This window comes from Elephas maximus, chromosome 3 (genome assembly GCF_024166365.1).
Source record: "Elephas maximus indicus isolate mEleMax1 chromosome 3, mEleMax1 primary haplotype, whole genome shotgun sequence".
Lineage (NCBI taxonomy): Eukaryota > Metazoa > Chordata > Mammalia > Proboscidea > Elephantidae > Elephas > Elephas maximus.
Window position 1 is genome coordinate 18,140,878 of NC_064821.1, and position 72,089 is coordinate 18,212,966.

The 72,089-nt window shown below is 41.0% G+C and overlaps 1 protein-coding gene across 1 annotated transcript; it reads left to right on the top strand.

The window, feature by feature from the left end:
- The first annotated feature begins 42,812 nt into the window (after nt 1–42,812).
- On the top strand, nt 42,813–44,981 carry LOC126070964 (serine/threonine-protein kinase MARK2-like). Its single transcript, XM_049875282.1, has one exon. The coding sequence runs from the start codon at nt 42,813–42,815 to the stop codon at nt 44,979–44,981; it is 2,169 nt and encodes a 722-aa protein (XP_049731239.1).
- Nucleotides 44,982–72,089: the final 27,108 nt, after the last annotated feature.

A 72,089-nucleotide genomic window follows, 5' to 3' on the forward strand; every position in this document is an offset into this window, starting at 1 on the left:
ATATCATTGCTGATGTCAGATGGATCCTGGCTGAAAGCAGTGAATACCAGAAGGATGTTTACCTGTGTTTTTACAGACTACGCTAAAGCATTCAACTGTGTGGGTCATAAAAAATTATGGTTAACATTGCAGGGAATGGGAATTCCAGAACACTTAATTGTGCTCATGAAGAATCCGTACTTGGATCAAGAGGCAGTTGTTTGAACAGAACAAGAGGACACTACATGCTTTAAAGTCAGGAAGGGTGTGCATCAGGCTTGTATCCTTTCACCATACCTATTCAATCTGTATGCTGAGCAAATAATCATAGAAGACAGGCATTATCAAGAAGAACTGGGCACTGGGATGGAAGGAAGACTCGTTAACAACTTCCGTTATGCAAATGACACAACCTTGCTTGCTGAAAGTGAAGGGGACTTGGAGCACTTACTAATGAACATCAAAGACAGCCTTCAGGATGGACTACACCTCAAAATAAAGAAAGCAAAAACCCTCACAACTGGACCAATAAGTCACATCATAAACACAGAAAAGATCGAGGTTGTCAAGGGCTTCATTTTACTTGGATCCACAATCAACACCCATGGAAGCAGCAGTCAAGAAATCAAAAGACTCATTGCATTGGGCAAATGGGCTGTGAGAGATCTCCTTAAAGAGTTATAAAACAAAGATGTCATCTTGAGGACTAAGGTGTGCCTCACCCAAGCCAAGGTGTTTTCAATTGCCTCATATGAACAAAGAATAAGGAAGACAAAGAGAATTAACACCTTTAAATTCTGGTATTGGCAAAGAATATTGAATGTATACCATGGACTTTGTTAGGCCAGGATTCCCAGTATTCTGTGGTTGTCTTCCATTTTGTGATTGTAATTTTAAGTTAAAGAGGATTAGGGTGGGATTTTAACACCACCCTTACCCAGGTCACATGCCTGGTCTAAAATTAAGGAAGTTTCCCTTGGGTGTGACCTGCACCACCTTTTATCTCTCAAAAGATAAAAGGAAAGGGAGGTAAGTAAAGAGTTGGGGACCTCATGCCACCAAGACAGCAGCACCAGGAGCAGAGCATGTCCTTTGGACATGGGGCCCCTGCACCTGAGAAGCTCCTCCACCAGGGGATGATTAAGGACAGGGCCCTTCCTCCAGAGCTGACAGAGAGAGAAGGCCTTCCCCTGGAGCCAACACCCTGAATTTGGACTCGTTACCTGCTAGACTGTGAGAAAACAAATTTCTCTTTGTCAAAGCCATCGACTTGTGGTATTTCTGTTATGGCAGCACTAGATGACTAAGACAGAATTTTGTACTGAGTGGGGTGCGGCTGAAACAGACACCTATGATGTGGGAACAGTTTTGAAACTGTGAATGGATAGAATTGCGACAGCAGCAGAGGACCGGCACAGCAGAGAACCTGCAGCAGCAAAGAAGCGGCAACAGCAGAGAAGCAGCAGCAGAAGCAGAAGACCAGCACGAGGTGGCACTGTAGCCCACCCACCAGAGAGCTGAGTGCCAGCTCGAGACTAAGCCCTGCATAGATTCTTACCTTCTTCTTACCAAGAATGACCAGAAGAGGCTCAGAGATTCTACACAAACAAAGGTTCATTAGGGACAGAGCAAAAGGCTCATGAGGGAGAGAGGGAGAGGGTTTCCACCTACACTAGCCTCCAGTCTCTCACTGAACAAAGGATTTCATAGGGCTTATAAAAGTTCTTAGGTGGGAAAAAGGCATTGTTTTTATTCATTAGATGGGTGGAGATTTCTAGGCGAAGGGGAGGGATTATGAAAATCAAATGCCCACACAGTTAGAATTCAACATGGACTTCCTTGCAGAGGTTGCTGGAACCAAGATGGAGTCTGTCACAAAGGCTGCTGGGATGTCGATAAGGACTTATTCTGGGACGTTGTGTATGCATGATGCCTCTGGACCTTGGTTCAAGCCCAGCGAGGAGACTCTGTTCATGTTAGTCTCACGTGGAATGTCATTCATAGTCCACGCTGATCTTGACTGTGTATGCCGTGCACCTGGTGAGGCCTTAGAAAAACAACTCAGAAGGATTAGCAGTAATTTATAGCTGGTCAACCACACAGGGCCTTGAAATGTAGCCCCTTATCTTGCCTAAGCACCTAGTTTGTTAATCACAAGTACTTTTCCTGTGCCAGCAGCAAAAGTTATGTGGTGCTCTGCACTTAGTTTTACATCCAGAGGCTATTTAATTATAGTTAATTAAGCACAGAGGGCCTTGAAATGTAGCCCTTCTTTAATTCAGCCAGCCTGATCTCTTCCCTGTCTCAGTAATAGCAGAACACTAGTTATCAAAACTTCCATCAGCATCAGAAAGGATGACATTTAAAAGTATATGGCATTGAAAATAAACAAAAGAATATATCCAACAACAAGATTGAATCTGAAAAGCACACTGGGGAGAAAAGCTATCAAGGCACAAATTCATACATTAATACTAAAAGTTTAACAAGTTCAAAAAAGGACATTTAAGAAACTGTGTAAAAAAAACCAAAAAAACCCATTGCTGTCGAGTTCACTCCAGCTCATGGTGACCCTGTAGGACAGAGTAGAACTGCCCCATACGGTTTTCAAGGAGTGCCTGGTGGATTCGAACCGCTGACCTTTTGGTTAGTAGCTGTAGCTCTTAACCACTACGCAACAATGGTTTCTGATAAACTGTGTAGGGATACGTAAACTTGTGATAAAAAGATGTAGTTAAATCTCATGAAAACACCAGTTTTGTAGAGCAAAAATTATCAAATAATGGCAACTTCACAGGATTCAACAAAATAGAAGGATATCAAAGAAAATGATAAATACAGAATTCAGGATCAATACAGAATTCAACAAAATGAGAAACAACCCAATCAAAAAACCGGCAAAAAACTTGAATAGATACTTCACCAAAAAGGATATACAAATGGCTAACAAACTCATGAAAAGATGCTCACAACATTAACCATTGTTGTCATTGTTGTTAGGTGCCATCTAGTCTGTTCTTTTTTGTTTAACCATAGCTATCCTAGTGGGGTTAAGGTGGTATCTCATTGTGGTTTTGATTTTCATCTCCCTAAATTGGTTTTTATTAAATTGGTTAATATGGCATCAAATCTCCCTATCAATAATGATCCAAGCAACCAACTGAGGTTTGCAGAACTTTGGAACTGAATCAAGGTGGGATTTACCTCAATGGTATAACTTTCATCTAGACAGATTCTGTCTCTGAGATCCTATAAACCAGATATTATTGCTGATGTCAGATGGGTCCTCCCTGAAAGCACAGAATACCAGAAAGACTTCTACCTGTGTTTCATAGACTGCACAAAGGCATTCAACTGTGTGGACCATAAGAAATTATGGCTAATATTTGGAAGAATGGGAATTCCAGAACTCTTAACTGCTTATGAAGAGCCTGTATTAGATCAAGAGGCAGTCATTCAAACAGGACAAGGGGATACTTCATGGTTTAAAGTCAGGAAAGGTGTGTGACAGGGTTGTATCCTTTCACCATACCTATTCAATCTCTATGCTGAGCAAATAATACCAGAAGCTGGACTATAGGAAGAAGAATAGAGCATTAGGATTGGAGGAAGTCTCATTAACAACCTGCATAATCCAGATGACACAACCTTGCTTGCTGAAAGTGAACAGGACTTGAAACCCCTACTGATGAAGATCAAAGACCACAGCCTTCAATATGGATTACACCTCAATGGAAAGAAAACAAAATCCTCACAGCTGGACCAATAAACAACCTCATGGTAAATGGAGAAAAGGTTGAGGTTGTCAAGGATTTCATTTTACTTGGATCCACAATCAACACCCACGGAAGCAGCAGTCAGGAAATCAAGACTCATTGCATTGGGAAAATGGGCTGCAAAAGACCTCTTTAAAGTGTTAAAAGCAAAGATACCACTTTAGGGACTTAGGCGTGCCTGACCCAAGCCATGGTGTTTTCAGTTTCCTCATATGCATGCAAAAGGTGGACGATGAATAAGGACGACTGAGGAAGAACTGATACCTTTGAATTGTGGCCTTGGCAAAGAATACTAAATATATATACCATGGACTGCCAAAAGAAGGAACAAATCTGTCTCAGAAGAACTACAGCCAGAATGCTCCTTAGAAGCAAGGATGGCGAGAGTACATCTCACCTACTTTGGCCATATTATCATGAGGTACCAGTCCCTAGAGAAGGACAGCATGCTTGGTAAAGTAGAGGGGAAGCAAAAAAAAAAAAGAGGAAGCCCAAGAAAGAAGTGGATTGACAGAGTGGCTGCAACAATGGGCCCAAGCATAGCAAGGACTTGGCAGTGTTTCATTCTGTTTTCCTTATGGTCGTGTTGGGTGGCAACATACTCGATGGCACCTAAGAACAACAACATAAGTGGGAGGTGCATCAATGCATGGAAAAATGTAAGATGTTCTCTCCTAAGAACCCAAGTAAGCAGTGCACACTCATCTTTAGAAACCATTTTGGAAAGGTGTGTGTGTATCACAAAACATGATCTAGTTTTTATGGGAGCTGGAAGGCTGGAAGTCAAATAGTAAGCACGTCTTTTTTTTTTTTTTTCTAAACCCTTGTTATTGTTGTTTTTGTTAGGTGCCCTCAAGTTGGTTCCAATTCATAGTGACCTTATACACAACAGAACAAAAAACTGCCCAGTCCTGCAGCACCCTTACAAATGTTGTTATGCTTGAGCTCATTGTTGTAGCCACTGTGTCAATCCACCTTATTGAGGGTCTTCCTCTTTTCCGCTGACCCTGTACTTTACCACGCATGATGTCCTTCTCCAGGGACTGATACCTCCTGACAACATGTTCAAAGTATGTAAGATGCAGTCTTGAAATCCTTGCTTCTAGGGAGCATTCTGGTTGTACTTCTTCCAAGACAGATTTGTTCATTCTTTTGGCAGTCCATGGTATATTCACTATTCTTCGCCAACACCACAATTCAAAGGTGTTAATTCTTATTCAGTCTTCCTTATTCATTGTACAGCTTTTACAAGCATATGATGTGATTGAAAATACCATGGCTTGGGTCAGGCACACCTTAGTTTTCAAGGTGACATCTTTGTTCTTCAAAACTTTCAAGAGGTCCTTTACATCAGATTTACCCAATGCAATGCGTCTTTTGATTTCTTGACTGCTGCTTCCATGGTTGTTGATTGTGAAGCCAAGTAAAATGAAATCCTTGACAGCTTCAAGCTTTTCTCCGCTTATCATGGTGTTGCTCATTGGTCCAGTTGTGAGGATTTTTGTTTTCTTTATGTTGAGGTGTAATCCATACTGAAGGCTGTGGTCTCTGATTTTCATTAGTAAGTGCTTCAAGTCCTTTTCACTTTTGGCAAGCAAGGTTGTGTCATCGGCATAACACAGGTTGTTAATGAGTCTTCCTCCAATCCTGATGTCCTGTTCTTCTTCATATAGTCTAGCTTCTCAGACTATGTGCTCAGCATACAGACTGAATAGGTATGGTGAAAGAATACAACCCTGACACGCACCTTTCCTGCCTTTAAACCAATCAGTAACCCCTTGTTCTGTCTGAACAACTACCTCTTGATCTATGTAAAGTTTCTTCATGAGCACAATCAAGTGTTCTGGGATTCCCATTCTTCTCAATGTTGTCCACAATTTGTTATGATCCACACAGTCTAATGCCTTTGCATAGTCAATAAAACAGGTAAACATCCTTCTGGTATTCTCTGCTTTCAGCCAAGATCCATCTGACATCAGCAGTGATATCCCTAGTTCCACGTCCTCTTCTGAAACCAGCCTGAATTTCTGGCAGTTCCCTGCCGATATACTGCTGCAGCCGTTTTTGAATGAGCTTCAGCAAAATTTTGCTCGCGTGTGATATTAATGATACTGTTGTATAATTTCCACATTCAGTTGGATCACCTTTCTTGGGAATAGGCGTAAATATGGATCTCTTCCAGTCAGTTGGCCAGGAAGCTGTCTTCCATATTTCTTGGCATAGACGAGTGAGCGCTGCCAGCACTCCATCCATTTGTTGAAATATCTCAATCGATGTTGCACCAATTCCTGGAGCCTCGTTTTTCACCAATGCCTTCAGAGCAGCTTGGACTCCTTCCTTCAGTACCATCGGTTCCTGATCATAGGCTACCTCTCGAAATGGTTGAACATCGACTAATTCTTTTTGGTATAATGACTCTCTGTATTTCTTCCATCATCTTTTGATGCTTCCTGAATCATTTAGTATTTTCCCCATGGAATCCTTCACTATTGCAACTCGAGTCTTCAATTTTTTCTTGAGTTCTTTTGGCTTGAGAAATGCCGAGCGTGTTTTTCCCTTTTGGTTTTCCATCTCCAGCTCTTTGCACATGTCATTATAATACTTTACTTTGTCTTCTTGAGACAACCTTTGAAATCTTCTGTTCAGTTCTTTTACTTCATCAATTCTTCCTTTTGATTTAGCTCCTTGACATCTGAGAGCAAGTTTCAGAGCCGCCTCTGAGTTCCATCTTGGTCTTTTCTTTCTTTCCTATGACCTCTTGCTTTTTTCATGGATGATGTCCTTGATATCATTCCACAACTTGTCTGGTCTTCAGTCACCAGTGTTCAAGGCATCAAATCTATCCTTCAGATGGTCTCTAAATTCAGGTGAGATATACTCAAGGGCATATTTTGGCTCTCTGGGACTTGCTCAGATTTTCTTCAGTTTCAGCTTGAACTTGCAGATGAGCAGTTGATGGTCTGTTCCACAGTCGGCCCCTGGCCTTGTTCTGATTGATGATATTGAGCTCTTCCGACATTTCTTTCCATAGATGTAGCCAATTTGATTTCTGTGTGTTCCATCTGGTGAGGTCCATGTGTATAGTTGCTGTTTATATTGGTGAAAGAAGGTATGTGCAATGAAGAAGTCATTGGTCTTGAAAATTCTATCATTCGATCTCTGGCACTGTTTCTATCACCAAGGCCATATTATCCAACTACTGATCCTTCTTCTTTGTTTCCAACTTTTACATTCCAATCACCAGTAATTATCAATGCATCTTGATTACATGTTCGATCAATTTCAGACTGCAGCAGCTGATAAAAATCTTCTATAAAGTGCTAAAAAGCAAAGATGCCAGTTTAAGGACTAAGGTGCACCTTACCGAGTCATGCTGTTTTTAGTCACCTCATAGGCATGTGAGAGCTGGAAAACACATAAGACTGAAGAACTGATGCCTTTGAATTATGGGATTGGCAAATAATATTGAATGTACCATGATTTTCAGTGGAATGAACAATTCTGTCTTGGAAGAAGTGCAGCCAGAATGCTCATTAGAAGAGATAATACCAAGACTTCGCATTGGTACTTTTGACATGTTATCAGGAGGGATCAGTCCCTGGTGAAGGCAGTCATGCTTGGAAAACTAGAGGGTTTTCAAAAAAGAGGAAGTTGCTCAATAAAATGGATTAACACAGTGGATGCAACAATGGGATCCAGCATAGCAATGACTGTGAGGATTATACAGCACTGGGCAGTGTTTTCTTCTGTTGTACATCAGATTGCCATGAGTCACAGCCGACTCAATGACACCTAACAACAACAACAACAGAGATTAGGATTTTTGACATGTCAAACTTGATATATCTATTAAACTTTCATGTGGAGAATCTATGAATTTGGAGTGATCTTGTTTGGAGACATGCATTATGGAAACTCCAGGCTAGACTAAAAAAAAAAGAAAATTTTTTTTTTTTTTTAGGCTAGACATATAATTTTAAATCCTTGAGAAAATATAACATCACCTAAGATTTAAGCTAATTTAAATTTATTCATTCAACAAAAATTTCTTTCACTTTTCTTCTGTTTCAGAGATTTTTTTAGGCAGAGGAGATATTAAGATTTAAGAAGACAAGGCAGCAGCCTCCATGGTATTTTCTATTTAGGTCTTTTGGAAAAGTACAATTTCTTGTTTGATTTACCATCAAGAATTGATATCTTTGAACTGAGGTATTGGTGAAGTACATTGAATATACCATGGATTGCTAAAAGAATGAACAAAGCTGTCTTGGAAGAAGTACAACCAGAATGCTCCTTAGAAGCAAGGATGGTGAGACAACGTGTCACATACTTTGGACATGTTATCAGGTGGGATCAGTCCCAGGAGAAGGACATCATGCTCAGTAAAGTAGAAGGTCAGCAAAAAAGAGGAAGACCTCAGTGACATAGATTGACACAGTGGCTACAACAACGGGCTCAAGCATAACAATGATTGTGAGGATAGTGCAGGATCTGGCATTGATTTCTTCAGTTGTACATAGGGTCGCTGTGAGTCAGAACCAACCTGATGGCACCTAACAACAACAAAAACATACAGAAAAAAAAGTACAAACTCTAATCTCATATAGTAATTGTGAGAATGCAGTATTGTATGGAATTTCATGTTATTGTTGATGTTGTTAGGTGGCATCGAGACTATTCTGACTCACAGTGACTTTATGTACAACAGAACAAAACACTGCCCGGTTACTACTATAGAATTTCATCTTGCTCGTTTTGGAAACCCTGGTTGCACAGTGGTTCAGACCTATGGCTGGTAGGCAAAATGTCGGCAGCTTGAATCCACCAAGTGTTCCTTGGAAATTCTATGGGGCAGTTCTACTCTGAATTGGAATCAACTAGACAGCAATGGGTAGTATAGAATTTCATGTTACTACTATAGAATTTTGGTGGTGTCCCGAGATGCCTGACAAAGTAAGTTTAGAATACAAGAGATGAGAATTCTTTAATTCAAAGATTTGGAAACATTTTCTAGTCAAGGGCCAGGTGGTAAATATGTCATGCTCTGCAGGACAGGTGTTCTCTGTGACAATGACACAGCTCTGCTTTTCCAGCAGGAAAGCAGCCATAGATAACACATACACCAATGTGCATGGCTGAGTTCCAATAAAATTTTATTTACCAAAACAGGTAAAGGGCCAGGTTAGGTGCTCCAACTATAATGTGCATTTTGAAGGTAGTACTGATGAAAGAGTGTCTTTAAAAAATGGTCAAAATCAACAAATGGTAATATGGGAGTTAGAGCTGATGGCCAGGATGATGAGCAGGTTCCCAGTGAAGGTAACCGGGCATGAGGACAGAAAACAGCTGAAAGAGAATGAGCTGAATCTCTAACTTGGCTAAAAATCTGAAAAGAATAAATTCTAAACACATGTTTGATTTACTGATTCCATGTGGATGAAACACCTACCAGGATAGAAGCAAGGAACCATTCAATTTTCAGCAAACCAACAACACAGAAATGTTGTCTTTCATTGGAAGTGGAGGAATTAATGAAGTACTACCTTTGTCTACTTCAGTTCACTTGGGGAGTGAGTTTTACACAGTAACATTGTATCATTTCCTGCCTCTTCTATCTGCAAACCTAAACACAGACTCAAAATGTACCCTCTCAAGGACAAGCAGGATCAGTATCACCTGGGAACTTCTTAAGAATGCTGTAGCCCAGACCCACCCAGACTTGCAGAATCAGAAACTGCATTTTTAACAAGCTTTTGGGATCTTCATTTGCTGATGCGGCAGGACTCAAAATGAGAAGAAACAGCTGAAAATACCCATTAATAATCTGAAAGTGGAATGCGTGAAGTATGAATCTAGGAAAATTGCAAGTTGTGAAAAAGGAAATGGAACTCATAAATATCAATATCCTAGAATATAATGAGCTGAAATGGATTGGTATTGGCCATTTTGAATCAGATAATCATATGGTCCACGATGCTGAAAATGACAAATTGAAGAGGAATGGTGTAGCGTTCATCATCAAAAAGAATATCTCAGGAACTACCTTGAAGTACAATGCTGCCAGTGATAGGATATTTTCCATACGCCTACAAGAAAGGCTAGCTAATACACAACTATTATGCAGATTTACACACCAACCACAAAGGCCAAAGATGAAGAAATTGAAGATTTTTTCCAACTTCTGAGTTTGAAACTGATTGAACATGCAATCAAAATGCATTGATAGTTACTGGCAATTGGAATGCAGAAGTTGGAAACAAAGAAGGATTGGTAGTTGGAAAATACGGCTTGGTGATAAAAATGATTCCAGAGTTCAAACAATAGGATTTTGAAAGACCAAGGAATTATTCATTGCAAATACCTTTCCTCAACCACATAAATGGTGGCTAAACACGTGGACCTCACTGGATGGAACACACAGGAATCAAATTGACTACATCTGTGGGAAGAACTCAAAACCCAGTGCAACAGAAAAACTCAGTATCCTCAGTCAGAACAAGGTCAGGGACCTACTCTGCAACAATCAATTGCTCAGATACAAGCTCAAGTTGAAGTTGAAGAAAATTTCAACAAGTCCATAAGAGCTAAAGTACAACCTTGATATCTCGCCTAAATTTAGAGATCAACTCAAGAATAGATTTGATGCATTGAACACTAATGACCAGAGACTAGATGAATTCTGGAATGACTTCAAAGACATCATACATGAAGAAAGCAAGAGATCATTAAATAGACAGGAAAGAAAAGACCAAAGTGGATGTCAGAAGAGACTCTAAAAGTTGCTCTTGAATGTAGTGTAGCTAAAGCGAAAGACAGAAATGATTAAGTAAAAGAGTTGAAGAGAATATTTCAGACAGCAGCTTGAGAAGACACAGTAAAATATTATAATGAAATGTGCAAAGACCTGCATTTAGAAAATCAAAACAGAAGAACATGCTTGCCATTTCTCAAGCTCAAAGAACTGAAGAAAAAAGTCAAGCCTCAAGTTGCAATATTGAAGGATTTGAAGGAGAAAATATTGAGCAATGCACGAAGCATCAAAAGAAGACGGAGGGAATACACAGTCACTGTACCAAAAAGAATTGGTCGACCTTCAACCATTCAGGAGGTAGCATGTGATCAAGAACCCATGGCACTGAAAGAAGAGGTTCGAACCACACTGAAGGCATTGACCAAAAAGAAGGCTTCAGAGATTTATGCAATACCAATTGAGATATTTCAACAAATGGATGTAGCACTGGAAGTGCTCGCTCATCTATGCGAAGAAATTTGGAAGGCAGCAACCTGACCAACCTATGGGAAGAGGTCCACATTTGCACCCATTCCAAAGAAAGGAGGCCGGATAAAATGCAGAAATTATCCAACAATATCATAAATATGACACACAGGTAAAATTTTCCTGTAGATTATTCAAAAGCGGTTACAACAGTACATTAACAATAGGCTCAAATATAGCAATGATTGTGAGGATGGCGAAGGATCAGTGTTTCCTTCGGTTGTACACAGGGTCGGTATGAGCTGAAATCGACTAAAGGCATCTAACAACAACAACAATCTTTCGGTAGGTATCACACTGCACTTCGCTGCTACACAAAATTTTGGCTGTTTGCTGTGCAGCAGAAAAATATAGCAGTCTAGTCCTCTAAAGGTTACGGCTTTGGAAACCCTATGGGGAAGTTCTACTCTGACCTATACTGTCAAGTATGAGTCAGAATCCACTCGATGACAATGGGTTTGGTTGTTTGTTTTATATCAATTTTTAGACAAACTTTAAGTAATTCTACTGAAGTTAATTATGAGAAAATATTTCAAGAAATTTAACTGAAAAATATACCTATTGCTGTCAAATTGAATTGGACTCATACTGACCCTGCTGTAGAGTGTAGAACCCTCCTATAGGGTTTTCAAGGTTGTAAATCTTTATAGAAGCAGATTTCTGCATCTTTCTCCCATGGAGTGGCTGGTTGGTTCAAATTGCCAACCTTTTGATTAACAGTCAAGCACTATAACCACTGCACCACCAGGACTTCCTATCTTGTTTTAGGGTATTTTGTTTAACATCTGAATTTTTGTACAGGCACATAAACACAAACTTTAAAAAGTAACTAAAAACTAGTTAGAAAAAGTACAATGAAATATATCAAAATAAACTTCCAAAATCAGGAAATAGTAAATAATAAAGATAAAAGGATAACTAATGAAATTAAAACAAGAAAGCTATAGATTTGATAACTCCAAGAGGCATTCTTTGGCAAAAGCAAACTTCGGACAAGTGTAATCTAAAAACTAATATGAGAAATCAGAATGCAGGGAATTAGTTTTGAGATAGTGGCTGTGATTATGCACGTGGAGAACATGTAATCATGTCTGTCTCGATGGGAAAAATTCTGAAAACCTCAAGATAGTTCTTTTCTTTTAGGGAAATATAACTAACCACAGTTGACTTAAAGAAAAGTAGAGCACATCCATAGTCTAGGAAATAACTGACTAATCAACAAAGACTTACCTCCAAACAAGGTCCTTGCTGGGAGTCTCTGTGGCACATGACATAGAAATTCCCACTAAAATTGTAAAGAATATAAGGATGCATGATATGGCCACTATCCAGTACAGTAGTCTGGAGTTTCATACTATGCAATAACACAAGAAAAATAAATTAGAGTCTTAATGTTGGAAAGGCAAAATGATCTCTTGCAGATGATGATTTATAACTGAAAGATGGTGGATATCAACTGAAAAGTTATTTAAAGTAATGACTTATTTTTTAGTTGTGTGTTTGGATAGCAATTAAATGAACTAAAATCATTAGATTTCATATGTGCTGCACTGATCAGGTAGGAAAGGACATTCGAATCAGAATACTAAAAAAATAGAAACGGGGTCTGGCATATTAGGGATACTCAGTATCTGACTACTCTATTCTACTCATTGAGAGCTATGTTCCTGGTATGAAAGACATTGCATCTTTTCATGCATTATGTCATTTCATCTTCCCCACAAACCTATGAAATAGGAAGTTTTATTATACTTCATGTACAGATAGTATTTGCTTACACTGAATATTTGTTGAATGAAGAAATGGACTCATAAATGAAGTCATGAACACACGAGATCGCACTTATGAAAAATGAGGGAATAAAATAAAGAGGAGAAGCTAGCTCTTGCTAACAAAATTAAAAAAAAAAAACACTGTGGTTCCAGCTGATCAGGACACAAAGCCCTTCACTGAAATTGTGGATGAGAAAAACACAGAATAGGAGTTAAGAAAACATGAAATGCATGAATGGAACAACCCCACCCTAAAAGAATGGGCTTTCCTCTCTCTTGCATTCTTCTTGTCTTCTGAGAGTTAAACCAAAGCCCTCTGCCATGAGCTGATTCTCACTCATGGTGACCCTATGTGTTTCTTATAGAGTAGAATTCCTCCATAGAGTTTTCTATTATGAAAGCAGATCACCAGGCCTTTCTTCCATGGTGTGCTAGGAGGGTTCAAACCATCAAACTTTAGGTTAGTTGTTATCGTTGTTACGTGCCATCAAGTTGGATTCAACTCATAGTGACCCTATGCGTAAAAGAACGAAACAGTGCCCGACCCTGTGCTATCCTCAAAATAGTTACTATGCTTGAGCTCATTGTTGCAGCCACCGTGTCACTCCATCTCGTTGAGGGTCTTCCTCTTTTTTGATGACCTTCTGCTCTACCAAGCATGATGTCCTTCTCCAGACACTGATCCCGCCTGATGACAAGTCCAAAGTATATGAGATGTAGTCTCGGCATCCTTGCTTCTAAAGAGCATTCTGGTTGTAATTCTTCCAAGACAGATTTGTTCATTCTTTCAGCAGTCCATGGTATATTCAATATTCTTCACCAAAACCACAATTTGAAGGCCTCAATTCTTCTGTCTTCCTTATTCCTTGTCCAGCTTTCCCATGCACATGAGGCAGTTGAAAACAACATGGCTTGGGTCAGGCGCACGTTAGCCCTCAAGGTGACATCTTCATTTTTCAACACTTTAAAGACGTGTTTTGCAGCAGATTTTCCAATGCAATGTGTCTCTTGATTTCTTCACTGCTGCTTCCATGGGTGTTGATTATGCACCCAAGTAAAGTGAAATCCTTGACAAACTCAGTCTTTTCTCCATTTGGTATGATGTTGCTCATTGCTTCAGTTTTGAGGATTTTTGTTTTTTTTATGTTGACGTGTAATCCTACTGAAGGCTGTGGTCTTTGATCTTCATTAATAAGTGCTTCAAGTCCTCTTCACTTTTAGCAAGCAAGGTTGTGTCATCCGTATAATGCAGGTTGTTCATGAGTCCTCCTCCAATCCTGATGCCCCCATTCCTCTTCATCGAGTCCAGTTTTTCAGATTATATGCTCAGCACACACATTGTATAGATATAGTGAAGGGATACAACCCTGACGCATACCTTTCCTGACTTTAAACCATTCAGTATCCCCTTATTCTGTTCAAACAACTGCCTCCCTTTCCATGTATAGATTCCTCATGAGCAAAATTAAGTGTTCAGGAATTCCTACTCTCTGCAAAGTCATCCATAATTTATTATGATCCACACAGTCGAATGCCTTAGCATAGTCAATAAAACACAAGTAAACATCTATCTGGTATTCTACGGTTTCAGCCAGGATCCATTGGATGTAGTCGAGTGCAAACCTTTTGTACCACCCAAGGACCTTTTTGGGAGCTACTGCTCAACAAATACCTCCCTCCATACTTTTGGTCCAGCATTTCACAAATTTTCTTTCATTCTTGCCCCCTAATGAGCCTTTAGAGGCATTTTCCCTCTTAATCACCAACCTACAAACTCTTGCAATTTTAATTCCACAAATATAGTGTATGCCTGTTTAGGTACTGTGGCCCTTTAGAAGGCCACAAACCACTGTAATGGCTCATATGTTTTCACACTCCCAAGAACCTATTTCTATCACCTAGGTGGTGGTATCACCCCCCTTGAGAATACATGGTCTAGGCACAGCAGTTATTTGTCTCTTTAAGCTTTTCTGGATTGCATCCTACAAGGTTACTTTCCTCCCTGGCTGCTTTTGGTGAGAACAGAAGGGTATGAGGTGGACCAGGCATGGTTATCTGGACCAGAGTGATGTCTATGGGAGGCACAAGTGAGTTCATTTCCAACCTGGGAGTGGCGAGCTGCAGACAAAGGGAACGGGCTAGTATCCGCTGTTTCTAGGGCTTCAGCACTCGAAATACTATTCCTGCTCATCAAATAGTATTTTTCTAGTGTTCCTAACATCTCAGACGGATTTAGCTTACAGGGAGGAAAAGAACCTAAACAGATAGGAATTTTGCTTGTCATTTAGTTCCCATGGTATAAATCTGGGCCAACATTTGAATCCACAACCACAGGGAGTCTTTACCTTAGAAAGAACATTTCTTTAAGTTTGGACCTCTACTCTGCAGAATGCCCCTGAGAAACGCCGCCTGAACATCTTAGCTGGAGTTTCTCCACACTCAAAGGGAAGGAGGCATGCATTGGTTCAAGACTCATTGAAATCCTGTTGCCTTCACTCAGAGACATGGAGGTTCCACCCGAGCATATCCAGGCTCCCCTGGGACATCCCATGAGCATCCCTACGACATCTCTTCTAGCCACTGAGGGTAGATCCAAGAAACAGGGGAATCACTGCAGGTGGAGAGACAAACAGAAAGCTAACTGATGGGTTTCACTGCAGATCTCTTGGGGCATCTCCCACTTCCACATGTGGCCACCCATCAATGCTCTGTTGTCATTATAAAAGTTGGGGGATAGAGATTATTTTTTTCTTATCCAATTCATATAAGACTAGTACATAAAATATTCAAAACTCCCCAGGAAATACAAAGTACTGGCCATTGCAATCATTTGGTTTGGAGATCAAAGGATTCATAACAACTGGTTAATTAAAGCCATGAAACTCAGAGTAATAACAGAGTGACTGCAGGGCATTTCTCAGTCTGCACTCCTAGGGAGTCAGGATATTCTTGCCCGTCATCTGGATATTGCTGTTTAGCCCCATCAAGGTTCCTGCTTCAGAACACGTGACTACCTGGGCCAGGATATAATGTCCCTGTCTCCTCCCTTTTTCCCTAGAGTGACAGTTACTGTCTGTGATGCCTTTAGCCTCCACTAGGAATCATTTCAAGAATATTCAAATTCATGATTGGATTACTTGTAGGGAATTGGCTGAAGACATTGCTCATTATATTATATTATATTATACAGTGTAATGTTTCTATGAGAATCAGGGACACTTTTTTTTTTAAGGAGGCAGGGTCATGCTTCCATTACAGAATTAGTATGTTTTAATGTTATGGATACTGTGAATCTTATAACTGATGGTTGTAGCATAGATTCCCTACCCAACATACATATTCTCTTTTTTACTAACAGAAACCCAATTTTATAGGGAGTTGGTTAGATATGCCTTGGGTGGTACAAACAGTTGAGACCTAGGCTACTAAACAAAAAGTTGGCGGTTTGAATCCACTCGGATTCTCTTCAGAAGAAAGGCTGTCCATCTACATCTGAAAGGTCACAACCATTGAAAACCCTACAGAGCAAAGATAATTGAACAGGTGACAACTGGTTACATATGCCTTGCTGAAGTACCACACTTCCACTTGTAATTATGGGTAGTCAGTGGTATAGAAGGGAAGGTTTGGGATGGGAATATTGGAATGCTCTTTAGAAACATTTCCCCTTTTCCGTCTTCTTCTTACCCCCAGTTTGTACATGACAACTGGAATCTAGAAGCCATCATATATACAAAAACCACACATTGTGAATGGCAGAGCAGAAATATAGACTAGTGCTTGCACTCATGTTAACCTGGAGCTATTATGTTGGACCCTTCTTTTATGGAAGAGAAAATAAACTCCTTTTGTGTTTAAAGTACTTTTAATTGAGTTTTTCCATTTATATAGCCAAATCTTATGCTAACACTACAAACACAGTCTTTTGTCTTCACTGGAATATACACAGCCAAATCAGGCACCTAATGTTGGCACCTGTGTGAGATATTATGATATGAATTTTGTTTACTTTGTCATTTCTCCCTTCATTTTATGTTTCCTTTCTTTTCTTTTGACCCAATGTTTCTCTTCTTCTATACGTTTAAAACATTTTCCTTTGTCTTATGTAATTGTGTAGACTTTCTAAAAATTCTTGTTGGAACGTATCATGTGAATGATAAATAAATGGTGTTTTTCAAATGACACTAGACAATAGATTCTAGACATTGACACATTGTATCTGTCATACCACGAGCTTCCTCTGAGGTCCTTGTACTCACTGTTGTGCTGATGAAGAAGCAGGTTCCTAGTATGTAAAGAATATTTATACAGTCCATCAGCTACTATGTGGAAAGGGCTGAATTAGAACTCACCCTTGTCTGATTCCAAGTCAGGGCCTTCCTCACTGAGCAGCGCTGCCTCCTGTAGTCAGTGCTTGACAAATAAGAGGAGGTGCTAAGGTTGAACCAGAGCAGAATCCTGAGAGCTGAACAGCCTGAGGGGAGAGTAAATATTTCTGCTCAAAGAGCAGATTGGTCTCTGAGATGGAAGCAAGAAGGAAAGGGAACCAGAGAGAATGGGCTCTGAGAAGCCCCTTCAGAGTAGGGACCTGGACGGTATAGAATTTGAATCAATACCATTTCACTATGTCATCACCCTGACTGTTCCCCAGAAGACATGGTTCATAAAAGCTTTCCTTCCCCTGAAATCCATTCCCACAGAACCCATGCCCACAGAACTCCCTGGAGTTCTCTGGCTTCTCCATGGCATCACCCCACAGACCGGGCTACACTGGCCCTTTCTCCTTTGAACAACGGGTACAGGCTAGGCAGGGAGGTGGTTTCCAGTGCTGGGTCTCAGGAGTGGATGGACCTTTCAGCGGAGGACTACAAATGAGGGGGATCTTAGCCTGTGGCCGGTGTGTTGCAGTTGAGCAGCAGAGGGAGAATTTAAAGCTTTGGGGGCTCAGAGGCAGATTTCTCAGAAGTTCTCAAAAAATACATTGTTTAATTGTTACTCCATTCTCCAGGACTCCACTCCTTGGAGGCCATGGGACCATAAAGAAAGAAAACTTTACTGCCAGTTCGGTCCCATGGATTCAGCTTTGGCACCAGATGCAGATTCCCTCACTGCCAATGGACCCAGCTGTCCTGAAAGAGAATTTCCCTACCCAAGAATATGACATCTCATGTACGGCACATCATAAGGACCACTGATGAAAAGCTAAAAACAGATTTTTCCTTAGAACCTCCAGAAAGGAAGGCAGACGTCTTGATTTTTAGCTCAGTGGGACTCATTTTGGACATCTGTCTTCCAGAACTTAAAGATAATAAATTTATGTTGGTTTAGGTCACTAGTTTATGGTAATTTTTTATAGCAGCAATAGGAAACTAATAGGCATGGCAACCCCTATACTGAGGTTTTTAGCTGGGTATATTGCAATCCCAAACTAAACCAGTGTTCTAGTATTAAAAAAAAAAAAAAGTTGAGAATAGATATTGGAAAGGCAACTTAGCTATGTTTGCCACAAGAATAACTGGGCAAGATAATCCTATAGGGTCGCTATGAGTTGGAATCGACTCGAGGGCACTGGGTTTTTTTTTTTTTTTACAAACAAGAATGAAGAGAAAAGGTTTGGTCTCCTCTTTATTACATGCACCATGAAGCTTTGCTTAGCCAGTGTGAAACTGGCTCAATCTAAATAGATATATCCATGCAGCAGAATGATCACAAGCAAATCCAGTACAGTCAGATGCTATTATATTCATTCTGTCCTACAGAGGGTCAGTATGAGTCTGAATGGACTCGTGGGCACCTAACAACAACAATAATAATTATATTGTAAAAGCAGCATCAAAATCAGTGAGAAAAGAAAAGATTTGGATATAAATGAGACTTACTAAGTTAATTGCTGGAAGCAAAAAAAAAAAATTTCTGTCTTAAAGTGATAAAGTTGGAAGAAATATTTCAAATAGCATAAGATTTCTAGAAGAAACTATAGATTAATGCCCAAAGTGGAAGAACATTCCATATGAAGAGCAGAACCTCTTAAAATATTTTTTCTTACCTTTAGCCTTCTCGAAATCCTCATGTACCAAAGCTGCTACCAGAAGCTTCCATCTTATCTTGACTTCCAACTCCAAATAGTCTCTTCCAAACCCAGATTCATTCTCTCTCTCTTCTCTGACTCTTTTAGACTCTCTCTTAATTATTCTTCCCATTTTCCATATAATATAGGCTTCCCTGCTGATTGCTCAGCATCTCCACCATCTGTACAAAAAAGCACAGAAGTATAGGATTTGGCTGGGAAGAAATGCAGCCACTGTGAGAATGATTGCACGAGGGAAAGGGAGTGTGGATATAGATTCCTTTTTTACTTTTTCTGTTACATAACTTATTGAAACCCCAGCTTCATGGCAAAGTTTGATATCACTTCTATGGATTATTCGTTTTGGAATTCTCATTTCGTTCAGCACGTTCCCTCCATTTCTACACACAATGCTACTACAATAAAAAATAAGTCTGCACTCTAGAGTTACTGTAGCAATAAAATACATGTGACAATGGAATTATACAAAACTTCAAACATCATTTTTTTACCAGTACTTAGAACCCTTAATACTAAAAAGCAATACCATCAAAAAAATTTTAACATGCAAAAAAAATGATAAATAGACTTGCAGGGGGCTTACAAATGTAAATATTCTACTCAGAGGTTGACTTCTACTTTGTCTCACAGTCAACGTCAGATTAATTGACCTGAGAATTAATGAGACATAAGAAACAAAGAGAGGAAGATCCTCAATGAGATGGACTGATACAGTGCCTGCAAACGTGGGCTCAAGCATGCAAGGATTCTGAGGGTGATGCAGGACAGGGCAGTGTTTCATTATTGTGCGAATCTGCGTTGTAGCCTTTCATCATACTCAATCAATCTATATAACCCGAGAAGCTGAACTATATGAAGAAAAATATGGTATCAGCATCGGAGGAAGACTCCTGAACAACCTGCATTACACAGATGACACAGCCTTGCTTGCCGAAAGTGAAGAGGACTTGAAGCACTTACTGATAAAGATCAAAGACCACAGCCTTCGGTATGGATTGCACTTCAACATGAAAAACATGGAACTCCTCACAACTGGACCAATATGCAATATCATCACAAATGGAGAAAATATTGAAGTTGTCAAGGATTTCATTTTATTTGGATCCTCAATAAACAACCATGGAAGCAGCAGTTAGGAAATCAAAGAACATATTGCATTGGGTAAATCTGCTGCAAAAGTATTCTTGAAACTGTTAAAAAGCAAAGATGTCACTTTGAAAACTGAAGTGCGTCTGACCTAAGCCATGGTATTTTCAATAGACGCACCTGCCTGTGAAAGCTGGACAAGGAATAAAGAAGATCAAAGAAGAATTGATGCCTTTGAATTACGGTGTTGGTGAAGAGCGCTGACTATACACCATGGCCTTCCAGAAGAATGAACAAGTCTGTCTTGGAAGAAATACAATCAGAAAGCTCCTAGGATGCCGGGATGGCAAAATTTCATCTCACATACTTTGGAGGGATCAGATTCTGGAAAAGGATATCATGCTTGGTAGAGTTGTTGTTGTTGTTGTTAGGTGCCACTGAGTCATAAGGACTCTATGTACAACAGCATGAGATACTGCCCTGTCCCTCGCCATTCTCATAATCATTGTTATGCTCAAGCCCGTTGTTGCAGCCAATGTGTCCATCCATGTTGTTGAGAGTCTTCCTCTTTTTCACTGACCCTCTACCTTAGTCTTCAAGGTGACATCTTTGCTTTTTAACACTTTAAAGAGGTCTCCTGCAGCAAGCTTGCCCAGGGCAATGCATCATTTGTTTTCCAGACTACTGTTTCCATTGGTGTTAATTGTGGATCAAAGTAAAATGAAACTTTTGATTACTTGAACCTGGTAAAATAGAGGGTCAGTGAAAAAGAGGAAGACACTCGATGAAGCGGATTGACACTGTGGCAGCAACAACGGTCTCAAACACAACATTTGTGAGGACAAGGCAGGACCAGGCAGTGTTTCATACAGTTGTACATAGCGTTGCTATAAGTAGGACCTGACTGGATGGCGCCTAACAACATTTTCCTGAGGTTGCGAGATCTGTACGGGGAACTTTTTCTCAAATCTCTATTAAAGCACTTGCCACACTGAATTGGCTACCTGTCTCTACCACTAGCCACAAGCCTTCCTAGGGCATGACTGAATCTTGGGAATCTTTGTATCTCCATGCCTGGTACGTAATACATACTTCATCAAATTTGGTTGAAGGAAAGAATTAAGGAGTTTATTAGTAAATGAACAATGCTATCACCTAATAAGTACCATCCTACCCCTATTTTGTACCCTGCGGTTCACTTTCCTCACTAATTTATCTTTGTAAAACACTATTTTTCAAACTTTTGGCCATTCCTTTGTAGATAGAAAAAAATAATGAGGATACACAAGCATGAAGTACAATCAAGTGAAGTAAAGCAGAAGCAGGTGGAGTGGAGTGGAGTAGAAAATAATGTTGCACACATGATAAGGCAAAGTCTTGTTTATCTTAAGTTTCAGTTGTGTGTGTATGTGTGCATCAGTACTGTATACTGGGTTTCGGCATAGGATGTATTCTTACTGTGGCTTCTGACCAAAATGATATGAAAGGCACCGTACTAAACCTTAGCTTTGTGCACTTCATGCCCTGTTAGGCAAGTCAGAATTAGATGCGATTCTGTTACTAGTTCTTGCAATTTTTTCTAACTCCCTTCAGTAATGTTCGATGTCTCTTCCTACAAGATTAATGCCTTAGCTTCACATTCAAGACCTTACATAATCTGCCCCCAACCTATTGCATATTGCTTTCTTCCCACAACCAGCGCCATTACAAAACATCAAGCCTATACAAATGCTCTGCTCCTTGCCTTTCCCACCCTGCTAAATGTACAAGACATAGTCTTTGCTTTGTAACTTTTGCTTACCCTCTCTCACTTTCACTCCACCACCCCTGCCACTCCTAATGGGCTCTGTCTTCGATGATTTAGCTACAGGTGTGTTCCTGACGGTCTTCAGCTAGAAGGTATTGACACTTGGCTCATGGTAAGTACATATAATGTTTGCTGTAAAAATAGCACTGAGATTCTTGTACTACCACATAATTCCTTTTTACCTTTTATCTGAATTTTGTGATGAGTGTTGTTTACAATGCACAAAGTGAGAAGTTGGTTCAAACACAGTCTTAAATCACATGTGATTGATTCACAGGAAGGCTATGAGACCAACGGCAACATAAAAATTATTTTAATTGTCTGTGGTTTTGTCTCACATTCATATTAATGACATCTTTCTCAAAATCCTAGCCCCAGTGCTCAACGACCAATGCCAATAAGCCACAGAAAAGACAAACAATTGCTTTTTTTTCAAAAACCAGTTCACAGACTTTTGGAGAAAGAAGCAGTATATAAATACGTGTCAAAATAAATAATGCTATATATTTACGGCACATCATCTTTGTCAAAGCCTCTGAAATCAATTATTTTCTGGTATTGACCACCCTAGCATTTATGACAAAGTGGGTTACTTAGTGTGATTATTAAGACTGTGTGTCAACTTGGCTGGGCCATGATTCTCAGTGGATTATCAGTTATGATGTAATCTGGCAGTTGTATAATGATGAAATCATCTTCATGATAAGACCTGCTATAATGTGATCACCTCCATGATGGGATCTGCTATGAGTAGCCAATCAGCTGAAAGGAAATTTCCTTGGGGTTGTGCCTGCATCCAATATAGGTGGGCTTTCTAGTAAGGCTCACTAGTTTGCTTGCTCTGGATATTGCAGCTGGCTTCTGTTCATCTGACCTCCAGTTCTTTCTTGGGACTTGAGCTAGCAGCTTGCCTGCTGTCTTAGTTATTCAGTACTGCTCTAACAAAAATATCACAAGTGCATGGCTTTAAGGAAATTTATTCTCTCACAGTTTAGTAGGCTACAAGTCCAAATTTAGGGCGTCCGCTCCAGGGAAAGGCTTTCTCTGTCAGTCAGCTCTGGAGGGAGGTCCTTGTCATTAATCTTCCCTTGGTCTAGGAGTTTCTCTGCACAGGAACCTCAGGTCCAAAGGATAGGCTCTGCTCTCGGCACTGCTTTCTTGGTAGTGTGAGGTCCCCCTCTCTCTGCTGGCTTTTCTTTTTTATGTCTCAAAATAGATTGGCTTAAGACACAATCTCATCTTCTAGATTGAGTTTACATAAAGGCTGTTAATTCCATCTCATCGGCATCAGAGAGATAGGATTGCCAACACATAGGGATATCACATCAGATGACCAAATGGTGGAAAATCGTACAATACTGGGAATCATGACCTAGCCAAGTTGACAGATATTTTGGAGGGATACAATTCAATCCATGACACTTGCTGACCTTGAGTTCATCAGTCTCTGTGGTCTGGATCTTGGATTTGCCAACTCTGTGAGTCAGAAGAAGCCTTCAGCCTTACTTGGGAGTTTCCAGCCTCTACAACGCGTGAGCCATTTCCTTCATATAAACCTCTCTCTCTCTCTAGCTATATATATTTAGACACTCCACTGGTTTTGCTTCTCTAGAGAACCCAGCCTAAGACACTTAGCATTTATGTTCATTGCTAAAAGAATACTTATAAAACCAGAAGACAAATGTTTTATACAGATTAAGTAAGTGTAGTGAAAGGATACAACCCTGACGCACACCTTAACTAATTTTAAACCATGCAATACCCCCTCTCATGTGAGTTTCTTGTAAAGAGCATCCAGCTGGATCAAGATGTTTTTAAAGATTCAGTAATATGTGTTTTTGTTATAGAGTTTATTCAAATTATATTTAAAATAATTAACTGATAAGAAAGGACTTATCAGTCATCTTACTATCTATTTTCTACATCTTAAATCTTTTTTGTTCCTCAGTTCCTCCAGTACTGCTTTCAGTTCTGTTTCATCATTTTTTCCCCAGTGTACCAATTTGATTCCCATCTCATTTCTTATTCTGTATATATCTTAGTTTTCCCTTAGTCATTAACCTAGGAATTTCAATTAACATATTAACTTTATAGAAATCAAGTTTGAATTAATACTGACTTAATTTCAATAGCGTAAAAAAAACTCTACTCCTTTTCAGTGCCATACTGCCCCCCATTATGTTGTTATAGTCACAAACTAGGTCTTTTTACATTGTGTGCCTATGAACTTACCTTTACAATTATTGACTTATGCATTTGTTCTTTATATTATATATGGAAAAAAAATCTAAGAAAAAAGAGTACTTAAAAATCAAATATGCAATAATACCTTTAATATTTACCTATGTAGCTACTTTAACATTTTTCTTTATTTCTTCAAATGGCTTCTAGTTACTGTCTAATGTCTTTTCAGTTTATCTTGGGAGACCCCCTTTAGCATTTCTTGTAGGTTAGTTGTACTGGTGATTAACTCCCTCAGTTTCCATTAATCTGAAAATTTCTTAACTTCTTCATTTTTAAAGAAATAGTTTTTCTTATCTCACTTCTTTTTTTTTACTTTCAATACTTTATGGACTCTATCCCACTGACTTTTGGCCTCCACAGTTTCTAATGAGAAAGTGACTGTTATCTGATTGAGAAGCCCATCTATGTGATGACACCCTCTACTCTTGTTGTTTTCAAAATTCCGTTTGTCTTTTTCTTTCAACAGATTTGTCTGTAACATGTCTCTACGTGGATCTCTTTGAGTTTATCCTGCTTACAGTTCATTGAGCTTCTTGGATGTAGATTTATGTCTTTCATTAAATCATTTTTCAGCTTTCACATGCAATTCTTCTTCAAAGAAGAACTGATGCCTTTGAATTGTGGTGTTGGCGAAGAATATTGAATATACCATGGACTGCCACAAGAACAAAAAAATCTGTCTTGGACAAAGTACAGCCAGAATAGTCCTTGGAAGCAAGGATGGTGAGACTGCGTCTTACATACTTTGGACATGTTGTCAAGAGGGATCAGTCTCTGGGGAAGGACGTCATGCTTGGCAAAGTACAGGGTCAGCGGAAAAGAGGAAGACCCTCAACGAGGTGGATTGACACGCTGGCTGCAACAATGGGCTCAAGCACAACAACGATTGTAAGGATGGCGCAGGACCAGGCAGCGCATAGGGTCGCTATGAGTCGGAACAGACTTGACGGCACCTAACAACAACAACATCCAATCTGGAAACTTTTCAACCATTATTCCTTCAAATATTCTTCTGGCCCCTTTCTCTCCTTTCCCTCTGGTATTCCCATTATGTGTATATTGGTACACTTGATGTTATCCCACAGGTCTTTTAGGCTGTTTTTGTTTTTTTTTTTGGTTTTGTTCTTTGATTTTTTTCCCCCCATTCTTTTCATCTTCTGCTTCTCTGACTGGATAATCTCAATTGACCTTTCTTTAAGTTTGCTGATTCTTTCTTCTGCCCTCTCAAATATACTACCGAACCCCTGGAATGACTTTTGACTGCCTTCAAACTTGGGGGGCTCATCTTCCGGCACTGTATCAGACAAGGTTTCACTGCTATTCATAAGGTTTTCACTGGGGAGGTCTTTTCAGAAGTAGACCGCCTGGTCCTTCTTCCTAGTCTGTCTTAGCCTGGAAGATCAGCTGAAACCTATCCACTATGGGTGACACTGCTCACATCCAAATACCAGTGGCATAGCTTCCAGAATCACAGCAACACACAAGCCCCCACAGTACAACAAACTGACAGACACATGGGGCTGCAAATATCCATTAATAACCAGAATGTGAAATGTACCACGTATGAATCCAGGAAAACTGGAAATGGTCAAAAATGAAAAGGAAAGGGCGAAGATGGCTAACTAGTCAGAAGTTTCCACTGAACCCTCTTGCAACAAAGACCTGAAAAACCAGGTGAATCCATTACATATGTGACAATCTACAAACCCTGAGCATCAAACACGGAACTAAGGAATCGACCTGAGTCACAGTGGAGCTAGAGGCCATGCAGAAGCAGCGACAAGTTGCTGAGCCCGCTCAGCACCTCAGCTCCGATTCCTTGGTGCTATTCTTTGGTGCGAAGGCAGTGGGGCTGATGGTAGCTTCCTGAGACGTGGAAAAATCACCAAACGAAGGCAAACAAAAGAGGCGCATTCCTGACCCTGTGGTGTGCCTTCAGCGGACCTACCTGTGGAGTTTAGGAAGTGGCTACTTCAGTGAAAAAAAAGGCAAAGTGCCAGCACCCCAAGCCCCTTGTGTGACGGCCACAGATCTGGTGGTGGGGTTTGGGACAAAGCTGCTTCACAGAAAGAAGGCAAACACAGGACGCAGCCCTAACCCCCAGGGTAATCTCGGCAGAGACCCAGCCAATGCACACAGGCTCCACCCGCCTCTGGAATCTGAGATAAAACAGAGCTCTAACACTAGATATGTGATTTTGTTTAATTTACCACATGGATCTAATAGCTCCTTCTTCTGAAAGTTCTCTATCCTATCTATCTGTTCCCTCATCCCCCTGCCCCAGCCAGCTTCAATAACATTTGAATTCCCTGGGCCTGAGACAGAACTTGCAGCACACTCTCTCTGACCCATTCTTCTGGCCTGGGAGAAGGAGCAAATTCACAAACAGGGGAAAAATACTTACCTGACTCCCCTAAACTGGAAGCCCAGAGCAGAAGTGGCTCCAGTCCAGGCATAAGCGATCCATAGACTTTGGCTTTCACCTCTGCATGGAACCAGGTGGCTATTATAATGCAAAGGCCAATCTGTTGGAGGTCTCACTGTAATTGTTTCAGCAACACAGTGGAGAGGCAGGTTTTGGAGGTCTGACACCACTCTACCTATTAAACAGAGCCCTAACCTACCCATGGCAGGAACCTGAGGGCTAAGGTTCTACCCACGCCACCTAGCCACCCGTGAAAGGGCTCGGAGGATAGTGGTGCCTACGAGTCTTTACAGGTATAAGCACTGGGTGCCTAAGGTACACCTGCAGAGCCCATGCACCACAGCACTCTAGAGAACAGAGAGGCTCCTTGTTAAATGACACTTGGGGGAAGGCTGTCACCACCCTGCCCACCTCAGAGTGTGACCCCCTGCCGCTACCAGAAGCCAGTGCATACAACCATCACCACTACTCCTCTAAGATAGTAGGTGAGAGCCTATACCACACAGTAGGTGACCGACTATCAGGACACCTGAACTGATTCTATCCAAGAATAGCGAATGGATTCATAGGCTCTTATACCTGGTAACAGCTCTAACCATCTGGTAACAGGACATTAGTGCTTTAAAGGCTCCAATAATCAAGTTGGCACACTCTAGTAGCCTACCTGGGTATATTAAAACAAAACAAAAAAAAGATAGGACACAGTGAGCAAACATAATATCAATTATTACAGTAACTTATACATGGCTTGTGACAGCAGTTGATATCAGATCACATAAAGAAGCAGACCATGATTACTTCTACAGCTCCCAAAACACACAATAAAGGTCTCTCCTAGAAGAAGACATATTTCTGGAATTGCAAGATATACAATACAAAAGATTAATAAACTGAACACTTCAAGACATCAGGAATGACATCTGGAATGAAATCAGGCAATGTACAGAAAAAGCAAAGAAACACACAGATAAGGCAGTTGAAGAAATTAAAAAGATTCTTCAAGAACATAATGAAAAATCTAATAAGCTGCAAGAATCCACAGAGAGACACCATTCAGAAATCCAAAAGATTAACAATAAAATTACAGAATTAGACAACTCAATAGGAAGTCAGACCAGCAGAATTGAGGAACTGGAAGGCAGAATTGTGGAGATGGATGATAAGTCACTGGGCACCAAGATATTTGAAGAAAAATCAGATAAAAGAATTAAAAAAAATGAAGAAACCCTAAGAATCATGTGGGACTCTATCAAGAAGAATAACTTGCTAGTGATTGGAATACCAGAACAGGGATGGATAACTGAATATACAGATAGAATAGCTGAAGATTTGTTGGTAGAAAATGTCGCTGACATCATGAAAGGAGAAAGGATATCTATTCAAGATATTCATCAAACCCCATACAATGTAGACCTCAAAAGAAAGTCACCAAGACATATTATCCTCAAACTTGCCAAACCAAAGATAAAGAGAAAATTTTAAGAGCAGCCAGGGATATGCAAAAAGTCACCTACAAAGGAGAATCAATAAGTTCAGATTACTTGGCAGAAACCATGAAGGCAAGAAGGCAATGGGATGACATATATTGAGCATTGAAGGAGATAAACTGCCAGTTAAGAATCACATATCCAGCAAAACTGACTCTGAAATAGGAAGGCAAAATTAAGTCATTTACAGATAAACACAAGCTTAGGGAATTTGCAAAAACCAAACCAAAACTACAAGAAATACTAAAGGGAATTCTCTGCTTAGAAAATCAATAATATCAGAAATCAACACAACACTAGGACACAGAACAGAGAATTGCAATATCAACTCAGATAGGGAAATCACAAAAATAAGATTAAAAAAAAGCTCAAAACAAGGAATCGCTGATGTCATTACATGAAAGATGACAATAATCAATAAAGGGAGACTAAATAAAGTAGGCACAGATCTCCTACATGGAAAGGAAATCAAGGCAATACATGGAGATATGAGTTAGGTTTATACTTAGAAAAACAGGGGTAAATATTAAGGTAACCACAAAGAAGACTAACAATCCCATATTTCAAAATAAAAACCAAGATAAACATAAAGACTCAGCAAAAACAAAATCAACTACACTGAAAAACAGAACACACAATTTACAAAGAAAAACTTCTCAGCACAAAAAAGAAAGTGGATATATGAAATTGTTAACAACACACAAAAAAAGGCATCAAAATGACAACACTAAACTCACACCTATCTATAATTACACTGAATGTAAATGGACTAAATGCACCAATAAAGAGACAAAGAGTTACAAATTTGATTCAAAAAAACATAATGCAGCTATGTGCTGCCTATAAGAGACACACCTTAGACTTAGAGACACAAGCTCAAGCTCAAAGGATGGAAAAAAATATATCAAGTGAAAAACAAGCAAAAATGAGAAGGAGTGGCAATACTAATTTCTGACAAAATAGACTTTAAAGTTAAATTCACCACAAAGGATAAAGAAAGACACTATATAATGATTAAAGGGACAATATACCAGGAAGATATAAACATATTAAATATTTATGCACCCAATGACAGGGCTGCAAGATACATAAAAAAAAGCCCTAACAGTATTGAAAAGTGAGATAGACAGCTCCACAATTGTAGTACGAGACTTCAACACACCATTTTCGGTGATGGACAGGACATCCAGTAAGAAGCTCAATAAAGACAATAAATGCCACAAACAACCAACTCAACCTCATAGACATATACAGAACACTCTACCCACGAGCAACCAAGTATACTTTTTTTCCTAGTGCACATGGAACATTTTCTAGAAGAGACCACATATTAGGTCATAAAGCAAGCCTTTGCAGAATCCAAAACATCAAAATATTACAAAACATCTTCTCTAACCATAAGACCAAAAAAGTAGAAATCAGTAACAGAAAAACCCGGATAAAAAAAATCAAATACTTGGAAACTGAACAATACCAGGCTCAAAAAAGACTGCGTTATAGGAGACATTAAGGAGGCAATAAAGAAATTCATAGAATCCAATCACAGTGAAAATACTTCCTATCAGAACTGTTGGGACACAGGGCAACCAGTACTCAGAGGTCAATTTATATCAAGAAATGCATGTATCCAAACAGAAGAAACGGCCAAAATCAAAGAATTATTCCTACAACTTGAACAAATAGAAAGAAGCAAACCCTCAGGCACCAGAAGAAAGCAAATAATAAAAAGTAGAGCAAAATTAAATGAATTAGAGAACAGAAAAACAATTGAAAGAGCTAACAAGACCAAAAGCTGGTTCTCTGAAAAAAATTTAAAAAATTGATAAATCATTGGCCAGACTGACAAAAGAAAAACAGGAAAGGAAACAAATAACCCAAGTAAGAAATGAGATGGGCGATATCATAACAGACCCAAGTGAAATTAAAGGAATCATATCAGATTACTATGAAAAATTGTACTCTAACAAATTTGAAAACCTAGAGGAAATCTGGGAATTCCTAGAAACACACTACCTACCTAAACTACCACAAACAGAACTAGAACAACTAAATAGACTCATAACAAAAGAAGATACTGAAAAGGAAATCAAAATCCCAACAAAAAAAAAAACCCTGACCTTCACGGCTTCACTACAGAGTTCTACCAGATTTTCAGAGAAGGAGTAACACCACTACTACTGAAGGTATTTCAGAGCATAGAAAAAGAAAGAATACTCCCAAACTCAGTCTATGAAGCCAACATATCCCTGACACCAAAACCAGGTAAAGACACCACAAAAAAAGAAAATTACAGACTTATATCCCTCATGAACTTAGATGCAAAAATCCTCAACAAAATTCTCGCCAACAGAATTCAACAACACATACCAAAAAAATAATTCACCATGACCAAGTGGGATTCATAACACTTACGCAGGGATGGTTCAACATTAGAAAAACAATTAATATAATTCCTCATATAAATAAAACAAAATAAATGAACTACATGATTTTATCAATTGATGCAGAAAAGGCATTTGACAAAGTTCAACACTCATTCATAATAAAATCACTCAGCAAAATAGGAATAGAAGGAAAATTCCTCAAAACAATAAAGGGCACTTATACAAAGCCAATAGCCAACATCATCCTAAACAGAGAGATTCTGAAACCATTCCCCTTGAGAAAGGGAACCAGACAAGGATGCCCCTTATCACCACTCCTATTCAACATTGTGCTGGAGGTCCTAGCCAGAGCAGTTAGGCTAGATAAAAAAATAAAGTGCATCCAGGTTGGTAAAGAAGTAAAAGTACCTCTATTTGCAGATGACATGACCTTATATACAGAAAAAGCTAAAGAATCCTCAAAAAAACTACTGAAACTAATAGAAGAGTTCAGCAGAGTATCAAGACACAAGATAAAGATACAAAAATCAGTTGGAATCCTCTACCCCAAAAAAAAAAGAACACTGAAGATGAAATCACCAAATCAATACCATTTACATCAGCCCCCCTGAAGATAAAATAACTTAGGAATAAATCTTACCAGAATGTAAAAACCTATACAAAGAAAACTACAAGACACTACTGCAAGAAACCAAAAGACACCTACATAAGTGGAAAAACATACCTTGCTCACAGATAGGAAGACTTAACATTGTGAAAATGTCTATTCTACCAAAAGTCATCCATAGATACAATGCAATTCCGATCCAAATTCCAATGATATTTTTTAATGAGATGGAGAAACAAATCACCAACTTCATAAGGAAGGGAAAGAGACCCCGGATAAGTAAGGCATTACTGAAAAACAAGAACAAAGTGGGAGACCTCACTCTACCTGATTTTAGAACCTATTACACCGCCACAGTAGTCAAAACAGCCTGGTACTGGTACAAAAACACATACATAGACAAGCAGAACAGAATTGAGAATCTAGACATAAATCCATCCACGTATGAGCACCTGATATTTGACGAAGGCCCAAAGTCAGTTCAATGGGAAAAGACAATCTTTTTAACACACGGTGCTGGCATAACTGGATATCCATCTGCAAAGCAATGAAACAAGGCCCATGCCTCACACCATGCACAAAAACAAGCTCAAAATGGACCAAAGAACTAAATATAAAATCTAAAACGATAAAGATCATGGAAGAAAAAACAGGGACAACACTAGGAGCCCTAATACATAGCATAAACAGTATACTAAACATTACTAACAATGCAGGAGAAAAACTAGATTGGTGGAAGCTCTTAAAAAACAAAAACCTATGCTCATCCAAAGACTTCACCAAAGAGTAAAAAGATTACCTACAGACTGGGAAAAAGTTTTTAGCTATGGCATTTCCGATCAGCGCCTCATCTGTAAAATCTACATGATACTACAAAAACTCAACTACAAAAAGACAAATAATCCAATTAAAAATGGGCAAAGGATATGAACAGGCACTTCACTAAAGAAGGCTCAGGTAGCTAACAGACACATGAGGAAATACTCATGATCATTAGCCATCAGAGAAATGCAAATCAAAACTACAACGCGATTCCATCTCACTCCAGCAAGGCAGGCTTTAATCCAAAAAACACATAGGAATAAATATTGGAGAGGTTGTGGAATGAATGGAACACCTATACACTGCTGGTGGGAATGTAAAATGGTACAACCACTTTGGAAATTGATTTCGTGCTTCCTTAAAAAACTAGAAATCGAACTACCATACGATCCAGCAATCCCACTCCTTGGAATACATCCTTGAGAAATAAGAGCCTTTACACGACATATATATGCACACCCATGTTCACTGCAGCTCTGTTTACAACAGCAAAAAGTTGGACGCAACCAAGGTGGCCATCAAAGGGTAAATGGATAAATAAATTATGGTATATTTGCGCAATGGAACACAACACATCAATAAAGAACAATGATGAATCCATGAAACTTTTTATAACATGGAAAAATCTGAAAGACATTATGCTGAGTGAAATTAGTTAGATGCAAAAGTACAAATATTGTGTAAGACCACTAGTATAAGAGCTGGAGAAATAGTTTAAACAGAGGAGAAAATATTCTTTGATGGTTATAAGAGGGTGGATGGAGGGCGGGAGGGAAAGGGGTTTTCACTAATTAGATAGTAGATAAGTTTTTTTTTTTTTTTTGGTGAAGGGAAAGACAACACACAATACAGGAAAGGTCAACACAACTGGACTAATCCAAAAGCAAATTAGTTTCCTGATTAAACTGAATGCTTCAAAGGCCAGTGTAGCACGGGCAGGGGTTTGGACACAATGGTTTCAGGAGACATCGAAGTCAATTGCCATAATAAACCTATTAAGAAAGCATTCTGCATCCCACTTTGGAGAGTGGCCTCTGGGGTCTTAAACGCTGGCAAGTAGCCATCTAAGATGCATCAACTGGTCTCAATCCACCTGGAGCAAGGAAGAATGAAGAACACCAAAGACACAAGGTAACTATGAGCCTAAGAGACAGAAAAGACCACACAAACCAGAGACTACACCAGCCTGAGACCAGAAGAACTAGATGGTGCCTGCCCACAACCAATGACTCCTCTGACAGGGAACACAACAAAGAAGCCCTGAGAGATCAGGAGAGCAGTGGGATGCAGACCCCTAATTCTCATAAAAAGACCAGACTTAATTGTCAGAATGGGACTAGAAGGACCCCAGAGGCTACAGTCCCCAGACCTTCTATTAGCCCAAAACAGGAACCATTCTCAAAGCCAACTCTTCAGACAGGGATTAGACTGGAATATGGGATGGAAAATGATACTGGTGAAGAAGCTTCTCGGATCAAGAGGACACATGAGACTATGTTGGCATCTCCTGTATGCAGGGGAGATGGGAGGGCAGAGGGGGTCAGAAGCTGGCTGAATGGACACGAAAAGAGAGAATGGAGGGAAGGAGTGTGTTGTTTTATTAGTAGGAGAGCAATTAGGAGTATATAGCAAAGTATGTATAAATTTTTGTATGAGACACTGACTTGATTTCTAAACTTTCACTTAAAGCACAAAAAAAAATAAAAAAAAATCAGATGACGTATTGCATCGGGCAAACCTACTGCAAAAGACCTCTTTAAAGTGCTAAAAGGCAAAGCTATCACTTTAACAACTAAGGTGCACCTTACCAAGCCATGCTGTTTTCAAGTACCTCACATGCATGAGAGAGCTGGACAATGCCTACGGAAGACCAAAGAATTGATAACTTTGAATTACGGTATCAGCAAAGAATATTGAATATGCCATGATTACTGGTGGAACAAACAAATCTGTCTTGGAACAAGTACAGCCAGAATGCTCATTCCAAGAAATAATGTCCAGGTTTGGTCTCACTTTCTTTTGACATGTTATCATGAGGGATCAGTCCCTGGAGAAAGATATCAACCTTGGTCAACAAGAGGGTCATCGAAAAAGTGGAAGACCCCCAACGAGATGGATTGACGCAGTGGCTGCAACAATGGGCTCCGGCATAACAATGATTGTGAGGATGGTGCAGGACCAGGCAGTGTTTCACTCTGTTGTACACAGGATCGCTATGAGTCACAATTGACTCAATGAGATCTAACAATAAAAACAAGGATTAGGATTTTGAACACGTCAAACTTGATGTATCTATTAAACTTCCATGTGGAGAATCTAACAATCTGGAGTGATCCTGTCTAGAGATATGCATTTGGAGTCCTCAGGGAGGGTGGAGGCTACAACTGTCGAGAGACCATGTGACAAGATAAGAATGGCCATGTGAGAACTTGGGTGGGCAGGTAGCTAGGAGGGATTAATGAATGCTGAGGCAACAAGCTGTGTAGATCACAAACGGGCCTATGACAATGCATCTGTAGACACGTTAGCCCTATATACCACTGAAAACCTCTATATTGTTGCACAAATAATTGACATGTGAGAAGGAGTATAAAGAGAATCCCAGATGCCGTGAGGAAGAACAGTAATGGCCCCAAAGTATACTTTCTGAAGAAGTTACATTTGATCAGAGACCTGAAAGATTGGTAAAATCTAGTTAGCAGTCGGGGCTGGAGAGGGAGAATTTAGGATGAATGGAACAGTAGAGATGACAGGGTATTTGCAGTTTCCTTATGATTGCAGTCCAGAGAGTGAAACAGGGAAAGTAATAACTGAAGTTTTAGGCGCCAGATAATGGAAGACTGAATAGGCTGCATTCAGAATTTGAAACTTCTCCTAAAACTAATGAGAATTCATGAAAGGATTGTAAACACGGGAGTCATTTGATTTATTTTTGCAAGGATATTCTGGTTAGAATGTGAAGTACTGAACACACAGACAGGTCAAGATGGATGTGGCAAGATGCAGGCCAATGTCAGACTTCCTGCAGGAGGAGAAGAGAACGTGAATATTCATTCACTGTTTCTTTTTCTGTCTTATGACTCAAACCCCAGTTCATGACAGTGTTTGCGATCTCATGCTTTGGATTACCCATTTCTAAATTCTCTGTTCTCTTAATTCTTCCCCCAAATACTACACATAAAGCTAGTACGATAAAAAATATTTTGAGTCTCAGAATTGCTGTGGTAATAAAATATACATGCCAATGGAATTACAGCAAATTTCCAAGATTAACATTTTTATTTGTGTTTAAAAATTTAGCAAAAAAATTTAATAGCACCGCAACTTTTTAACAAGGATAGATGATAAATACAGCAACAGGAGACCTGTAGCTGTGTAAATATTCTACTCAAAGAAGGTTGGCTTTGAATTTTGCCATAGATATCTAGCACTGCTACAACAAAAATGCCACAAGAAAATGTCTTTAACAAAAAGAAATTTATTCTCTCACAGTTTAGGAGGCTAGAAGGCTAAATTCAGGCACAAGCTCCAAGGGAAGGCTCTTCAGGAAAGTCCTTGTCATCAGTCTTACCCTGGGTCCAGGAGCTTCTCAGTGCAGGGACCCTGTGTCCAAAGTAGGCAGTCCTCTTCTCTCTCTTCTTGCTTGGTGGTAATGAGATCCCTTCAGGCTGAAATGACATGAGACTGGAGAGTTGATACACCACCGAGGCAGAAGAGTAAAGGTGTACTGCTGGCCTTGCCAGCTGAAGGCTTATGGCTTCTGGAGGTCCTTTGAAACAGGTATGGAGAAAAAGGCATTACACACATCAACAGGTCCATACGAGGTACCAGGAGATATATTCATTTGCTAAGGCAATGAAACCACATCTGGAACAGCAGCTGCAATTGCAGTCTCCAGCTGGTTAAGTTTTCAATAATCCACTGTCATTCTCTAAGATCCATTTGTTTTTTCACGAGACAAACAGGCCAGTTCAATACGGATGTGGTGGGAATCAATATCCATGCATTCTTCAAATCCTTAATGGTGGCAGTAATCTCTCCAATCCCTCCAGGAATGCAGCATTGCTTTTGCTTTCCTATATTCCTAGGTAGGGGCAGTTCTAATGGCTTCTACTTAGACTTTCGTACCATAATATCCCTCGCTCCATGTGTCAGGGAGCCAGCATGTGGCTTCTGCCAGTTGCTGAGCATGACTATTCCAATTACGCATTCTGGATCTGGGGAAATCACTACAGTATGGGTTCGGGGACCCACTACACCCACTGTGAGACAGGCATGAGCTAATACTCCATTAATAAATTGAACTCCACATGCCCTCACTCTAGTAGTTGTGCCTCCATGCCTGCAGAATCTAATTTCAGGTCAGACTCCAGATCCTCACCCAAATCCAAACTCGACACAGTCTTGGGTTCCTTTCCCACACATTGCTTTGGCAGGGGTGGCTTGGCTTTGGACTTCCATTTGGACTGGCCAAAATCTGAGCTTGCTTCATCTCTTACTCTCACCTTAATCTCACAGAGTAAAAGTCTTTACCCATAGCTATCAATTCCAACTCATAGTGACATTACAGACAGAAAACTGCCCCCACAGGGTTTCTGAGGCTTTCATCTTTATGGAAACACACTGCCACGTCTTTATTCCACGGAGGGGCTGGTGGGTTCAAACCACTGACCTTTTCCTTAGCAGCTGAGTGCTTAACTACTGCACCACCAGGGATCGTTAGAGTCTTTACAGACACCTAAATGATAGTGTTGGCAAAGAATATTGAATAATATACCATCGACTGCTGAAATAAACAAATAGATCTTACAAGAAGTATGGCCAGAATGCTCCTTAGACGGTGGATGGGAAAATTTCGCCTCACTTACTTTGGACGGGTTACCAAGAGGGACCAATCCTCCTGGATATTATGTTTGGTAAAGGACAAGGTCAGCAGAACAGAGGAAGAGCCTCAACAAGATGGATTGACACAGTGGCATCAACAATGGCCTCAAACGTAGGCTACACTGAAGACATTGGTGAAAAACACGGCTCTAGGAATTAAGCACCAGTTGAGATGTTTCAACAAATGCATGCAGCAATGGAGGTACTCACGCATCTATGGCAAGAAATTTGGATGTTGGCTAACTGGCCAACAAACTGGAAGAGATATATGTGCCCATTCTAAAGAATGGTGATCCAACAGAATGTGGAATTTATCCAACAGTGTCACTAACATCACATGAAAGTAATATTTTGCTAAAGGATTGGGCCAGATTCACTGACCAAAGCTGAGGGGGCAGGGCTGCCATGCTCAAAGGGCAGAAGAATGGGGTTTGCTAAGGCCGAGTGGATAGAGTCGCCACTCAGATGGACTAGGAGAATGGGGCTGCCCAAAGCTGATGGAACAGAGTTGCCGTTCCCGTGGGCCTGGGAGGTAGAGCTGAAGTTCAAGCCCTAGGGGACTCCAGCCAGAATTCAGAGATTGTAGCCAACACTTCGTATCTGGAGGGCAGGGCCATTACCCAGATGGTCTCTCAGAACAGAGGGTTATTTTCGACCCTTGAGAGGTAATGTAAATTGTTGGTAATGACCCCATCTCCTCGTTCCCTCCAATTTCTACCATTTCTAATAGAAAGGTTTACCTTGTGCCTGTTCCATTATTCTACTTTGAAAGCAAAAAAACTTCTAGATTTCACAGATGAAGAGAAATTATGCAACAGGAAAGAATTTGGACTTGGATTTAAGGCTTTTGGGATGATATAAGGGGGTGAAAGTGTTTTACATGAGGCAAGGACATGAATTTTGGGGGTCTACAGCTGGAACCCCCACGTGTCTGGCAGTTTGTCATACTGTAGGGGCTTTTGTGTTGTGATGCTGGAAGCTATGCCACTGGTATTCAGATACCAGCAGGGTTGCCCATGGAGGACAGGTTTCAGCTGAGCTTCCAGACTAAGACAGACTAGGAACAAGGACCCGGCAGTCTACTTCTGAAAAGCATTAGCCAGTGAAAACCTTAGGAATAGCACTGGAACACTGTCTGATATACTGCCTGAAAATGAGCCCCTCAGGTTGGAAGGCACTCAAAAGATGACTGGGGAAGAGCTGCCTCCTCAAAGTAGAGTCGACCTTAATGACGTGGATGGAATAAAGCTTTTGGGACCTTCATCTGCTGATGTGGCACGACTCAAAATGAGAAGAAACACCTGCAAACATCCATTAATAATTGGAACCTGGAATGTATGAAGTATGAATCTAGGAAAATTGGAAATTGGCAAAAATGAAATGGAACGCATAAACATTGATATCCTAGGCATTAGTGAGCTGAAATGCACTGGTATTGGCCATTTTGAATCGGACAATCATATAGTCTACTATGTTGGGAATGACAACTCGAAGAGAAATGGTGTTGCATTCATCAACAAAAAGGATATTTCAAGATTTATCCTGAAGCACAACGCTGTCAGTGATAGGATAATATCCATACGCCTACAAGGAAGACCAGTTAATACGACTATTATTCAAATTTACGCACCAAACACTAGGGCCAAAGATGAAGAAAGAGAAGATTTTTATCAGCTGCTACAGTCTGAAATTGATCTAACATGCAATCAAGATGCATTGAAAATTACTGCCGGTTGGAATGCGAAAGCCGGAAACAAAGAAGAAGGATCAGTAGTTGGAAAATATGGCCTTGGTGATAGAAACAGTGCTGGAGATCAAATGACAGAATTTTGCAAGACCAATGACTTCTTCATTACAAATACCTTCTTTCACCAACATATACAGTGACTACACACATGGACCTCACCAGATGGAACACACAGAAATCAAACTGACTACATCTGTGGAAAGAGATGATGGAAAAGCTCAATATCATCAGCCAGAACAAGGCCAGGGGCCGACTGGGGAACAGACCATCCATTGCTCATATGCAAGTTCAAGCTGAAACTGAAGAAAATCAGAGCAAGTCCACAAGACCCAAAATATGACTTTGAATATACCCCACCTGAATTTAGAGACCATCTCAAGAATAGGTTTGATGCATTGAACACTAGTGACCGCAGACCAGATGAGTTGTGGAATGACATCAAGGACATCATCCATGAAGAAAGCAAGATGTCATTGAAAAGACAGGAAACAAAGACCAAGATGGATGTCAGAGGAGACTCTGAACCTTGCTCTTGAGCGTCGAACAGCTAAAGCAAAAGGAAGAATTGATGAAGTAAAAGAACTGACCAGAAGATTTCAAAGGGCAGCTGAGAAGACAAAGTATTATAATGACATGTACAAGGAGCTGCAGATGGAAAACCAAAAGGGAAGAACACGCTCGGCATTTCTCAAGCTGAAAGGATTGAAGAAAAAATTCAAACCTCGAGTTGCAATAGTGAAGGATTCCACGGGGAAAATATTAAACGATGCAGGAAGCATCAAAAGAAGATGGAAGAAATACACAGAGTCATTATACCAAAAAGAGTTAGTTGATATTCAACCATTTCAAGAGGTGGCATATGATCAGGAACCGATGGTACTGAAGGAAGAAGTCCAAGCTGCTCTGAAAGCACTGGCGAAAAACGAGGCTCCAGGAATTGATGGAATATCAGTTGAGATGTTTCAACAAACAGATGTAGCGCTGGACGTGCTCACTCGTCTATGCCAAGAAATATGGAAGACAGCTTCCTGGCCAACTGACTGCAAGAGATCCATATTTATGCCTATTCCAAAGAAAGGTGATCCAACCGAATGTGGAAGTTATAGAATATCGTTAATATCACATACAAGGAAAATTTTGCTGAAGATCATTCAAAAACGGCTACAGCAGTATGTCGACAGGGAACTGCCAGAAATTCAGGCAGGTTTCAGAAGAGGATGTGGAATCAGGGATATCATTGCTGCTGTCAGAGGGATCCTGGCTGAAAGCAGAGAATACCTGAAGGATGTGTACCTGTGTTTTATTGACTATGCAAAGGCATTCGACTGTGTGGATCATAACAAACTATGGATAAGACAAAGAATGGGAATTCCAGAACGCTTAATTGTGCTCTTGAGGAACCTTTACATAGATCAACAGGCAGTTCTTTGGACAGAACAAGGGGATACTAACTGGTTTAAAGTAAAGAAAGGTGTGCATCAGGGTTGTATTCTTTCACCATACCTATTCAATCTGCATGCTGAGCAAATAATACGAGAAGCTGGACTATATGAAGAAGAATGGGGCATCAGGATTGGAGAAAGACTCATTAACAACTAGCGTTATGCAGATGACACAACCTTGCTTGCTGAAAGTGAAGAGGACTTGAAGCACTTACAGATGAAGATCAAAGACCACAGCCTTCAGTATGGATTACACCTCAACATAAAGAAAACAAAAATTCTCACAACTGGACTGATGAGCAACATCATGACAAACGAAGAAAAGAGTGAAGTTGTCAAGGATTTCATTTTACTTGGATCCACAATCAACACCCATGGAAGCAGCAGTCAAGAAATCATAAGACGCGTTGCATTGGGCAAATCTGCTGCAAAGGACCTCTTCAAAGTGTTGAAGAGCAAAGATGTCACCTGAAGACTAAGATGTGCCTGACCCAAGCCATGGTATTTTCAATCACATCATACGCGTGTAAAAGCTGGACAATGAATAAGGAAGACCAAAGTAGAACTGACACCTTTGAATTGTGGTGTTGGCGAAGAATACTGAATATACCATGGACCTCCAAAAGAACGAACAAATCTGTCTTGGAAGAAGTGCAGCAGAATGCTCCTTAGAGGCAAGGATGGTGAGACTGCATCTTACATACTTTGGACACGTTGTCAGGAGCAATCAGTCCCTGGAGAAGGACATCATGCTTGGCAGAGTACAGGGTTACCGGAAAAGAGGAAGACCCTCAATGAGGTGGATTGACACAGTGGCTGCAACAATAAGCTCCAGCATAACTACGATTGTAAGGATAGCGCAGGACCGGGCAGTGTTTCGCTCTGTTGTGCACAGGGTCACTATGAGTCAGAACCGACTCGATGGCACCTAGCAACAACAACAACAAGGTGGAATGTCATGGATTGAATAGAAAGGGATGAAACGCGTTTACGAAAGTCACAGCCCAGATCCGATGGAAGGGGAGGTTCCCTGGGGTGTGACCTCTATCACCTTTTATCTTCCAAGAGATAAAAGGAGAGAAATGTAATCAGAGAGATATAAGTACCTCATGCCACCAAGAAAGATGTGCCAGGAGCAGAGCACATTCTTTGGACCTACGGTCACTGTGCTGAGAAGCTCCTAGGCCAGGAGAAAATGATTGATGACAAGGACCTTCTCCCAGAAACAACAAAGATAGAAAGAATTCCCTGGGAGTTGGCACCCTGAGTTTGGACTTGTAGCCTTGTAGACTGGGAGAGAATAAATTTCTCTTTGTTAAAGCCATCCACTTGTGGTATTGCTGTTATGGCAGCACTAGGTAACTAAGACACTTAGTGAAGTAGAGGGTTAGGGAGAAAGAGGAAGACCTTGACAAGACAGACTGACACAGTGGCTGCAACAGTGGGCTCAAACACAGCAACAATTCTGACGATGGGGCAGAACCAGGAAGTGTTTTCTTGTGTTGTACCTAGGGTCACTATGAGTCAGAATCAACTCGACAGCATCTAATAACAACAACAGCCACTATGCAAGGCAGGAACGCAAGCGGAAATCTATATACAACTGTTCACTGCAGCACTTTTCACAAGAAGCAAAAGATGAACACAGCCAAAATGTCCATCAGCAGGTGAATGGATACACAAACTTTGGTACGTACACACAATGGAGTAGAACTGCTCCACAAGGTTTTCAAGGCTCTGACCATTCAAAAGCGGATCACCGGGCCTGTCTTCTGAGAAGTCTCTGGGTGGGTTTGAACCCCCAAACTAGTAGATGAGCAATTAACTGTTGGTGCAAGCCAGGGACTTCCAATGGAATATTACACACACTCCCAAAAATGAAGTCTTGATGCATACGACAACATGGATGAAGCCTGAAAACACCAAGCTGAGAAAAGTCAGTCAGTCAGAAAAGGAGAGATGCATTCTGATCTCACTTATAGGACATAAGCAAATATACACAAAACAAAGCTTATTAGTGGTTACCAGGGGTGACAGGGAGGGGGAAGGAAGAGTTTTTGATTAGGATCATTGAGTTTATGTGAAAGGTAGTGGAATGATTTGGAACATAAACCGTGAAATGCTTGCACAGCTTGAATATAAGCAATGTAACAAATGCACATGTAGAAATTGTTGAAATGGCGTGTTTTATTATGTATATTTGGAACACAATAAAAAAAATAACATGAAGATCAATAAAAAGGAAAGAAAAGCTCTGTGGAATTCTCGCTCTACACACACACACACACACACACAGACACACATTTTTCTTCTAAAAAAAATGAGTAAAGAATCCCTGAGAGCAAAAAGCACAGTCAATTACCCCCCGTTTTTATTGGTCCATTTCTTGTGGTGACCTCATAAGGAGCCAATTCTTTGGAACTCCAAGCCCCTATATAAGTCCCTGGAAACCTAGGTTTGTGGTCTTTCTGGCTCAGGAAGCTCCTTCAGTGACCTGAGACATCGTGACCAAACTTGGCTTGTTTTCTCTTTAAATTGTGGTTTTTCTATTTCCTCGCCAGCTATTCTTATTTTCTCTTTGTTTTTCCTCATTTGCATTCATTCGTTTTTCCTTTTATTCTTCCTTTACATCCTCAATTTTTCTTTTTTTCTATGTACTTGTTAATTTTTTTATCATCTTACTATTATTGTTTTATTTTGTATTTTTTCTTATGCTCATGTTATTTATTCCTTTTTTGAATCTTTCTCATTGATTTCTTGTTTTGTTTATATATACAATTTATCTTATTTTTATCAGTTTTTAAAATTTTACTTCCTCTTTTCTCATTTTACCTTTTTGATTATATTTTAACTTTTTCTCATTTTTTCCATATTTCATTAAGTTTTTAGTCACCACTTTTTAGGGTTTTGGGTTTTTAAGTTTTTAATCCTACCACCAGGGCACCTCTTATCCCAAAGCCCGCTACGCCTTCGCACCATAGCCAACATGCTGCAGAGCCACTTAGCCTTCTCTGCTGTGGAGGAAACTCATGTGGGACGCTACCACCTCCTCAGAACCATCGGCAAGGGGGCATCTGCCAAGGTCAAGCTGGCCCAGCACATCATCACCGGCCAAGAGGTAGCCATTAAAATAATTGACAAGATCCAGCACACGTCCTCCGACCTCCACAGACTATACAGAGAGATAGAAATTATGAAGGATCTCCATCATCCAAATATTGTAAAGCTGTTTGAAGTCATAGAGAATGAGCACGCCCTCTATATAGTGATGGAGTATGCAAGTGGAAGGGACCTCTTTTACCACCTAGTGAATCATGGCTTCATGAGCGAAAAAGAGGCCCAAACGAAATTCCAACAAATAGTGTCAGCGGTGAAGTACTGCCACGACAAGAGTATTGTTCATAGGGATCTGAAAACAGAAAACCTACTATTGGACAAGCGAATGAACATCAAACTTGCAGACTTTGGTTTAGGAACTGAATTCACCCCAGGGAGCAAGCTGGATACCTTCTGTGGCACTCCCCCTTATTCTGCCCCAGAACTCCTTCAGGGAGAAAAGTATGACGGACCCCCAGTGGATGTGTGGAGCCTGGGAGTCATCCTATACTTCATGGTAACTGGATCTCTGCCTTTTCGTGGGAAGACCTTGACGAAGCTGCGAGAGCAGGTGCTGCAGGGACAATATCACGTTCCCTTCCACATGTCTAGCCAGTGTCAACACCTGCTCAGTAAAATTTTCATTCGTGACCCAAGAAAGAGAGCCACGTTAGAGGACATCCTAGCACATCCATGGATGAAGGTGAGCCACGAAGAAAAACAAAAGCTCTATGTGCAGCCACTCCCAGACTACGATAACCACTGGCACACTGAGGTGACGGTGAACACAGGTTACGTGCAGGAAGACATTCATGACTCACTGTTGAACCACAATTACAATGATGCGAACGCCACCTATCTGATCCTGCGTCACGACACATATGAGATTGACAGCCACACCAGCACCCTGGAACCCCAGGCTGAAGCCCATTGCACCGATAGCCACACTCCTTCCTCATCCCATGAAGTGCCTCCTACCGTCTGTCCTAAACCCAAACAGCGTAGTTACACCGAGCCCACCATTCCCACCTTTGGTTACTACATCCGCGATGCTTTGAACACTCTCTCTGAGGGAGGGATGGGGACCTCCATGGTGTCTACTTCTCCATCATTCTCCCTGGCCCTGGCCCACCTGCGGCAGCAATCTACCACAGCCTGGGCACAGCCCAACCAGGACTCTGACCTGTATGCCAAGGGGAGAAACAGTGAGGTGCCACAGCCCATCACACCACCCCAGTGTGTTTCTGTGCCTTCCTCCTCAGCCTACACCATCAACGAGAGTGCCGGGGCCCCGGAGAAAACCAGTTTTACCCAGGGAATGTCAAATCTAAGCTCCGCAAATGAGGAGCAGGTGCATGAGTTACCTGACCAGCCGAGTTTGCCCCAGACTGTGAGTCTAGCCTCTTCCTCTGAGGAGCAAGTGCATGAGTTACCTGACCAGCCGAGTTTGCCCCAGACTGTGAGTCTAGCCTCTTCCTCTGAGGAGCAAGTGCATGAGTTACCTGACCAGCCGAGTTTGCCCCAGACTGTGAGTCTAGCCTCTTCCTCTGAGGAGCAAGTGCATGAGTTACCTGACCAGCCGAGTTTGCCCCAGACTGTGAGTCCAGCCTCTTCCTCTGTCAGCAGCCAGGGCTGGAAGCGGGCCACTGGGAGGTTCTTTAAGCTCATGAGAAGATGCCTTTGTTTTACATATGACAAAAAGGACCACAAAGCATCGGACAGCAAAGCTGCACAAATGATCAAACCTCAACAGGCCAAACCACGCTCTCTCAAATTTACCTGGAGGATGAAGATCACCAGTTCCTTGGAGCCCGACGAGATGCTGCAGGAGATCTGTCAAGTGTTGGATGCCAATGGCTGTGACTGGGATCTCACACACAAATACACACTGCTGTGTATGAATGGCACACCAGGACAACAGGACTTCACTCAGTGGAGGATGGAGGTGTGCACCCTGCCTCGGAGGACTCTCAATGGGGTAAAAGTGAAGAGAATTTCAGGGACCTCTGAGGCCTTCAATAACATTGTCTCAAAAATCACCAGTGACCTTGCACTTTAAAATGGGGGCAGCAGCTGCCTGAGAGAAAACAGGAGTTCCAAGGTTTAAGCTCCTCTGTAATTTTGAAGGCAATGTTCGGAAAACCCACCTAAAAAAGGTGCCCGAAATTCACTTCACTTGAACCCTGTTGAGCAATCATCAAGGCAGTGTGCATACCTTCATCCTCCACTGCACAAAGTCCTCTTGGCCTGCACGTCACGTGTGCACAGCAACACATATGCCCGGGAGACATCCCACTCGCAGCTGTTGGCATCGCACACTTGGCAGATCTTCCACATCATCTCGTTGGGCTCCATGGAGCTGGTTCCTCCACGTAAACTTCAGCGACAACAGCTTGGCCTCTCCAGGTATAAGCACTTCCACCTTGTCTTTGCTCTCAGATTCCTACAGATCCGCTGCAGCAAACATGAAGCAAAGAATTCATGAAAACAAAACAAACACTCCCAAATTCATCCGTTCAGACAGACAAAGGAAAGCTTGTAATAGGGAAAGCCACTTGATTCACTAACACGGCCATCGAGATCTCTCTGGAGTCCCTTGGGATGCACTGAACAGCAAACCAGAAAGTTGTCGGTTTAACTCCACACAGAGATGACTTGAAAGAAAGGCCTCCACTCTATTTCTGAAACATCTTGAAGCTGAAGAAAATCAGACCAAGTCCACAAGAGCCAAAGTATGACCTTGAGCTTGTCCCACCTGAATTTAGAGACCATCTCAAGAATACATTCACTGACTGAACACTAATGACCGAAGACCAGGCGAGTTGTGGAATGACATCATATGTTCTTCCTTGTGAAAAAATCTGGAGTTTAGCCATCAAATTAGATCCTGGGCCATGCGAAACTCAACATGGAAGACTTTCAAGTGGGCCTAAGTATTTCAAGAATAGGCATCAATTCTATTATACATTGGATCCTTTTCTGAACCTGTTTATTGTTTTCAGAGGGAGACCACCTGCCCTATCGTCTCCACCCTAGGAGAAATTTTTCTAGCACACCCATTTATAGAACTTTAGTAGCCTTGGAGGTGGCATGCCAATAAATTTTGCCCAAATTGACCTTGCTTCTCAGCTTTTCATGGTTGGCTCTGTCTCCTGTACAGTGACATGTCTATATTTTTTAACACTGGGTATCAGTTTCCAACAAATATTTCCGTATTAATGGTTTTGGTAGGCCTAGCACACACTGGAAGCAGGTAGTTGTCAATTTGGTTAGACTCTCCCACGTGAAGAGTGCTTAGATAGCTCCATGGGATTAAATCCATTTTCCATAAGAAATTGCTTTGCTATAACCCCCCAGCAGCCATGCCTGATTACTGGGGGCACAGCCACAACTACAATTCCTATAGGACATACAAAATACTGAGTGTTATTTAAAAAAAAAAAAAAGAAACTTGTGTTTTGACAGTGTGAGAAGGTTACATTAGGGAAGAACTTCCAAGCTAGTTGTAGTTCCTGATTTTTTGAGACATGCTTTGGTCCACCTAATTTATACCATATACTTTACCTTCCTTGCATGTACTGATGAGTGACCACTGCCCTTGATCACTTAGTGGGATTCATTTCTGCCTCAGGAAAAGGGCTTGTACTGGTGGGGGAGAGAGAGCATTATAATTAGTAGGAAAATAGGTCAATACTTCTCAGGGCCTATGGTTGACAGGATTTACATCGTGAAAAATATGTAGTGCAGCTTAAGAAAGAGCAAGAGCTTGCCAAAGTGATGCGGGGGCGCTCCAAATACTGAGTTCCAATCACTTAAGCCTGTCCAGAGTCATTTCTCAATTTATTGTCCTGCTAAATGGATGGACCCCCATTACCAAATTCTACATCATTCCCAATATCTCCTCCTTTTCCTTCTTACTATTTGTACTGAGTTAGAAATATGTGGCGCTGAGCTGGCAAACCAAGACATGTAATCCTGCAAATAACACTGAACAAATCTCAGTGGCCCCCTGCCATCCCTCGCTGCTGACAGAGGGAGAGGCTGGGCTCACAATCTGAGGCAAACTTGGCTGGTCAGGAATCTCTTGCAGCTTCTCAGCATGCAAAGAGCTTAGTTTTCACACGCCCTGGAGGAAACCAGTTCCTTCTGAGCTCCACCACTGCTGCTCATGGTGTGGGATGAGGAGGAAGCCTCACAGACACACTGGGAAGATGTTCTAAACTGCAGCACGTCACTGTTGCTCACCCTGGAGCACACTCCAGAGTCCTGGTTGGGCTGCACCGAGTCTGTTCTGGATTCGTGGTATATGTAGGACTGGGGTGGAGAGACTGAGGTACAGGTAGATGCCATGGAGGCCCCTGATCCTGAATCAGATAGACTATCCAAAGCATTGTGGATGTTGCCCTGGCCAAGGTGGTCTTCACTTAATTTGTGGAATGGTCAATTCCGTGTTTGTTTGTGAAAACGTTGCTGTTCACAGAGGGCACAGGACTGGCCTTCTTTCTCTCCAGGGTGGGTTGTTCTTATGCTTCTGCTCTTCTGCCCTGACCCCTGGTCCTCCTCAGGCCGCATATTTTTTGGCATAATTGCAAGAGGAATTTTAGGTACGCCTCATGGACTAAATTATGTCCTCCCCAAAAAGTGTGCATCACTTTAGCTGGGTTATGATTCCCTGTATCTTGTGACTGTCCTCCATTCTGAGATTGTAATTTTATGTTAAAGAGGATTAGGATAGGATGGTAACGCTATCCTTACCCAGGTCACACCCCTCATCCAATGTAAAAGCAGTTACCCTGGGGTGTGGTCTGTACCACCCCTTATGTCTCAAGAGATGAAAAGGAAAGGGAAGCAAGCAGAGAGTTGGGGACCTCATACCCCTAATAAAGCAGCAACAGGAGCGAAGCTCATGCTTTGGACCTGGTGTCCCTGCACCTGAGATGCTCCTCTATCAGGGGAAAATTGATGAGAAGACCGACAGAGAAAGAAAGCCTTCCCCTGGAGCTGACACCCTGAATTTGGACTTTCAGCCTACTATATTGTGAAGAAATTAATTTCTCTTTGTTAAAGCCATCCACTTGTGGTATTTCTATTACAGCAGCGCTAGAAGACTAAGAGAGCTAGAATGGCAGCCTCGCTCTACCTCCTCTGCTTGGGTTAGCACAAGAGGGTACACTGTACACCATGGGATGAAGATCCACTGCAGGCTGCTATGGCCCTCTGTCTCAGGTGTTTTACGACCAGGAGCAAATAGATGACTATCACAACACTGTACTTTGGCATCATCAATAAGCACTGAATCTCTCACCATGTGTAACACATCACCTCAATCCACTGACGGTCACTGTAATCTGGGTGTGGCTCCACATACAGCTTTTGTTCTTCATGACCCACCATCATTCACGGATGTGTCAGAATTGCCTCTGAAATACCTCTCTCACTAGGGTCATGAATGAAAATTTTGCTCAGCAGGTATTCATACTGCATAGTCATATGGAAGGGAAAGTCCCTTCACTACCTCCTGCCATAGTATCATGAAGGTATTTCCAACAAAAGGCAGGGATCCACCTACCAACAAATACAAAATGACTCCCAGGCTCAACACATCCACTAGGGGGGGTCTGTCATACTTTTCTCCCTGAAGAGTTCTATGGCAGAATAAAGGAAGGGAAACAGCCACAGGAGGTATACAGCTTGTTGCCCAGGCTGAATTCATTTCCAAGGTCAAGACCTGAAAGTTTGCTGCTCATTTTCTTATCTAATAGTAGGTTTTCTCTTTTCAGGCCCCTCTGAACCATACACTTGTTATGACAATCCTGCACCGCAGACACTATCTGGCAGAATTTGGTGGCTTGAGCCCCTTTGTCCCTCATCCTGCCATGAGCCCTTGCATGATGAAACACCTCCCCTCCACTTACTTATTCCATCACTATGTGGAGTGTGTTCTCATTCTTGATGACTTCAAACAATTTCACAGTAAACACTCCCACAGCTCCATGAAGGCATTTCCACCAAAAGGCAGGGATTCACTCACCAACAAATACAAGATGACTCCCAGGCTCGACACATCCACTGGGAAGTCCGTCGTACTCTTCTCCCTGGAAGACTTCTAGGGCAGAATAAAGAAAAGGTATGATTGAAAGCCTTCATAATTTTAACCTCTCAGGATAGTCTGTGGATGCTGCAGGAGGTTGCGGGGGCTCCCTAATGATCTTACCTTATTCCCAGTGAGAAGAGCTTTAGCCAACTGCACCTTGGTGAAGGTACCTTTGCAGAGGTTTTCGAGCCTTTGGTAGTCTTACACATGGGTCTCCTCCTCAGAAGAAATGGCCGAGAGGCCTCTGCATCATCTCGGACTTGGGTCATGTCTTACTTAGCTTAGGGCCAATGGGTCCCAACACAGGCTTCAAAGTGGTAAAAACTGATGACTAAATAAAAACTAGGCCCCTGGGTGGCACAAATTGTTAAGCCCTGGATGACAAGCCAAAAGGTTAGTAGTTCAAACCCACCCAGTGGCATCTCCAAAGTAAGGCCTCGTAACTGACTCTGAAAGGTCACAACCTTCAAAACCCTGTGAAACAGTTCTACTTTGCACGTTTGGTGTTGCTGCGAACTGTTATCTACTCAACAGCAACTAGTAACATGCAAATAAAAACTTAATTAAAGGAGAAAAAGATGAGAAAAAGCATATAAAAACTAGAAAAAAATACAAAATAAGAAAATGAAAAAGTGACAAAAATCAGTTTTATTTTGGGGGTTAGTCTGTGGAGGTTGGAAGAGCTCTGCTGGATCTTGTCAGTGATCCTGGTTCTGAAAGTGGCCACGTTTGGATTCTGGCCTACTGAGTTCCAGTCTCTCATTCAGAGCCCTACCAAAGGGCAATGTTAAAATGAATCAAGTGGGTAAGTTCAGCAAGACGCTGAGATAGGTTATATGAAGCTCTCACCCCACCAAAGGGGGAAAAGAAACCTAGAAGGTGTTGCTACCCTGTGAGTATCCTGAAAAGAGTCAACAGTTGACAAAAACACAGCAAATGCTGAATCAAGGAAAAGATGGCTTTAAAAAGGTAAGGCAACTTTGTGGTCTCTTTTCTTGCCCTTGCCCCATCTCTTCCCCAACTCAGTGGTCATCTTATAGTAGCAGCACTTGCTTCTGATCCCAGGGTGGGACCCTGTTCCTGGCTCCAGTTAGAGTACAGAAAATCATTGTGTGTGTCTCTTCTAATCTTTCTGGGGGATGCCTGAAGGACTAATGCAAGGACCTTGTCTCTTTGACCTAACTTACGACCCAGGCTGCTAAGGTGGCAGGCATTTATAAGGAAAGATTGCAAGAGGAACTAACAGCCCATAGAGGGCTCAGGTTAAACAGTATGCTCAAAACATACGATAGATAGCCTAAGGCCTAAAAGCCAAAACTGGGAAGTACTTCTTTGGAAAATCAGGATATTCAAAAGCAACTGTGTGTTTGGGGAAATTTAGCAGGCTACAAATACCTAGAGCAAAATTTCTGTTCAGAAACTACCTGAGAAAGACCTATACTTTTTCTCACTCTATAAGTGTTTCAGGAGCGCCCCAGCACACAGCCAATCTGCACAGACTGGGAGAAGTATTTGTGGGTTTTGTTTTGATTTTTTGTTTCTTTCTTTTTTCTATGTATTTTTAGCTCCTCTCATTTCAAAATCACTCTAAAAACACTAGATGGGAATTTCCATTTTCCATTCCACTATAAAAGGAACTTGGATGTCCCTTGCATGCTCACAATAAGAAAAACCTGAAAAGAAACAACTCTTCTTAGCTCTGTCACAGATCTGAACTCACAGAGCAATCTGCTATCCCAGAAGCTGGAGATACACATGCACTACTACAAAGAATCCCTGCTTACTGGGAACAGAGAATGCCACCACCGTTACTTCCACCTCCTGACCTAGAATCATATGTTATTAGGTGCCGATGAGTTGATTCCAACTCATAGCAGTGCAATGTGACAGAGTAGAACACCCCCATAGGATTCTCTAGGCTGGAAACGTTATGGAAGCAAACAGCCAAGTATTTTCTTCTATGGAGTTGCTGGCTGGTTTTAATCAACACCCTGTTGGTTAGCAGCCATGTGCTTAACTATTATGCCACTAGGGCTCCTTACTTCATTGCTAACTGACTAATTCCTGGAAACTGAGAGATAGAAATTTCACAGGGCCTAGCCTTATAGTACCTTCACACTTCGGGGAATTTCTCATAAAGGAGACTCACTAGGTTTTCACTGTCAAACTGTAAGAAAAAGTCTCTCATAATTCCAGTTGGAAAAAAAAAAGTAACCAACTGCAAACACTACTTTGTTCTTGACAACCGTCTACCCTTAAAGGAAATGGTTCTACCACCCTTTCAACCAACCTAACCAACTTCCAATTTTTAGAGCCTAATAGACTTGAGGAAGGGGAAATACCAAACACCATCTAACATGCCACATAGGGGGAAAACTGCCTACCTTCAGTCCTCATCGAACATACACAAAAAAAAAAAAAAAAAGAAAACCCAGTGCCGTCGAGTTGATTCCGACACATAGTACCCTATAGGACAGAGCAGAACTGCCCAATAGAGATTTCAAGGAGAGCTTGGCGGATTCGAATAGCCAACCCATTAGTTAGCACCCGTAGCACTTAACCACTATGCCACCAGGAAGTCCTCATCAAGCATAGGCTTGACAAAAACGTGGAAACACACACAGACTGAAGAGACTGGGTAAACAACAGGACAAGGCTCAGATATGGCACCTTTGTTAGAAATATTAGACCAGGAAATTAAAATAGCTATGATAATATGATAAGGGCTCTGGGTAAAAAGTGGACAACATGCAACAATAAAAGGGTAATGAAAATGAACAGACTGAAACTCAAAGAAATACTCAAAAAAAATCAGAAATGAAAAACACAGTAACACAAATGAAAAACGGCACTGGTTGGCTTATCAGTAGGTTGCACATGTTTAAGCAAAGAAGCAGTAAGGTTGAACATTTGTCAGTGGAAACTTGTCAAATTGAAAAGAAAAAAGAGTGAAAGAGAATAAGAAATGGGGGACAATCCCAAAAAGTCTAACAGATGCATAGAGGGAATACCAGAAGCAGAAGAGAAAAAGGAACACAGGAAATATTTAAAGTTTTAATGGCACAGTATTATCTAAAACTGTTGCCAGACACCAAATCACAGATCGAGGAGCCCATAGAACACTAAGCAGGATAAATACCAAAACATCTAAATCTGGGAATAGGATATTGAAAGTGCAGATAATTACACAAAGAGGAAAAACTTACATAAACAAGAGGAAACAAAAACACTATAGCTATAAAGGAACGAGGATTAGAATTCACCAGACCTCCCCAGAAACCACGCAAGCAAGAAGAGTGTGCAGTGATAAACGTAAAGTGTGAAAAGAAAACTCTAGCTGAACACAAGCTAAACAACAGATGTTTCAGTGACCACCTATAAACAGGAATACATTCATTCCAAAAAGTCACTAAACAAATACAGTAAAATAACCTTCAAGAATTTAATTTAAAAACATTAAAAGGGAAAGGTGCATAATCTGATTTCCAGGTTACCACTTTATAATATTAAAATGTCCACTTAAAAAAAAAATATTACAACGCATACAAGAAAAAGAAAATTTGTTCCATTGAAAGGAACAAAATAAACTGACAGAAAACGTTCCAGTCCACACATCAGACTTACTAGACAAAGACTTCAAAACGACTGTCTTAAATATGCCTAAAGAGCCAAAACCAAACATGGAGAAATATCTAAAGGAAATCAGGAAAACTATGAAAGAAAATGAGGCTATTAATAAAGAAAGAAAGCCATTAATAAAGAGATAATATAAAAAGAAACCAACAAAAATTCAGCAGCTCAATAGTGCAACCACTGAAATAAAAATTTACTAGAGAATGCAAACATTTCAGAAAGAAGAAACTATCAATAAATTTGAAAAAAGGGATATTGAAATTACTGAGTCTCAAGAGCAAAAAAAAAAAATAAAAACAAGTAAACAAAGCCTATGAGATCTGCTAGACACAATCCACACAACCAGCATTGCTACCCCCAAAGGAGAAGAGGGGGAGAAAGTGACAAAAATCATACCTGAAGAAATGATAACTGAAAAGTTTCAAAACTTCATGAGAGATGTGTATCTACAAAACTAAGAAACAAATTTCAAGGGAAATACACTCAAAAAAACAAAACAATCGTATTAAAACGGAAATCTAGAACATCACTCTTTTTCCAATAGCATCTAAAAAAGAAAATACTGACGAATAAATTGAACTTAGCAGTCAAAAGCTTATACACTGAAAACTACAAAATACTGCTGAAAGAAATTCAAGAAGACCTAAATAAACGGAAAGGAATACCGGTTTCATGCAATGGAGGACTTAATATTGTCAAAACGGCAATTCTACCAAATCTATCTGCAGAGTCCGTGTAATCCCGATGAAAATTCTAAAACCCATTTTTACACCAATGGAAAAGCCAAACCTCAAGTTCACCTTGATTTGCTAGAGGCCCTGAATCCAAAATAATCTTCAAACACACGGATCAAAGTCACATGACTCACACTTCTCAACTTCGAAACAATTGCAAAGCTGCAGTAATCCAAACTGTGTGCTATCGGCATGTGAATAGACATACAGACCAACAGAATGGAATTCAAACTCTACGAATAAACCCAAGCATATCTGGTCAATTCATTTTCAACAAGGACGCCAAATCCATTCAATGAGAAAAGAGTCTCTTCAACAAATGGCACAAAGAAAACTGGATTTCCACATGCAAGAAAAGGAAGCTCAACTTCTACCTCACATCATACAAATAACTCAAAATGATCAGTCAACTAACTAAAGATAACAACTAAAGTCATAAGATTCTTAAATAGAAGAAATTAGAGGGATTTGGCAATGGGTATTTACATATGACAGAAAAAGCATAAACAACAAGATAAAAATTGGATTACGTGCAAGTTACAAATTTTGTCCATCACTGTTTAGGAAGCATTGAGTTTGTGTTTATAGGATAGAAAATTTGGCAAGGGATATTAGTGACAGTTGCACAACATGATTGATATAACTGGTGTTACTGAACTGTGTACGTGAAGATGCTGAATTGCAAATGGTTTGTATAATTTCACAACAATAAAAAAGGTAAAAATAATCTTTAAGAAGTAAACACGTTCTAAGGCAAAAACAGACATTATCAAGAAATTAAAAAGAAACCTTAGGGGGTGGAGCTAAGAGGGCAGACTAGGAAGATGCTTCTATCCAGCCCTCTTTACAACAAAGACCTGAAAAACAAGTGAAACCAGTATATTTGCCACAAGCTCCGAGCCCTGAGCATAAAAGGCAACCTTAGACAGGAACTGAGGGGCAGGGGAAGGAAGAGACCGTTCAGAAGCAGACAGGAGTTACAGGACCTGAATCGCAGGGAGCCCTCAGGCACCATTCCTGGAGCAGAGCGGCTAGGCAGTGGCAGCTCCGCTTCCAGAGCAAGTCCTGGGGCACACTCACCTCCTCCTGAGAAGCTGCCTAAGTGTGTCCCGGGGGGAGGGGCCACGGAGGCCGAAGGGGATGGGGTGGGGTGGGGCACAGTGGGCGGGGCCGAAGGGTGGGCAAGGAGAAGAGCAGTGACTCCTGGGGCCAGGGTCACAGCACTTTAGGTGCCTCTGGGAGGAGGCAAGGGAATTGAAATGGGAGGATCTGGGAACAAGAGCTCTCTGCCCATTTTTAAATTGGGTTGTTTGTCCTTTTTGTTGGAGACTGTCATGAGCTGTATAGATATTATACGTATTTTGGATATTGTACCCTTATTTCCCAGATAGTTTCCAAAATTTTCTTCTATTCTGTAGGTTTTCACGTTCTTGATCATGCTCTTTGATGCACAAACGGTTTTCATTTTGTTGAATTCCAACTGACCTCTATTTTCTTTTGTTGCTCACATTTTGGTGTCATATCTAAGAATCTCCCTAAGAATCAGCCATTGAAAACCCTCCGGAACACAGTTGTACTCTGACACACTTAGGGTTGCCATGGTCTGAATACCCTGGATGGCAACTGGTTTTTCTCTAGGCTCTTTCTAGTGCCTGTGTTTTCTATCTCCCTCTACAGGTGACTTTCTGTAGCTTACCAAAATTCCAGGTGGTCTTAGCAAAAAAAAAAAAAAAGAAAATTTTTTTTTTTTTTTTGTAGGAGCACATTAATCTTATAGCCAAAAAAAGCTGGGAATTCTCTGCCGTGTTTTCAGTACCTGGGTCAACAGATAGGTCATGGGTTCACCCCATCATTGTGCACATATTAATGTGAGACTAGCCTCTGGATATTGCTAATAGATGTCAGTGGTTAAGGAACTAGGGTCACATGTGTGGTTTCAGGAAAAGGTCAGCCAGGAGAGGGCAGTTATGGACTCTGTACTAAAATTAGGTTAGCACAGCAAGCTAAACAGAGTTAGACTGATCATCTTGTGCAGTGCTCTGGCTAACGTCATAGGCAAATTTGGGCTGATTTAAAAAAAATATATATATATATATTCTTCCTTGTGAAAAAATCTGTAGTTTAGCCATCAAATTAGATCCTGGACCATGTGAAACTCAACACGGAATACTTTCAAGCGGGCCTAAGTATTTCAAGAATAGGCATCAATTCTATTATACATTGGATCCTTTTCTGTACCTGTTTAATGTTTTCAGTGGGAGACCACCTGCCCTATCGTCTCCACCCGAGGAGAAATTTTTCTAGCACACTCATTTATATAACTTTAGTAGCCTTGGAGGTAGCATGCCAATAAATTTTGCCCAAGTTGACTCTGCTTCTCAGATTTTCATGGTTGACTCTGTCTCCTGTACGTTGGGATATCTATATTTTTTTAAGAATTCCCCAGGAGAGTAACATCCGGCATCAATTTCCAACAAATATTTCTGTATTAATGGATTTTGTAGGCTTAGCACACACTGGATGCAGGCAGTTGTCAATTTGGTTACAATCTCGCATATGAAGAGTGCTTAGATAGCTCCATGGGATTAAATCCATTTTCCATATGAAATTTCTTTGCTATAACCCCCCAGCAGCCATGACTGACTACTGTGGGCATGGCCAGATTTACAATTGCTATACAACATACAAATATTGACTATTATCAAAAATAAAAAAAACCTTGTGTTTTGACAGTATGAGAAGATTAGATTAGGGAAGAACTTCAAAGCTAGTTGCAGTTCCTGATTTTCTCAGACATGCTTTGGGCCACCTAATTTATACCATGTACATTGTCTTCCTTGCATACACTGATTAGTGAACACTGCCCTTGATCACTTAGTGGGATTCATTTTTGCCTCAGTAAAAGGGTTTGTACTGGTGGGGGAGAGAGAGCATTATAATTAGTAGGAAAATAGGCCAATACTTCTAAGGGCAGACATTGCTGACAGGATTTATATTGTGAAAAATATATAGTGCAGCTTAAGAAAGAGCAAGAGCTTGCCAAAGTGATGCGGGGGCGTTTCATATATTGAGTTCCAATCACTTAAGGCTGTCCAAAGTCATTTTCCCAATTTATTCTCCAGCTGAATCAATGGACCCCCATTATCAATTTCTACATCATTCCCAATACTTCTTCCTTTTCCTTCTAGCCACTTACAGTGAGTTAGAAAATGTGAGGCTGAGCTGGCAAAACAAGACATGTATTTCTGCAAATAAAACTGAATAAATCTCAGTGGAACCCTGCCATCCCTGGCTGCTGACACAGGGAGAGGCTGGGCTCACAATCTGAGGCAAACTCGGCTGGTCAACAATCTCTTGCAGCTTGTCCACATGCAAGGAGCTTAGTTTTGACACTCCCTGGAGGAAACCGGTTCCCTCTGGGCTCCACCGCTGCTGCTGATGGTGTGGGATGAAGAGGAAGCCTCACAGACACACTGGGAAGATGTTCTAAACTGTACCACGTCACTGTTGCTCACCCTGGAGCACACTCCAGAGTCCTGGTTGGGCTGCACCGAGTCTGTCCTGGATTCGTGTTGCAGGTAGGACTGGGCTAGGGAGACTGAGGTACAAGCAGATGCCATGGAGGCCCCTGAAACTGAGTCAGATAGACTATCCAAAGCATTGTGGATGTTGCCCTGCCCAAGGCTGGTCTTCACTAAAGGTGTCGAATTCCCACTTTCCTGTTTGTTGGTGGAGACGTTGCTGTCCACACAGGGCACAGGACTGGCCTTCTTTCTCTCCAGGATGGGTAGAGAGCTGACAGGTGTGTTGTTGTGCTACTCCTCTTCTGCCCTGACTCCTGGTCCTCCTCAGGCCACTTATTTTTTGGCATAATTGCAGGAGGAATCTTAGGTAGGCCTCATGGAATAAATTATATCCTCCCCGCAAAATGTGTGTATCGCATTAGCTGGGTCATGATTCCCCGTATCCTGTGCTCCTCCTCTATTCTGGGATTGTAATTTTATGTTAAACAAGATTAGGATAGGATGGTAACGCCACCCTTACCCAGGTCACGTCCCAGATCCAATGTAAAAGAAGTTACCCTGGGGTGTGGTCTGTACCACCTCTTATGTCTCAAGAGATAAAAAGGAAAGGGAAGCAAGCAGAGATTTGGGGACCTCACGCCACCAATAAAGCAGCAACAGGAGCGAAGCGCATCCTTTGGACCCAGTGTCCCTGCACCTGAGATGCTCCTCTATCAGGGGAAAATTGATGAGATGACTGACAGAGAAAGAAAGCCTTCTCCTGGAGCTGACACCCTGAATTTGGACTTTTAGTCTACTATACCATGAAAAAAAAAATTTCTCTTTGTTAAAGCCATCCACTTCTGGAAATTATAGCAGCACTAGATGTGTCGGAATGGTAGGCTCGCTGTACCTCCTCTGCTTGGGTTAACACAAGAGGGTACACTGTACACCATGGGATGAAGATCCACTGCAGGCTGCTATGGCCCTCTGTCTCAGGTGTCTTATGACCCAGGAGCAGATAGGTGACTATCACAACACTGTACTTTGGCAACATCCATAAGCACTGAATCTCTTGCCATGTGTAGCAAATAACCTCAATCCACTGGGCGTCACTGAAATCTGGGAGTGGCTCCACATACAGCTTTTGTTCTTCATGACCCACCATCATCCACGGATGTGTCAGAATTGCCTCTAAAGTACCTCTCTCACTGGGGTCATGAATGAAAATTTTGCTCAGCAGGTGTTCATACTACAGAGATATATGTGGGGGAAAGTCCCTTCACTACATCCTGCCATAGCATCATGAAGGTATTTCCAACAAGAGGCAAAGATCCACCCACCCACAAATACAAGATGACTCCCAGGCTCAACACATCCACTGGGGGGTCTGTCATACTTTTCTCCCTGAAGAGTTCTATGGCAGAATAAAGGAAGGGAGACTGCCAGAGGATGTTTACAGCTTGTTGCCCGGGCTGAATTCATTTCCAAGATCAAGACCTGAAAGTTTGCTGTTCATTTTCTTATCCAATACCAGGTTTCCTGTTTTCAGGTCCCTCTGAACCATACACTTGTTATGACAGTCCTACACCACAGACACTATCTGGCAGAATTTGGTGGCTTGAGCCCCTTTTTCCCTCATCCTGCCATGAGCCCTTGCATGATGAGAAACCTCCCTTCCACTTACTTATTCCATCAGTATATGGAGTGTGTTCTCATTCTTGATGACTTCAAACAATTTCACAGAAAACACTCCCACAGCTCCGTGAAGGTATTTCCAACAAAAGGTAGCGATCCACTCACCAACAAATACAACATGACTCCCAGGCTCCACATATCCACTTGGACGTCCGTCGTACTCTTTTCCCTGGAACAGTTCTAGGGCAGAATAAAGAAAAGGTATCATTGAAAGACTTCATAATTTTTACCTCTCAGGATAGTCTGTGGATGCTGCAGGAGGTTGCGGGGGCTCCCTAATGATCTTACCTTATTCCCAGTGAGGATAGGTTTGGCCAACTTCACCTTGGTGAAGGTACCTTTGCAGAGGTTTTCGAGCATTTGGTAGTCTCACACATGGGCCTCCTCCTCAGAAGAAATGGCCGAGAGGCCTCTGCATCATCTTGGACGTGGGTCATGTCTTACTTAGCTTAGGGCCAATGGGTCCCAACACAGGATTCAAAGTGGTAAAAACTGATGACTAAATAAAAACTAGGCCCCTGGGTGGCACAAATTGTTAAGCCATGAAATACTAGCCAAAAGGTTAGTAGTTCAAACGCACCTAGTGGCATCTCCAAAGTAAGTCCTCGTAACTGCTTCTGAAAGGTCACAACCTTGAAAACCCTGTGAAGCAGTTCTACTTTGCACTTTTGGGGTTGCTGTGAGTTGTTATCTACTCAACGGCAACTAGAAACACGCAAATAAAAACTTAATTAAAGGAGAAAAAGCATATATAAACTAGAAAAAATAAATAGGGAAAAAAGAAAACGATAAAGTAACAAAAATCATTTTTATTTTGGGGGCTACTGTGAGGAGGTTGGATGAGCTCTGCTGGGTCTTCTCAGTGATCCTGGCTGTGAAGATGGGAATGTTTGGATTCTGCTCTGCTGAGTTCCAGTCTCCCATTCAGAGCCGTATCAAAGGGCAAAGTTAAAATGTATCAAGTGGGAAAGTTCACCAAGAGGGTGAGATAGGCTATATGACGCTCTTATCCCACCAAAGGGGGGAAGAAAAACCTAGAAGCTGTTGTTACCCTGTGAATATCTTGAAAACAGTCAGCAGTTGACATCAACACAGCAAATGCTGAATCAGGGAAAAGGTAACTTCACAAAGGTAAGGCAACTTTGTGGTCTCTTTTCTTGCCCTTTGCCCCATCTCCTCCCCAACTCAGTGGTCATCTTACAGCAGCAGCACTCGCTTCTGATCCCAGGGTGGGACCCTGTTCCTGGCTCCAGTTAGAGTACAGAAAATCATTGTGTGTGTCTCTTCTAATCTTTCTGGGGGATGCCTGAAGGACTAATGAAAGGAGATTGTCTCTTTTACCTAACTTATGACCCAGGCTGGTACGGTGGCAGGCATTTGTAAGAAAGATTGCAAGAGGAACTAACAGTCCATAGAGGGCTGAGGCTAAACATTATGCTCAAAACATACAAAAGATTGCCTAAGGGTTGGGAGCCAAAATAGGGAAGTACTTCTTTGGAAAATCAGGACATTCAAAAGCAACTGTGTGTTTGGGGACATTTAGCAAGCTATACATACCTAGAACAAAATTTATGTTCACAAACTACCTGAGAAAGACCTATACTTTTTTCTCACTCGTTCAGTGTTTCAGGAGTGCCCCAGCACACAGCCAATCTGCACAGGCTGGGAGAGGTATCTGTGGGTTTTGCTTTGATTTATGTTGTTTCTTTGTTTTTTCATTAGCTCCTCTCATTTCAAAATCACTGTGAAAACACTAGACGGGAATTTGCATTTTCCATTCCAGTATAGAAGGAAATCGGATGTCCCTTGCACGCTCACAATAAAAAAAAAACCTGAAGAGAAACAACTCTTCTTAGCTCTATCAGAGATCTGAACTCACAGAGCAACGTGCTATCCCAGAAGCTGGAGATACACATGCACTACTACAAAGAATCCCTGCTTACTGGGAACAGAGAATTCCACCACCATTCCTTCCACCTCCTGACCTAGAATCATATGTTATTAGGTGCCGATGAGTTGATTCCAGCTCATAGCAGTGCAATGTGACAAAGTACAACACCCCCACAGGATTCTCTAGGCTGGAAACATTAAGGAAGCAAACAGCCAAGTATTTTCTTCTACGGAGTCACTGGCTGGGTTTTAATCCCCAACCTGTTGGTTAGCAGCCAAGCGCTTAACTATTATGCCACTAGGGTTCCTTGCTTCAATGCTAATTGACTAATCCCTGGAGACTGAGATAGAAATTTCACAGGGCCTAGCCTTAAGGTACCTTCACACTTCGGTGAATTTCTCATAAAGGAGACCTACCAGGTTTTCACTGTCAAACTGTAAGTAAAAGTCTCTGATAATTCCAGTTGGAAAAAAAAAAGTAACCTACTAGAAGCACTACTCTGTTCCTGACAACGGTCTACCCTCAAGGGAAACGGTTCTACTAACCTTTTTTTTTTTTGGTCTCAATTTTCTTTCTTTTTTTTTTTTTTTAATTTTTAATTAATTTTTATTAAGCTTCAAGTGAACATTTACCATTCCAATCAGTCTGTCACATGTAGGTTTACATACATCTTACTCCCTTCTCCCACTTGCTCTCCCCCTATTGAGTCAGCCCTTTCAGTCTCTCCTTTCGTGCCAATTTTGCCATCTTCCCTCTCTCTCTATCTTCCCATCCCCCCTCCAGTCAAGAGTTGCCTACACACTCTCCAGTGTCCACCTGATTTAATTAGCTCACTCTTCATCAGCATCTCTCTCCCCCCCACTGACCAGTCCTTTTCATGCCTGATGAGTTGTCTTCGGAGATGGTTCCTGTCCTGTGCCATCAGAAGTTCTGGGGAGCATTGTCTCTGGGATTCCTCTAGTCGCAGTCATACCATTAAATTAGCTATGGTCTTTTTACGAGAATTTGGGGTCTGTATCCCATTGGTCTCCTGCTCCCTCAGGAGTGGTCTGTTGTGCTCCCTGACAGGGCAGACATCGATTGTGGCCGGGTACCAACTAGTTCTTCTGGTCTCAGGATAATGTAGGTCTCTGGTTCATGTGGCTCTTTCTGTCTCTTGAGTTCTTAGTTGTCGTGTGACCTTGGTGTTTTTCCTTTGCCTTTGCTCCAGGTGGGTTGAGACCAATCGATGTATCTTAGATGGCCGCTTGTTGGCATTTAGGACCCCAGGCGCCACAATTCAAAGTGGGATGCAGAATGTTTTCATAATAGAATTATTTTGCCCATTGACTTAGAAGTCCCCTCAAACCAAGTTCCCCAGACCCCAGCCCCTGCTCCGCTGACCTTTGAAGCTTTCATTTTATCCCAGAAACCTCTTTGCTTTTAGTCCAGTCCAATTAGGCTGACCTTCCTTGTATTGAGTGTTGTCTTTCCCTTCAACCAAAGCAGTTCTTATCTACTGATTGATCAATAAAAAGCCCTCTCCTTCCCTCCCTCCCTCCCCCTCTTTGTAACCACAAAAGTATGTGTTCTCCGTTTTTTCTATTTCTCAAGATCTTATAATAGTGGTCTTATATAATATTTGTCCTTTTGCCTCTGACTCATTTCGCTCAGCATAATGACTTCCAGATTCCTCCATGTTATGTAATGTTTCAGAGATTCGTCACTGTTCTTTATCGATGCGTAGTATTCCATTGCGTGAATATACCACAATTTATTTACCCATTCATCTGTTGACGGACATCTTGGTTGCTTCCAGCTTTTTGCTATTGTAAACAGAGCTGCAATAAACATGGGTGTGCATGTATCTGTTTCTGTGAAGGCTCTTGTATCTCTAGGGTATATTCCGAGGAGTGGGATTTCTGGGTTGTATGGTAGTTCTATTTCTAACTGTTTAAGATAACGCCAGATGGATTTCCAAAGTGATTGTACCATTTTACAATCCCACCAGCAGTGTATGAGAGTTCCAATCTCTCCGCAGCCTCTCCAACATTTATTATTTTGTCTTTTTTGGATTAATGCCAGTCTAGTTGGTGTGAGATGGAATCTCATCGCAGTTTTAATTTGCATTTCTCTAATGGCTAATGATCGGGAGCATTTTCTCATGTATCTGTTGGCTGCCTGAATATCTTCTTTAGTGAAATGTGTGTTCATATCCTTTGCCCACTTCTTGATTGGGTTGTTTGTCTTTTTGTGGTTGAGTTTTGACAGAATCATGTAGATTTTAGAGATCAGGCGCTGCTCGGAGATGTCATAGCTGAATATTCTTTCCCAATCTGTAGGTGGTCTTTTTACTCTTTTGGTGAAGTCTTTAGATGAGCATAGGTGTTTGATTTTTAGGAGCTCCCAGTTATCGGGTTTCTCTTCATCATTTTTGGTAATGTTTTGTATTCTGTTTATGCCCTGTATTAGGGCTCCTAGGGTTGTCCCTATTTTTTCTTCCATGATCTTTATCGTTTTAGTCTTTATGTTTAGGTCTTTGATCCACCTGGAGTTAGTTTTTGTGCATGGTGTGAGGTATGGGTCCTGTTTCATTCTTTTGCAAATGGATATCCAGTTATGCCAGCACCATTTGTTAAAAAGACTATCATTTCCCCAATTGACTGACACTGGTCCTTTGTCAAATATCAGCTGCTCATACGTGGATGGATTTATATCTGGGTTCTCAATTCTGTTCCATTGGTCTATGTGCCTGTTGTTGTACCAGTACCAGGCTGTTTTGACTACTGTAGCTGTATAATAGGTTCTGAAATCAGGTAGAGTGAGGCCTCCCACTTTCTTCTTCTTTTTCAGTAATGCTTTGCTTATCTGGGGGTTCTTTCCCTTCCATATGAAATTAGTGATTTGTTTCTCTATCCCCTTAAAATATGACATTGGTATTTGGATTGGAAGTGCGTTATATGTATAGATGGCTTTTGGTAGAATAGACATTTTTACTATGTTAAGTCTTCCTATCCATGAGCAGGGTATGTTCTTCCAATTAAGTATGTCATTTTGAATTTCTTGTAGCAGAGTTTTATAGTTTTCTTTGTATAGGTCTTTTACATCCTTGGTAAGATTTATTCCTAAGTATTTTATCTTCTTGGGGGCTACTGTGAATGGTATTGATTTGGTTATTTCCTCTTCGGTGTTCTTTTTGTTGATGTAGAGGAATCCAAGGGATTTTTGTATGTTTATTTTATAACCTGAGACTCTTCCAAACTCTTCTATTAGTTTCAGTAGTTTTCTGGAGGATTCCTTAGGGTTTTCCATGTATACGATCATGTCATCTGCAAATAGTGATAGCTTTACTTCCTCCTTGCCAATCTGGATACCCTTTATTTCTTTGTCTAGCCTAATTGCCCTGGCTAGGACTTCAAGTACGATGGTGAATAAGAGTGGTGATAAAGGGCATCCTTGTCTGGTTCCCGTTCTCAGGGGAAATGCTTTCAGGTTCTCTCCATTTAGAGTGATATTGGCTGTTGGCTTTGCATAGATGCCCTTTATTATGTTGAGGAATTTTCCTTCAATTCCTATTTTGGTAAGAGTTTTTATCATAAATGGGTGTTGAACTTTGTCAAATGCCTTTTCTGCATCTATTGATAAGATCATGTGGTTTTTATCTTTTGTTTTATTTATGTGATGGATTACATTAATGGTTTTGCTGATATTAAACCAGCCTTGCATACCTGGTATAAATCCCACTTGATCAGGGTGAATTATTTTTTTGATGTGTTGTTGGATTCTATTGGCTAGAATTTTGTTGAGGATTTTTCCATCTATGTTCATGAGGGATATAGGTCTAAAATTTTCTTTTTTTGTAATGTCTTTACCTGGTTTTGGTATCAGGGAGATGGTAGCTTCATAGAATGAGTTGGGTAGTATTCCGTCTTTTTCTATGCTTTGAAATACCTTCAGTAGTAATGGTGTTAAGTCTTCTCTGAAGGTTTGGTAGAACTCTGCAGTGAAGCCGTCTGGGCCAGGACTTTTTTTTGTTGGAAGTTTTTTGATTACCGTTTCAATCTCTTTTTTTGTTATGGGTCTATTTAGTTGTTCTACTTCTGAATGTGTTAGTTTAGGTAGGTAGTATTTTTCCAAGAATTTACCCATTTCTTCTAGGTTTTCAAATTTGTTAGAGTACAATTTTACGTAGTAATCTGAAATGATTCTTTTAATTTCATTTGGCTCTGTTGTGATGTGGTCCTTCTCGTTTCTTATTCGGGTTATTTGTTTCCTGTTTTTCTTTAGTCAGTCTAGCCAACGGTTTATCAATTTTGTTAATTTTTTCAAAGAACCAGCTTTTGGCTTTGTTAATTCTTTCAATTGTTTTTCTGTTCCTAATTCATTTAGTTCAGCTCTAATTTTTATTATTTGTTTTCTTCTGGTGTCTGATGGATTCTTTTGTTCCTCACTTTCTATTTGTTCAAGTTGTAGGGACAGTTCTCTGATTTTGGCTCTTTCTTCTTTTTGTATGTGTGCATTTATTGATATAAATTGGCCTCTGAGCACTGCTTTTGCTGTGTCCCAGAGGTTTTGATAGGAAGTATTTTCATTCTCGTTGCTTCCTAAGAATTTCCTTATTCCCTCCTTGATGTCCTCTATAACCCAGTCTTTTTTCAGGAGGGTATTGTTCATTTTCCAAGTATTTGATTTCTTTTCCCTAGTTTTTCTGTTATTGATTTCTAGCTTCATTGCCTTGTGGTCTGAGAAGATGCTTTGTAATATTTCGATGTTTTGGAATTTGCAGAGGTTTGTTTTATGACCTAATACGTGGTCTATTCTAGAGAATGTTCCATGTGCGCTAGAAAAAAAAGTATACTTTGCTGCAGTTGGGTGGAGAGTTCTGTATAAGTCAATGAGGTCAAGTTGGTTGATTGTTGTAGGTAGGTCTTCCGTGTCTCTATTGAGCTTCTTACTGGATGTCCTGTCCTTCTCCAAAAGTGGTGTGTTGAAGTCTCCTACTATAATTGTGGAGGTGTCTATCTCACATTTCAATTCTGTTAAAATTTGATTAATGTATCTTGCAGCCCTGTCACTGGGTGCATAAATATTTAATATGGTTATGTCTTCCTGATCAATTGTCCCTTTTATCATTATATAGTGCCCTTCTTTATCCTTTGTGGTGGATTTAAGTCTAAAGTCTATTTTGTCAGAGATTAATATTGCTACTCCTTTTTTGCTTATTGTTTGCTTGATATATTTTTTTCCACCCTTTGAGTTTTAGTTTGTTTGTGTCTCTAAGTCTAAGGTGTGTCTCTTGTAGGCAGCATATAGATGGATCGTGTTTCTTTATCCAGTCCGTGACTCTCTGTCTCTTTATTGGTGCATTTAGTCCATTTACATTCAGCGTAATTATAGATAAATAAGTTTTTAGTGCTGTCATTTTGATGCCTTTTCATGTGTGTTGTTGGCCATTTCATTTTTCCACATGCTTTTTTGTGCTGAGACGTTTTTCTTAGTAGCTTGTGAGGTCCTCATTTTCATAATGTTTAACTTTATGTTTGTTGAGTCATTACGTTTTTCTTGGCTTTTCTCTTGAGTTATGAAATTGATATTCCTTTTTGTGGTTACCTTATTATTTACCCCTGTTTCTCTAAGTAAAAACCTAACTTGTATCGTTCTATATCGCCTTGTATCACTCTCCATCTGGCAGTTCAATGCCTCCTATATTTAGTCCCTCTTTTTGATTATTGTGATCGTTTATCTATTGATTTCCATGATTTCCTGTTATGTGAATTATTTTGTTTATTTATTTATTTTTTAGAATTAATCTTTGTTTTTGTGCTTTCCCTATTTGAGTTGCGTTCATATCAGGACGGTCTGTTTTGTGACCTTGTATCGTGCTGGTACCTGATATTATTGGTCATCAGGCCAAACAATCTCCTTTAGCATTTCTTGCAGTCTTGGTTTAGTTTTTGCAAATTCTCTAAACTTGTGTTTGTCTGTAAATATCTTAATTTCTCCTTCATATTTCAGAGAGAGTTTTGCTGGATATATGATCCTTGGTTGGCAGTTTTTCTCCTTCAGTGCTCTGTATACATCGTCCCATTCCCTTCTTGCCTGCATGGTTTCTGCTGAGTAGTCTGAACTTATTCTTATTGATTCTCCCTTGAAGGAAACCTTTCTTTTCTCCCTGGCTGCTTTTAAAATTTTCTGTTTGTCTTTGGTTTTGGCAAGTTTGATGATAATATGTCTTGGTGTTTTTCTTTTTGGATCAATCTTAAATGGGGTTCGATGAGCATCTTGGATAGATATCCTTTCGTCTTTCATGATGTCAGGGAAGTTTTCTGTCAGGAGTTCTTCAACTATTTTCTCTGTGTTTTCTGTCCCCCCTCCCTGTTCTGGGACTCCAATCACTCACAAGTTATCCTTCTTGATAGAGTCCCACATGATTCTTAGGGTTTCTTCATTTTTTTAATTCTTTTCTCTGATTTTTTTTCAGCTATGTTGGTGTTGATTCCCTGGTCCTCCAGAAGTCCCAGTCTACATTCTAATTGCTCGAGTCTGCTCCTCTGACTTTCTATTACGTTGTCTAATTCTGTAATTTTATTGTTAATCTTTTGGATTTCTACATGCTGTCTCTCTATGGATTCTTGCAACTTATTAATTTTTCCACTATGTTCTTGAATAATCTTTTTGAGTTCCTCAGCAGTTTTATCAGTGTGTTCCTTGGCTTTTTCTGCAGTTATCCTAATTTCATTTGTGATATCTTTAAGCATTCTGTAAATTAGTTTTTTATATTCTGTATCTGATGATTCCAGGATTGTATCTTCATTTGGGAAAGATTTTGATTCTTTTGTTTGGGGGGTTGGAGAAGCTGTCATGGTCTGTTTCTTTATGTGGTTTGATATGGACTGCTGTCTCCGAGCCATCTCTGGGGAACTAGATTTTCCAGGTAATCAGCTAAAAAAAAAATGCAGTCAGATCCCTATCTGAATTTGCCCTCTGGCTCAGGGTATTCGGATGTTAATGGATCCACCTGGGGAGGGTGGGGGAGGGATCAGAGAGCTAGGAGTGTAGCACCACAGAATATAGAGCTGATCCCCGCGTTCACGCTCCGCCCCCGTCCGCCAAAATCCCAGCGGGACGGCTCCCCGGCTGGGATGCTACTCTCCCCACTCCAAGACCAGTCACTTCCTCCCGGGGACTTCTCCCTCCGGTGCGCCGCACCGCTCGCGCGAACTGGGTGCGCGTCTCCCGCACGAACGGGTGGGCCCGCCCCCGGGGTCTATTCAGGGGAATATAATTGGACCCCGCGCTCACGCCCCGCCCGCGCACGCCCAAATCCCAGCGGGACGGCTCCCCGGCTGGGACGCTGCTTTTCCCGCTCCGAGACCTGTCACTTCCTCCCGGGGACTTCTCCCTCCGGTGCGCCGCACCGCTCACGCGAACTGGGTGGGCATCACCCGCACGTCCAGGTGGGCCCGCCCCCTGGTTCAATTCAGGGGAATATAACTGATCCCCACACTCACACCCCGCCCGCTTTAGCCAAAATCCCAGCGGGACGGCTCCCCGGCTGGGACGCTGCTCTCCCCACTCCAAGACTAGTCACTTCCTCGTGGGGACTTCTTCCGCCGGTGCGCCGCACCACACGCGCGAACTGGGTGGGCGTCCCCTGTACGAACGTGTGGGCCCCGACCCGGGGTCGCTTTAGGGAAATATAGCTGATCCCGTTGCTCGCGCCACGCCCGCTTCCCGTCAAACTCCCGGCGGGATGGCTCCCTGGCTGGGACGCTGCTCTCCCCGCTCCAAGATCCGTCACTGCCTCCGGGGTGCTTCTCCCAACGACTGCGCCGCTACGCCACCCAGGCCAGCCAGCTAGACTTCCTCCCGGGATGGGTTCGGGGGGGTAGGGCTGTGCCCCTTGTCTGTGCCGTCTGCCCCCCTGGGCTCTGCCCCAGATCGGGCTCCGAAGGTCACCTGCCTGGTATGCTGGCTCCTATTTCTGAAAACGGTCGCTGTCTGCCCATATTTGTTCGTTTTCCGTCTCTAAGTCTGTGTTTGTTGTTCAGAGTTCGTAGATTGTTATGTATGTGATCGATTCACTTGTTTTTCCGAGTCTTTGTTGCAAGAGGGATCCGCGGTAGCGTCCTCCTAGTCCGCCAACTTGGCCCCGCCTCTCTACTACCCTTTTAACCAACCTAATCAACTTCCAGTTTTCACAGACTAATAGACTTGAGGAAGGGGAAATACCAAACACCATCTAACCTGCCACATAGAGGGAAAATTGCCTCACTTCAGTCCTCATCAAACATACCAAAAAAAAAAAAAAACCCAGTGCTGTCAAGTCGATTCCGACACACAGTACCCTATAGGACAGAGCAGAACTGCCCCATAGAGTTTCCAAGGCGTGCCTGGCAGATTCGAACTGCTGACCCATTAGTTAGCACCCGTAACACTTAACCACTACGACACCACGGTTTCCTCATCAACCACAGGCTTGACAAAAACGTAGAAACACACACAGACTGAAAAGACTGGGTAAACAACAGGAGAAGGCTCAGATATGGCACTCATGTTCGAATTATTAGACCAGGAAATTAAAATAGCTATGATAATATGATAAGGGCTCTGGGTAAAAAGTGGACAACATGCAACAGTAAAACGGTAATGATAGTCAACAGACTGAAACTCTAGGAAATATTCTAAAAAATATGAGAAATGAAAAACAGTAACAGAAAGGAAAAATGCCACTGACTCGCTTATTAGTAGGTTGCACATGTTCAAGGAAAGAATCAGTAAGGTTGAAGATCTGTCAGTGGAAACTTGTCAAATTGAAAAAAAAAAAAAGAGTGAAAGAGAATAGGAACCTGGGACAATTGCAAAAGGTCTAACATATGCATAGAGGGAATACCAGAAGGAGAAGAGAGAAAGGAACAGAGGAAATATGTGAAGTTTTCATGGCAGAGTATTATCCAAAACTGTTGCCAGACACCAAATCGCAGACCGAGGAACACAAACAACACCAAGCAGGATAAATACCAAAACATCTAAACGTAGGAATATCACATTGAAAGTGCAGATAATTACACAAAGAGGAAAAACTTACATCAACAAGAGGAAACAAAAACACTACACCTGTAAAGGAACAAGGATTAGAATTCATCAGACCTTCCCAGAAACCATGCAAGCAAGAAGAGTGTGCAGTGATAAACGTAAAGTGTGAAAAGAAAACTCTAGCTGAACACAAGCTAAACAACAGATATTTCAGTGACCACATGTAAACAAGAATACGTTCTTTCCAAAAAGTCACTAAACAAATAATATAACCTTCAAGAATTTAATATAAAAAAAAAAATTAAAAGGAAGGGTGCATAATCTGATTTCCAGGTTACCACTTTATAATATTAAAATGTCCACTTTAAAAAAAAAATAATCACAACACATACAAGAAAAAGAAAATTTGTTCCATTCAAAGGAACAAAATAAACTGACAGAAAATGTTCCAGTCCACACGTCAGACTGACTAGAAGAAGACTTCAAAATGACTGTCTTAAACATGCCTAAAGAGACAAAGGAAAACATGGAGAAATAACTAAAGGAAATCAGGAAATTTATGAAAGAAAATGAGACTACAAATAAATAGATAGAAAGCATAAAAAGAAACCAACAAAAATTCAGCAGCTCAGTAGTGCAACTACTGAAATAAAAATTTACAAGAGAATGCAAACATTTCAGTGGGAAGAAGAAACTATCAACAAATTTGGAAAAAGGGAAACCGAAATTACTGATTCTCAAGAGCACCAAAAAAAATGAAAGAAAGTAAACAAAGCCTATGAGATCAGCTAGACACAATCAAGATGACCAGCTCTGGTACTCCTGAAGGAGAAGAGGAGGAGAAAGTGACAAAAATCATACTTGAAAAAATGATAACTGAAAAGTTTAAAAGTTTGATGATAGATGTGAATCTACAAAACCAAAAAAAAATTTTTTTCAAGGAAAATACACTTAAAAAAAGCAGAACACTCCTATTAAAGGGAAATCTAGAACATCACTCTTTTTCCAAAAAAAGAAAATATTTAGGAATAAATTCAACTTAGGAGGCAAAAGCTTATACACTGAAAACTACAAAATACTGCTGAAAGAAATTCAAGAAGACCTAAATAAATGGAAAAGAATACCGTTTTCATGCAATGGAGGACTTAATATTGTCAAAATGGCAATTTTACCAAATCAATCTACAGATTCTGTGTAATTCCAATGAAAATTCTAAAAGCCATTTTTAACAGAAATGAAAAAACCAAACCTCAAGTTCATCTTGAATTGCTAGGTGCCCTGAATGGCTAAAATAATCTTCAAACACACGGATCAAAGTCACATGACTCACACTTCTCAACTTCAAAACAATTGCAAAGCTGCAGTAATCCAAACTGTGTGCTATTGCCCTGTGAATAGACATACAGACCAACAGAATGGAATTCAAACTCTACAAATAAACCCAATCATATCTGGTCAATTCATTTTCAACACGGATGCCAAATCCATTCAATGGGAAAAGAAGAGTCCTTTCAACAAATGGCACAAAGAAAACTGGAATTCCACATGTAAGAGAATGAAGCTCAACTTCTACCTCACACCATACAAATAACTGAAAATGATCAGTCAACTAACTAAAGATAACAACTAAAGTCATAACATTCTTAAATATGGGAAATTATAGAGATTTGACAAACGATATTTACATATGACACAAAAAGCATAAACAACAAGATAAAAAACTGGATTACATGGAAATTACAAATTTTGTCCATCACTGTTTAGGAAGCATTGAGTTTCTGTTTATAGGACAGAAAATTCAGCAACGGATATTGGTGACAGTTGCTCAACATTATTGATTTAAGTGGTGTCACTGAACTGTGTTCTTGAAGATGCTGAATTGGCAAATGGTTTCTTTGTACAGTTTTTCAACAATAAAAAAGGTAAAAATAGTCTTTAAGAACTAAACACGTTCTAAGGGAAAAACAGACATTATCAAGAAATTAAAAACAAACACTAGGGGGTGGAGCCAAGATGGCAGAATATAGAGCCGCTTCTGTCCAGCCCTCTTTACAACAAAGACCTGAAAAAACAAGCGAAACCAGTATATTTGTGAGAAGCTTGGAGCCCTGAGCATCAAAGGCAACCTTAGACAATGAACTGTGGTGCAGGGGAAGGAAGAGACAGTTAAGAAGCGTAGAGGAATTACCGGACGTGAATCGCGGGGAGCCCTCAGGCACCATTCCCAGAGCGACTGCGGTGGTGGCAATGGCGGTGGACAGCTGGACCTAGCTTTCACCTGCAGTTTCCGCAGAGAGAAGCAGCGGGCCACACAGCCTGCTCACATCTCCGGAACCTGAGGAGAAGGGCGCTCTCGGCAAAAGCTAAGTACTTGAGTATATTTTACCACCTCCCCCACCCCCAACCCAGCTTCAGCGGCCAAATCCCTGGGCCTGAGATAGACCCTAGCGAGCACCTGGACTCGTCCTCCTGGCCTTATGGAAGGAAAAAATTTGTAACTGCGGGGAATAGATAATTTGCTACCTCCATTAACTGGGGGAGGTCAGGACAGAAGTAGCTCCTGTCCAGGCATAAACCGTCCGTGGACCCTGAGCACCTT

What these genes read in the sequence shown, in the direction of transcription:
- LOC126070964 (XM_049875282.1), top strand. Translation starts at nt 42,813, where the DNA reads ATGCTGCAGAGCCACTTAGCCTTCTCTGCTGTGGAGGAAACTCATGTG.